This window comes from Apium graveolens, chromosome 5 (genome assembly GCF_009905375.1).
Source record: "Apium graveolens cultivar Ventura chromosome 5, ASM990537v1, whole genome shotgun sequence".
NCBI lineage: Eukaryota > Viridiplantae > Streptophyta > Magnoliopsida > Apiales > Apiaceae > Apium > Apium graveolens.
The window spans coordinates 143,523,341-143,595,429 of record NC_133651.1 but is presented as its reverse complement, the minus strand read 5'-3'; the positions used below and the strand labels follow the sequence as shown (position 1 = coordinate 143,595,429).

The following is a 72,089-nucleotide window of genomic DNA, read 5'->3' as shown; positions in this document are numbered from 1 at the left end:
AGAGTTTAAAGGACAGAAACAAGTTAAAGCATTTCTAACAATGATTCAAGCTAAAAGATTGTTAAGACAAGGGTGTAAAGGGTATTTTGCTCATGTAAATGATAGGTCTAAGGAGACGCCGAATATAGGAAGTATTCCGATAGTTAGCGAATTTCCCGATGTATTTCCGAACGAACTTCCAGGATTGCCGCCTGACCGTCAAATCGAATTCTCTATCGACTTAGCGCCCGGCGTGGACCTGTATCGAAGGCACCTTATCGTATGGCACCAGCAGAAATGAAGGAATTGGCCAAGTAACTACAAGAATTATTGGATAAAGGAGTTATAAGGCCGAGTGTATCTCCATGGGGTGCTCCAGTTTTGTTTGTGAAAAAGAAGGATGGAAGTATGAGATTGTGTATTGACTATAGAGAGTTGAACAAATTGACCATCAAGAATAGGTACCCGTTACCTCGTATTGATGACTTGTTTGATCAACTTAAAGGAGTTAATTATTTCTCAAAGATTGACTTTCGATCGGGATATCATCAGTTGAAGATTAAGCCGGAAGACATACCAAAAACTGCTTTCAGAACCAGATACGGACATTACGAGTTTCTAGTTATGGCATTCGGATTAACAAATGCGCCAACCTCCTTTATGGATTTGATGAATCGAGTATTCAAGGAGCATTTGGATAAGTTTGTCATTGTGTTCATTGACGACATTCTAATATATTCGAAGACCGAGGAAGATCAGGTTGAACACCTGAGAATTGCTTTGGAGACCTTAAGAAAAGAGAAGTTGTATGCAAAATTTTCGAAGTGTGAATTTTGGTTGCGAGAAGTTCAGTTTCTAGGACACATTGTTAGTAGTGAAGGGATTCGAGTTGATCCAGCAAAGATAGAAGCTGTAGTGAACTGGGAGAGGCCGAAGACCCCGACTGAAGTTAGAAGTTTCATGGGATTAGCCGGATATTATCGAAGATTTATGAAGGATTTTTCTAAGATTGCAGTACCATTGACGAAGTTAACCCGAAAGAATGAGAAGTTTGAATGGACTGAGAAGTGTGAAAAGAGTTTTCAGAAATTGAAGCAGAAGTTAGTTACCGATCCAGTATTATCCCTACCAGATGATCAAGGAGATTTTGTGATATTCAGTGATGCGTCACACAAAGGATTGGGTTATGTTTTAATGCAACGCGGGAGGGTGATAGCCTACGCGTCAAGACAACTTAAGCCTCACGAACAAAGGTACCCAACTCACGACTTAGAACTGGCTGCAATTGTATTTGCCTTGAAGTTGTGGAGACATTATCTATATGGAGAGAAATGTGAGATATATACGGATCACAAGAGCCTGAAGTACATTTTCACTCAGAAGGAATTAAACATGAGGCAACGAAGATGGTTGGAGTTGATTAAGGACTACGATTGCACAATCAATTATCATCCCGGGAAAGCGAATGTAGTAGCGGATGCTTTAAGTTGCAAGGAGAGACTGAATATATTGACCATGGCCCAACAGTTATCAAAGGAATTTGAGAAGATGAAAATTGAAATTCGAGCTCCAAGTACACCAACTGAAATGATCTGTGCGATGACTTTTCAACCAGAGTTGTTAGAAAGGATTAGGAATTGTCAAGAAGAAGTGATGAATCAAAGAATGAACGAGTTGACCGGAGAAGAGATTTGTACTCAAAAAGACAACCAAGTAATTTTAAGATTCTCATCAAGGATTTGGATACCGAATGTGGAGGAATTGAAGAATGAGATTTTAAAGGATGCTCACAACTCAGAATTCCCTATTCACCCAGGAAGTACAAAAATGACCAAGATTTGAAAAATGATTTTTGGTGGCCAGACATGAAGAAAGAGATTGCGTAATGGATTAGTAAGTGTTACACGTGTCAAAGGGTAAAAGTCGAACATCGGAGACCAAGTGGACTAATTTAACCCTTAGAAATACCGGAATGGAAATGGGAGCATATCGCAATGGATTTTATAGTTGGATTACCTAGGACCAGATCTAACCATGATGCTATTTGGGTAATAATCGATCGATTGACTAAGTCAGCTCATTTTCTACCGATTAATGAGAGATTCTCGATGGACAAGTTGGTTCATATGTACCTAAAGTAGATTGTCACTCGTCAATGAGTTCTAGTGTCTATTGTGTCAGATAGAGACCCCCGTTTCAACTCTAGATTTTGGAAGCAATTTCAAGAACATTTAGGAACTCGACTCAAAATGAGTACTGCCTATCACCCGCAAACAGATGGTCAAAGTGAGCGTACGATTTAAACCATAGAAGACATGTTGAGATCTTGTGCCTTAGACTTTAAAGGAAATTTGGACGATCGCCTACCTTTAGTAGAGTTTTTATATAACAATAGCTATCATGCCAGTATTGGAATACCTCCATACGAAGCCCTCTATAGAAGAAAGTGTAGATCGCCGATATGTTGGGACGAAGTTGGAGAACGAAAAATAGCTGGCCCTGAATTGATTAAACAGACAAAAGAAGCGGTAGATGTGATTCAGAATCGATTGATCGCGGCTCAAGATAGACAAAGGAAGTATGCTGACCCACATAGAAAGAATGTAGAATACGAAATAGGAGAAGCTACCATGTTGAAGGTGTTGCCCTGGAAAGGGATCACTAGATTTGGATAAAAGGGAAAGTTGAGTCCAAGATTTGTCGGACCTTTTGAGATTTTGGGTAAAGTTGGAAAAGTGGCATACCAGTTGGCCTTACCGTCTCAAATGTAGCACATCCACAATGTTTTTCACGTATCATTGCTTAAGAATTTCAACCCCGACACCAAATGTATCATAGAGAATGAACCAGTGGAGATTGAGCTTGATTTGTCTTATATCGAGCAACCAGTTAGCATTCGAGATAGAAAGGATAAAGTGTTAAGGAATAAGATAGTTCCTTTAGTTAAAGTTTTATGGAAGAATCCCAAAGTTGAAGAGTCAACATGGGAATTAGAAAGTGATATGTTAGATAAGTATCCTCATTTGTTTGCTTAGATTCTGGGGACAGAATCCTTTAAGGGAAAAAGGTTGTAACGTCTGTAAATATTATGATATTATAAATTCTATGATGTGGCATTATTGTGCATTATTGTGAGTACATGAGTTTCTAAATATTGCTTTCCAGTGATTATGTGAATTAAGTAAATACAAATATATTTTCTTTCCTGACGATTCGAATCTTTGTACAAATATTTAGATATGGAAATTCTGTGCTTAGACGATTAAATAAATTGGTATAATGCTAGGTTATATTTTAAAACTTTATTTGCATTAAAATATAATTAAATTGTATTTTTATGTGGCTTATTATAGAAGTATTATTATAAAGAAAATTCTTTTAAAAATTATTTTTATTCAAATATCTTGAAAATACTCTAATAAAACTTCTAAAATCTTAAAGTAATTTATGGTATAATTTTTGTGATTTATGGAATTGTACTTTATTTATTAAAATTCATTCTTTTTAAGCATATTTTAATTCTAGAAAATTGATTACTAGATTACTAATGTACCCTTGCATGTAAAATCCCTTATAATAGAGACCAAGGATAGGACCGTCATTTCCAACCCCACTAACTCACTTTAACCAAGCAAAGTACTCATCTACCCTTGCATGCAAAATGGCTTAAGCTTGTAGGAAGGGCATAGAGGTTATTTCTCAATTCCACTACCACTTTATCAAATCAAAACCCAAAAACACAAGCTTACTCTATCATTTTGCACATACACTTTACTCCTTCCTCTCTCCTTTCTCTCCATTCAGACGAAGCCACCCCCTCCCCCTCTTCTTTCATTTTTTTTTATTTTCTCAAACACTTTGATCAAGGAGCTAATTCATTCATATTCCCACATTTAAACTTGGAAAATTTTGGCTAATAAAAGGTATGTTTTATTATCTGTTGATGTGTTCTTGTAGCCAAGATTTAGGCCTTGAATTCTCATGGATTTAAGGACAAAAATCATAAGGGCTTAAATATATGGACTTGATATGGTCTTGGAGAAGTATTTTTAGTTTAACTTTCTAATTCATAATCTTGTTCATAGCATTTGGCAATGATTTATTAAAAGAGCCGAATGTATATGGATTGTTCTTTAGAAATTTCTATGAAAATGACTTTGCATGTTGCTTATAAAACGTTTTTGCTTCTAAAAATGATGAATTATAATGTTTAGACTCTTGAATGCTATGTTTTTTTAAGTATATTAAGTTTTAAGACTTGCATGTTAGTTATAGGCCTTGCATATTGAAATTAACCCTTGCATGTTGATTTACAAGTGATTTTAGACTAGGAAACCATACTTGCATGCTATGAGCTTTGATACTTGATTTTTATGAGGTGCATGCCACGAATTATGTGTTAAATGGATAGTTTAAATATGTCATGATTAAAAGAGATTAAAATGAGTAGGTATCAAGTTTAACCTAAGTGTATAATTCGAATTATGCTTAGAACTTAGAGATATGAAGTTGTCTAGCTAGTTGCCTCTCTTGACCCCTTGATAATTGGTAATTATGGTAAATAAAATAAAAATCAACCTTGTGCACTATAGGTCAGTAGGTGTTAGCATGATATTAGGCTTGGTTGTTGATTTGTTCTTTGGTTTTGGTGGTTAAGAAGGGAGTTAAGGTGGAAGGGATGCATTAGTCCTATTTAGACAGAATTTAGTACTAGAAGTTTAGGTCATTTTAGGTATGCATTGGTGAGGCATTGTTAGGCCCAAGTTCAGTGGAATTAGGGCTTGGTATTTACTTGAGTCCAGAAGCTTTATATTGGATAAAATTATGCATTTGGTTGGGTGCACAAGCACAATACCGAGAGTAACTCAGAACATGGCAGATTTGGTACAACTCCATATTTGACCCATTATAACCATATTTTAGGATATAAATTCATTGGGACTTGGTTTATAATAGTATAATGAACTCTTAGGAAGCTTAAAAAGTCATTAAAATCAATAATTGAACAATTTAAGTGAGTTTTAAGTTGGTAAAAACAAGGCAGATTGGTAATCAAGGAAGGCAGATTTGTGTCAACTTCTACTTAAGGCCTAGGGAGGCATGAGTGAGGTTTTTGAGTCATTCCAACTTTGAGAGTTATTTTAGAGTCTTAGTAACCTCAGACAGTTGGTTTGGAGTAAAGGCCCAAGGTTACCCCATTTCCACCAAAACACCCGAGAGTCACCATAAGAGTTGTATTAAGAAGCCTATGAGGAGTGCATTGTGTTTAAGTGCTTTATGAGTGAGGCCTTGATGTCAAGTCAAGTTTGGGAGTTGATTTATGTCATAAGAGTCTATAGAAATCATAATTAAGTGAAGACCCGAGGTAGAAATGTATATTTGTGCCGAGGCACACAAGTTGTGCCAAGGCGTGCATCCAGGAAGAGTTTAGAGTATGTATTAGTTTTGCGAGTCATTGTGAGTGAGGCCTAAGTGTGCCTTACTATTTTTGGGATAAGTTGAGGTCTGTAAAAGAAGAGTAATAGTATTAATCATAATTTTTGTGTGGTACCTGCTCATGTGCATAAGAATCTGAAATAGTGTATAAAGTATAAGTATGTACTATTAACTAAATGTTATATTTCCATAATTATGTGTTGTGTGATTTCTTTGATGCATATGCTAATTATATCTAAATAAGCCTGTATATATACATCTCTATATATATATATATATTTCATATATAATTATACGCGGAGGGGTAGTTAGCAAGTGTTATTGATAAGAGTACCATTATTATAGGTTCAAGTAGGAGGCCAGGAAAGGAGCCCATAGACGATTCCATTCAAGTACTCAGTAAGCGTAATTCAGGCAAGTGAACTCTCAACTTATCTTTATAATTCCATTTCTTGTGATTGAATAACCTGTGAATGCTTGACTATCGTTTAATAAATTGATTAGCCCCTGACATCACTCAATGATAGGATCTTGAACTTAGTTAATCGCTTCCATACTTGAATTGATCCCCTTTTTCATCACATATTACCTCGTATCCCTGTGAATACCCTACAAATAGTTCCTTAATATATATCCAGTGAAACCTAAAACCCTCATACATTAGATTCATTTCCTTTGGAAATCCAAACACTAATATCATCCTCTCATTTGAACTTTGTCAATACCAACCTTTGTTATATTGTCCTTGATCAAGAACCCTTTTAATTTGAAATGAGTTATTAAAAATGAATTGAATGATATGATGAGACTGAGGCGCCAATCACTGTAATAGTTTTAAAACCTCAGTAGCGGGGAGCCTGATGGTTTTATATGGCCAATGTGTGTCGAGGATCCTCAATAGTGGTGAATCACTTGTTATGTGGTTCGGAGCTTTGATATGGGTTGATCACCCCTCATTGATCATAGTGCTGTGTGATTTCAATTCCATTCACTTATTAAAATCTTGAACTTTTACTTGAAATTTCATAGTGTTGATTTACCTTCTGTTATTGTTTTATTGAAGCATATGATGAACTGTTGTACCCTATTATTCACTTGCTGAGTGTTTTGCTCATTAATATTATTATTGATGTTATCCCTTCAGTGAAACCCGAAGATGGCCCGTCTCAAGCAAACCGCGCGTAAGACTTCTGGGGACTCTGGGTATGCCTACCGTCAGATGTTGGAGCAGGTAGGGAACTATTAGTTCCCTAAGGGTTGTAAACCTTGGGTTTAAAACTTGTGTAGTAATTTGGCTTTAGATATTTTTGGTCTATAATAAATAAGATGTTAGATGTAGTTAAAACTCATTCCTGTGGATTCGGGGATTGTGGTTAAGGGTTGTAGCTCTAATATTCTATCTTTTGTAGTTCTTACTGTTTAATCTATATTATGCATATTTCTGCTAGTTAGTATTGTGGGTCCGTCACATTTTTGACAACTGTTATGATTGAAGCAGAACAGACTTTAGACATCTGGCAGCATATCATTAGTCAAAAAATTGTTAGTGGGCACGGGTATTAAGCAGTAATAAATGTGCACATGCAATGTTTCAAGGAAAACACGCTTCCCACTTACTAAATGATTATGATTGTTTTTATCTCACCTAATTATATTCTGATAAAATATGACCGTTACAGTATTTACCACAAATAAGTCAAGTAAATAAATAATGCCACGTAAGCATCAGAGTTTCCATCAGAATTTAATATCAGAACTTGACTATTATCAGATTTTAACAGACATCTGAACATGGCTTCTGTACTCAAAAAGTGAATGTTTGTTTCTATGACTCTTCATACAAATACTGACTTGTTTCTTTAAAGTTTAAGCATCAGAAATTCCATCAGAACTTGTCCTCGAAAATTACGCAAATGACACTTAACTTTTTGTCAAAAACAACTTAATCACCACAGTAATTTTCATCATTCATATGGAGTGAAAGTGTGTGCATTAGCAAAATATCATATAAAGATAATAGTCTGATAAACTTCGATACATCTTAGAAATAAGGCATAACTAAAAAAGTGCTTAAAATCTGTTATTAATTATGAAGTCTGCTATAGAATAAATTTATGCAAGAATCCACCTCAACTGTTTGTGCTCATTTTATGCATCTTTTGAAATTCCTTTTTACAGTGGATTCTCAGTGTAAGTGAGTCACAACTGCTATCAGAATTTATGCTATTATCAGAGTTTTTCTCCAGTAATCAGAGAATATGAAAAGTCACCAATAAAAATTTATTTGCTTTTCTAATGCATATTACTTAATACCAGCAATGCACTTGGCTCTTCCCTTCTACATATTTACTCTAGATCTCAAAGGAGTACATGACTTCAATTTTCTTTTCTTTTCATTTATTTTCTCCAGATAAGTGAGGCTTATCAAGCATGTGGTTCATCCTTAAGATTTACTGACATCAGAATTTAACAGATAAGAAGCAAGAATCTAGTTTGTGACTTAGTAATAAGATACACAAAGTAAGTTTGACTAAGCTCAACATCAGAATTCGCTTGTGTTAATGAATTTCCACATAAACAACTAATTCAAACATGGGATTTCTTGTATGTTAAAGACTACTAGGTCAGCATCTAGCACAGTTATCCTCACTGGATTGAATAGTCACAAAACATTCAAAATACTATTAGAGTATATAGATCCATATTAGATAACAATCAATATTTAATGTATTACAATTTAAGCACAAATTACATGAAGATAAGACAATCTGTAAAAACTGATCATAAAGCCTGATGCATGTGAACAAAAACTAAGCAGATTTAGAGAAAGAACCTGAAACCATTCCAAGTTCATTTACCAGTCTTGTAAAAGTAGCTTCACATAGTGGTTTTGTCAAGATATCTGCTAGTTGTTGATCTGTTGGAACAAAATACAATTCCACTGTACCTTCAATCACATGTTCCCTTATGAAATGGTACCTAATGCTGATGTGCTTTGTCATTAAGTGTTGAATTGGATTACCTGTCATAGCAATTGCACTTTGATTATCACAATAAATAGGTATTTTAGAAAATTCTAACCCATAGTCCAGTAACTGATTCTTTATCCAAAGAATCTGTGCACAACAGCTTCCTGCAGCAATATATTCTGCTTCTGTAGTTGATATGGAAATTGATTTCTGTTTCTTACTAAACCAAGAAACCAATCTGCCTCCAAGAAATTGGTAGCTTCCACTAGTGCTTTTTCTGTCTATTTTGCATCCTACAAAATCTGCATTTGAGTAACCTATTAGCTTAAAATCTGATTCTCTAGGATACCACAATCCTAGATCAGCTGTACCCTTGAGGTACTTGAAATTTTTTTTCACAGCTATTAGATGAGGTTCTCTTGGATCAGCCTGAAATCTTGTACAAAGAAAGGTAGCATACATGATATCAGGTTTACTTGCAGTTAAATAGAGTAAAGAGTCGATCATACCTCTGTAGTTAGTAATATCTACTGATGAACCAGTATCTTTATCTAACTTGGTTGCAGTGGCCATGGGAGTGGATGCAATTGAACTGTCTTGCATTCCAAATTTCTTGGGTAAATTTCTGTTGTACTTGGATTGATTTATGAAAGTACCTTCTTCATTTTGCTTGACTTGAAGTCCCAGAAAATAGCTAAATTCTCCCATCATACTCATTTGATATCTTGACTGCATTAGCTTTGTAAACCTTTCACATAGTTTGGCATTTGTAGAACCAAATATGATATCATCAACATATATATGTACCAAAAGTAAGTCCTTTCCATGGTTGAGGTAGAACAGTGTTTTATCAATTGTACCTCTGTGAAATCCACTTTCCAGAAGAAATTGAGCCAAAGTCTCATACCATGCTCTTGGAGCTTGCTTAAGGCCATAAAATGCTTTATCAAGCCTGTAAACATGATTTGGAAATTTTGAATCTACAAAGCCTGGAGTTTGTTCAACATATACCTCTTCTTCCAATTCTCCATTGAGAAAAACACTTTTCACATCCATTTGAAAGACTTTGAACTTTTTGTGAGCAGCATAAGCCAAAAAGATTCGTATGGCTTCCAATCTAGCAACTGGTGCAAATGTTTCATCATAATCAATACCCTCTTATTGAGAGTAGCCTTTAGCAACCAGCCTTGCTTTATTTCTTGTAATTATGCCATCACTGTCAGCTTTGTTTCTGAACACCCATTTTGTGCCAACAATGGATCTGTTCTTTGGTCTTGGGACTAGGGTCCAGACTTTATTTCTTTCAAATTCATTTAACTCTTCATGCATTGCTTGCACCCAATCAGCATCTTGAAGAGCTTCTTCCACTTTTTTTGGTTCAGTCTTAGATAGAAAGGAGTGATAGAGACATTCATTTAATGTTGCAGTTCTAGTTCTGACATCTGCTTCAGGATCTCCAATTATTAAGTCAGGTGTATGTGATTTGGTCCACTTCCTTGCAGATGGAAGTTGTTCTCTAGAACTGGATCCTCCCCCATGATCCATGCTATCTCTATCAGCATTTTTTAATGCTCCCCCTGTAGTTATGCTCTCTGAAACTTCAGAATTTGAGTTGGATCCTTCAGGATTTGAAGAATCAGAGTTTTCAGAATTATCAGAATTTGGCTCATCAGAACTTGATGAATCAGAACTTGAAGAGCCAGTGACAGGTTCTGATGCTTCTTGAGAGTCTTGAGTTGTGGTAGGATCTTTAGCTTGCTCCCCCTGGACAGGTGCATTTTCCCTTGTAGTAGTTACCACAGTTTCAATGACATCAGAATTTAACCCATCAAAACTTACAGGATCAGGATTTAAGTCATTAGAATTTATAGAATCAGAATTTAAATCTTCATTTTCAAATCTCAGCTGAGCATGATCATTGAAATCTTCAAGTCCAGTAATCTTTTTATCATCAAAAGATACATTGATAGATTCCATGACAATCCTTGTTCTTAAATTGTAGACTCTGAAGGCTTTTGTGAAAAGTGGATATCCAACAAAAATTCCTTCATCAGCTTTTAAATCAAATTTCGACAGCTGTTCAGGATGAGTCTTAAGAATACAGCACTTGCAATCAAATACATGAAAGTATTTCAGATTTGACTTCTTTTTCTTCACCATCTCATATGGTGTTTTTCCATGCTTATTTATGAGTGTAGCATTCTGTGTAAAACAAGGAGTCTGCACAACTTCAGCCCAAAAGTAGGTTGGTAGCTTTGCTTCATCAAGCATAGTTCATGCAGCTTCAATAAGAATCATGTTCTTTCTTTCTACAACTCCATTTTGCAGTGGAGTTCCAGGTGCAGAAAATTCATGCTTTATTCCATGCTCTTTGCAGAACTCTTCCATTATTGAATTTAAACTCAGTGCCATTATCACTTCTTATAATTTTGATAGAATTTTTGACCAATTTATACAGCTGTTTGACATGATCAGTTAGAGTAGATGCAGTCGCATTCTTCTTGTACAAGAAATACACCCAAGTGTACCTTGTGAACTCATCAACTATAACCATAGCAAATTTCTTCTTTGCAATAGACATGACATTAACTGGACCAAATAGATCAACATGCAATAGGTGATAAGGCTCAAGAATTGAAGATTCACTTTTGCTCTTGAATGAAGATTTTCTTTGTTTTGCCTTTTGACATGAATTACAAAGGCCATCAGGAGCAAATACTGATTTTGGTAGTCCTCTCACAAGATCTTTCTTTACTAGCTCATTTATGTTATTGAAATTTAAATGAGAGAGTCTTTTGTGCCAATTCCAGCTTTCTTCAATTGATGCTCTACTCAACAAACAGATTGTAGAACCATCAGAACTTGTTGAAAGTCTGGCTTCATAAATGTTACCATGCCTGTACCCTTTCAGAACCACTTTGCCTGTAGAATTGCTTACAATTCACAGTGTTCTTCAAAGAAATCCACAAGATAACCTCTGTAACAGATTTGACTCACACTTAGCAGATTGTGTTTAAGTCCTGAGATAAGAGCTACTGATTCAATGATGGCATTCCCAAGATTGATATTGCCATATCCCAGAGTTTTTCCCATGTTTCCATCTCCATAAGAAACTCCTGGGCCAGCTTTATCCACAAAGTCGGATAGCAGGGCTTTATTTCCAGTCATATGTCTTGAACATCCACTGTCCAGAACTAGGATGTTTTTCCTGTTGCCCTACAATCACAAAGACCACTATTGGTTAGTTTTAAGGACCCAGACTTGCTTGGATCCTTTGGCCTTTTTAAGTTTGTTAGCATTTGCAGCGGATTTAATTTCAGAGTTTATACTAACATGCTGTTTATCAGAGTTTATATCAGACTTTGCATCACACTTTACACTAGAAGGAATAATACTAACTTTCTTCAAAGAAGGTTTTATTTGATAATAATCATAGTACAAACTATGATATTCCTTACAAGTACAAATGGAATGCCATAAACTACCATAATGAAAACAAGGATTTTGTGGTTTAAACCTAACAGACTGACTCTTAATTCCTGATTTAGGAGGTAAAGAGTTTATATCTTTATTTTTCCTGCAAAAAGAAGCAAGATGGTTAGAGTTTCCAGAGTTATAACATTTCTTTCTAGGAGCATTAGGAACAGGCATATAATTATTTCTTTTATTCACACCTTCCTTTCCATTCCTATTTTTCCTAGCTTCCTTTACCTTGTTCACATTTCTAATCTCTTTCAGCTTATACTTAAGCGCCTTCTTTTTCATTAAGCCTATGTTTACTTCAGCTGGTTTATCCTGTTTTAATTTGTCAGAAGTTGACTTTTCTTTGACTTCTGTCCTAGACTCTTTCATCTTTTCAGAATCAGCCTTACAGTTTTTGCTACAAACTTAACAGGATTTACCTTTGGCTTAGCAGTCAGTTTAACAACAATTGGCTCAATTTGTTCAGTTCCTTTCTCACTTTTATCATCTCCAAACCTAAGCCCTCTTTCCAGTTTCCACTACTTAGTAAATTCTGAGTTGTTCTGCCAGAGTTAGTCCAAGTTCTGATAATCTCTCTTTCTTTTTCTAAGTCAGCTTTTAGAGATTCAATCAACTTTAACACTTCATCTCTAACATACAAAGCATCATCTATTTCTTTCTTAGTTTGATGAAGAAAAACTAACTTCTTTTCTAAATAGTCATTTCTCTTTTTAAAAGTAAGGTTTTCAGATGTTAATCTTTCACATGTTAAAGTCTGATCTCTATAACTAATGAACATGGTTTTAAGATATAATCTCAACTCAGTTTTATCATCAGTATGAAAAGCATAAGTTGTTTGAGGTACCTTCAATTCAGTAGTTTCAGTACTGCTATCAGCATTTGCCATCAAGCTATAGTTCACCTCATATTCAGAAACTGAAGTGTCTGTCCAGCTTTTTTTCTTTGTGACAAATGCCTTGCCTTTGTCACTTTTTCCTTTCTTGCGGTCAGGAGATATGTGGCCTCTTTCACCATAAATGTAGCATTTGACATTTGAGTTGTCTCCTCTATCAGACTTTCCTCCTTTACATTCAGACTTTCTGAACCCTTTCTTATCAGAACTTCCACTTTTCCTGGAAAATTTCTTGCCTTTTCTGAATTTCCTGTAGGCTATCTTTGTGATACCCTTCACCATAAGAGCACACAGTTTCATCATCTCTTCATCAGCATCCATTTCAGGTAAACTTTCAGTTTCTGAATCATCATCATCAGAATATGATGACTCTGAATCAGACTTTATGATGAGAGCCTTCCTTTGCCCCTCTTTGAGACAACCACTTTAGGAGATTCCTCCTCAGCTTTAAGAGCAACTGTCCTTGACTTTCTTTCATGCCTCTTACTCCTTTAATCCATCTCAAGTTCATAAGTCTTGAGCATACCATAAATTTCATCAAGAGTAGTTTCAGTAAGGTCATAGTTGTCTCTTATGGTAGTAGACTTCAAATTCCAATTTTCAGGAAATGCTAAAAGGAATTTTAGATTTGAATCTTCAAGATCATATTCCTTGTCCACCAGTGACAGATCATTCAAGAGTTTGACAAACCTATCATATAAGTCAGTTAATGACTCATCAGCTTTTGAGTTAAAGTGCTCATACTCTTGAGTGAGTATAGTCCTCCTGTTCTTCTTGATTGCATCAGTTCCCTGGAATCTTGTTTCCAAAGCATCCCATATCTCCTTTGTAGTCTTGCAATCAATTACCCTGTTTGACATGACAATATTAATGGAACTATACAGTAAATGCCTTACCCTTGCATCCTTGACAATAGATTAGATATCTTCAGCTGTGTAATCACCTTTCTCCTTTGGTATGGATTTTGCTGGTTGATCAGCAACTGCAACAGAGAGCTTGGTAAGCTTATATGGTCCTTCATTAATCCTATCAAGGTATTCTGGATCTGTAGCTTCCAGAAACATAGCCATCTTCACTTTCCATATGGGATACTCAGAAGGTCTCAGTATGGGAACCCTAATAGTCTCATATCGACTGTAGGTTTGGGTGTTTTGAGTTTCTTGAGTTTTGGTGGACTTAGTTGGGGTTTGTGTTTCTTCAGACATGATTGTTTGGATCTTTACTGTATGTGTGGTAACAAAAAAGCTCTGATACCAATTTTTAGGTCACACAACACTGTAGAAGGGGGTTGAATACAATGTTTATATAATCAAATCGATTTAACACAAGTATGTAACAAAGATCAAGTATATTCAATAAACTCTATTACAATATGAACTGTTGTTCTCTCTGAGTGATGAACAAATATCACTAAGAGCTGCTGGGTTACAATGTATAATCTTCTCGATAATGATAACACATATAGTGTAAACCCTAAATCTGTGTTTATATAGTACACAGTTATAAGATATATTCTAATTGATATGGAATACAATTTTGTCTCCTAAAATATATCAATCAGATATCTTATAAAAGTTTTCTAGTCCTCTAACTCTTTCCATGCATATTTTCTATTGTTTTAGTCTCGATCTTCTCATGTAAATCAGCTTATTTCCTTAACTGAAAGTCTTCCCGCACTTAAGTTCTGATATGACCTTAAGTTCTGATATTAAGTTCTAACTTCCAGTAAGTCCTGATTTCAGTAAGTCCTGATATGTCATGTTGTTAAGTTCTGAAAACTAAACACAAATCATATTAGATATGACATCTCAAATATATCTAACATTGTCTACCAACTTCTCAAGGCTATCTATGGATTAAAGCAATCACTTAAAGCTTGGTATGATACACTGCCAAGATTTTTTTTAAACATGGATGCACTAGAAAAAGAATTGACAAGACTCTATTCTACAAGCAGCATGGTGGTGATATGATCTTAGTTCAAATCTAGGGTGGATGATATCATTTTAGGTTCTACTAATGAAAAACTATGTCAAAGATTTTCAAGACTCATGCGGAGTGAATATGAAATGAGCATGATGGGAGAATTAAGTTACTTTCTTGGACTTCAAGTCAGTCAAAGAAGTGATGGAATCTTCATCAGCCAAACCAAGTATGTTAAAGACTAATTGAAGAAATTTGGAATGGTTGATTGTTCACCTACATCAACACCTATGTCTACAACTACTAAGTTGGATGAAGATAAGAAAGAAAAAATGTAGACATTTCAGGTTATAGAGGAATGATTGGATCTTTGTTGTATTTGACTGCTAGTAGACCAGTCATTATGTTTGTAACATGTTTGTGTGCAAGATTTCAAGCCAATCCAAAGGAATCACATTTGATGTCCGTGAAGAGAAGTGTCAGATACTTGAAGGGAACACCAAACTTGGGATTATGGTATCCTGAGAGAACTGGATTTGAAGCTGTTGGATACACAAATGCAGATTTTGCTGGATGCAGGGTGGACAGAAAGAGCACTAGTGGAAGCTGTCAATTTCTTGGACAAAGACTTGTATCATGTTATAGTAAGAAATAACAATCTGTGTCAACTTCCACAGCTGAGGCTATATACAAAGCTGCTGGAAGTTGCTATGCTCAAGTGCTTTGGATTAGAAATCAACTAATGGATTATGGCCTAGTGTTACATAAAATTCCAATTATGTGTGACAATTTTAATGTTACATCTATTGTTTCTAATCCATTAAATCATTCTAGAATAAAGAACATTGATGTTAGGTACCATTTTATTAGAGAACATGCTGCAAATGGTACTATTGAGCTTATTTTTGTTCCAACAAAAAAATAATTAGCTAACATTTTCACTAAACCTTTGGATGAAGCAACTTTCACTAGACTTGTTGGTGAAATTGGAATGTTAAATTCTTCATCCTAAAGGCAAAAAATCAGCTAATATTTTGCAACAGATTAATTTCCGGTGAATCAAAATTAATTTGATTTAATTGGAAATTAACTAGAATATGCATTATAAATATTTCAGAAATCTATGTATATTTATTTTTCAATATTCAAAATTCAGCTTAAATTTTTTCAAATTCTAATAAAACTGTTTAACTGCTAATTTACATTTTCAATATGTGAAATTAGCATAAGACAGAATCAAAAACAACAAAAGTATATAGAGAATTGAGTTCTTGATAAGTCTAAATTGACTTCTCGACAAGGCATTTGGAGACTCCTCGATAGAGTTCTCGATAAGTCTTTTTCTAGACTTCTCGAAGGACTTCTCGACAAGCTTCATTATGACTTCTCGATAAGTCTTGTAGAGATGTCGATACGTCACTTTGAGACTTCTCGATAGAGTTCTCTAAAAGTATCATTCTTAGACTTCTCGATAACTCAGAACTGAAATAATTCAATTAAATAAATTGTTTTAGTAAAATACTTTTGATATAAAATCATTCTAATTTTATTTTGATTTATTCAAATTAAAATTGAAAAAATTCATTCCATTTAGGAAAAACTGGGTGTTTATTTGACACCTCGATAAGTCACTTTTTAGTTCTGGATAAAAGTCAGGAAAATTACATATCGATATGTATCTATTCTCATATGTGACTTCTCGATAAGCAAATCTTAACTGTTTAATTCTACTTCTCGACAAGTCATTTACCTTTTTCTATAAATACCTAGACATCTCGACATAACCCCTCTTTACCCTTTCGACCCTTTCGAGATCTCAAGTGACCTAATTTTTCAAAATCTTAACCGTTCTCTCTCATTTCGAAGTCCTTCTTCTTCAAATCTCTTACCCACTCAAATTCGAACACTTGAAATGGCATCAAACACTGTTAAGGCTTATATCCCAAAGGAGGGCACCAACTACCTTGCATTCACAAATGCCAACCAAGCTCCTGATAGCTTCAAAAACTTTGTCAAGTTCCTATTTGAGACATTCTTTGCAGGTGCTCTAACTGCAAATCCAATTCTGTATCCGGATGTTCTCAATGATTTCTGGAACTCAGCTATGATTAGGACAGCTGTGCATGAGAATCAAGCTGCATCTTTGGTGGTAAATTGCACAATTAAAGGGAAATAGGTGGAATTCAATGAGAATGATGTCAACCTGGCTTTGGGTATTCCTACTGACAACATGGTGGAGGTTCCAACTCAAGTAGAGCTTGCTGAGTTCATAGACTTTATCAACTACAGTGAGAATATCAACCTGGCTAGCTTGAATAAGAAGCATCTGAGGAGGGAATGGTCATTCCTATTTGACTCAATTATGAGGGCTTTCACCTGTAGAAAGACAGGGTATGACAACATCTCAAGTGTGGTCCAAAAGCTGGTGTTCTCCATGGCTCACAACAAACACATAAATGTGGGGCTCTTGATTCTGCAGGAACTCAACACAAGGCTCACAATGCCTTTGGCAACAAGAGGTTAGGGAATTTTCTTTCCTAGGATTATAATGTCTACTTTAAACCATAAAGTTTAAGACATTCATTTACTTAAGGTCATAGATAGAACAAAAATAGGAAAGTGTATACAAGTGTCCAAAATACTATCTGGCTCACTTATTACAAAGAATAAGGTACCTGTAAGTCTTAGAATCACTTCATTTATGTTGGAGAGATTCAGGACTTACCCTTACCCTATGCCTGATATAAGGTCTAATGTTCAAACTAGTATAGTTATGGATCGTGTGCCTGTGGAAGAACAAACATAGGAACACCAACAAGGGCCTTCCCAAACTGAGACCCTTCCATTTTTACCATTAGAAGCTAGGAAACCAACCACATTATTCTCTCGAAAGGGTGACGTGAGTAAAAAGAAGAGAAAGTAGGCACCCTTAACTGTTATCAATGAGAGTGGTGAGGATCAGATACCAATAGAGTCTGACTTGGTCAAGAAACCAAAGAAGACTAAGAAAGCTGAGTTGACCACTCAATTAGCTACCTCTGTATCCTCCCAAAAGGATGCAGTTGTAAAAGAGGGATTAAAACAGACTCTAGAGGCATCCTCTCAACAGGGTGTCTCTATTGAACAAATCACTCTCCCTAGTACATCTTATAAAGAGTCTACACCACAACTTGAACACATTCATGTTTATGAAAGAAGGAATACGAATGGCACACAAAATGAGAGTACATCATTTGAAGCTCCCTCATCTATTAGGGGGAGCTGCCAACACTCAATTCTCAAATCACTAATCTTATCTCTCAAATTTCTTCTTCATATAATGAAGCACTTGAAACCAATTCGTAAGTGTCACCAAAATCAAATGACATGATTTAAGAAACTGTGCTCACCATCCAAGAACCACCTTCAGCCGGTGAGAGGCTACAAACTGGGGTAGACCTTAATGACACCAACAAAAACATAGGGGTTTCATTAGTTTTTACTAAAGACCCTGTGGTAGTACCAAATGCACCTTCATGTGCAAATCAATCTTCCTAGATTATAAGGTTTAAGTGTAGTAATCCTGAGGGAGAGCTATCTAAATCCTCTCCAATTCAATTATAGGTTCCTCATGTAGGGACAACTCCCCTCAAAATCCCGGATGAAATTGCTTTAGCAATTGAAGCTAGGAGTCCAATTGCCAATGATCCTATTATTGGGGAGACAAGTTAAGCACATTCAGGTGCCAGTTCTTTACAAGATTAACAAGGGTTTGAGACCATAGTACATGAAAATAACCTGGTCAACTTCCCTCCAATTTAAATGAAAGTTCCCACTCTTGGTGAACAACACACTGTCACAACCATAGTTTCTACTGTGAGTTCAACTGTGATTCCAATCACACAGTTACCTATCACCTCTCAACCCTCCACCTCAAACCAAACAAACACTCCTTCTACATCCAATCTTACAAAACAACCTTCACACCTCATATCACAGTGGCTTCAGGATGCTCAAACTCAGCCAATGACCATGAATGACAACCTCGTGGACCAACTCTCTGGCCTTGCCAACATTACCCAAAAATTACTCACAACTGACATGTCCAATCAGGATTATCAGGCTATCTTACTTTCTTATAAAACAGATGTTAAATAATAGCAACAAAAGATTATCAATGAAGCTGAGCAAGCTAGAAATGTGGATGTTTGGCTAGATAAGGATTTCATCCTGGAAATAGATAAGGTTTTGGCTAGGTTTAGAGAAGAGTATATCACTATCCTAGGAAACAATGCGAAGACTCTCAATCCATTGGAAGTTTATGATGCAATTACAGAAGTCTACAAGGCATATCTCAAAGCTTTTCACCTCATTGGTAAAGCACTACAACAGACTCTGAATAGTCATCAAAATAGAATCAGGAGACTGGCGAAAGAAAATTGGATGACCTTGTGCCAACTCAAGTAGAAATCAAAAACAAATTAAACACATATTAGGAATATATTGTAGGCTTGATGATATTTTACCAAAACACATTAATATATTTAATTAATTGTGTTTGTAGCTTTCAACAGATAATCTTACTTGTCATCTGGTGAAAGAGTAGCTTATGATTAAATAAGTTTTTGTAGCACATTCTTGTATAATATAATGTCTTGAAGAATGAGAAGTTTTAGGATATTCTAAGTCATGTTGGCTTCTAGTATGATATGCAAAATAGGTTGGTTAATTGTAAATATTAGATGCCTTGTAATTTTTCATAAGTGAATTGAGTCAACTACTATGGAAATACTTTCAACGGATGTTTCTACAAGGCTTTGACGGATGACCCAAGTCTCATTCAACGGATGATCCAACCGAGTCTCGACGGATGATCCAACCGAGTCTCGACGAATAAAAAATTTAAATAGGAGTTGATAGTGACTTGACAGTCACATGGGTTGATTGTATACAAAAGGAATGTGGCAACCAATTAGCAGGATTTTGAGAATAAATACGAATTTCCATTTCCATACTAACTTGAAGAAATACAAAGATTGTTGCCCAATGAAGATACAATTGTTTAAGGGGGGTTGGATACAATTGTATAAATGTTTCGAACAAGTATTAAAATATAACAGCTTTTTATATTTATGATAAAAACTGTTACAAAATCCTCTCAAGAAATAATGATGTTCTTGAGAGCTGCTAGGTCGAATGATACTCGAGATCGATACACTAAGTGATGACCTAAACTGTGTTTATATAATACACAGCTACACCAAATCAATCTAAGACATGCATTATCAAAAGTTAACTGAAATTGATACATATCTTCAACTGAATAGATAAAGTCCTATAACTCAGACGTAAAAGATATCAGCTCCACATTACAAGGAATAGAACAAATCCTTTAAGCAGACTGGCTTCAAATACTGATGACATCCAGATGCTGATGATGTATCAAATCCTGATAATACATCAGATATTGATGATACCCGAACAACCATATAATGAGCTTCTTCTGATCATTGAGAATACAATATGTAACAATCTCCCCCAATTTATGCTTAATGTAATGAAGCACAAATTCCATTCTCAATGATGCCAAAACTAATCTACAAAACGTACAAGGAGTAAAGCTTACTTCAGTATCTTCAGATAACTGACAGTTGTTTCCAGAAAGTTTTTCAATCTTTCTTCCTCCTTGTCTCGGAGGACTTTAACAAGCTTTTTTTTCAACTCTCTCTTTTCTTCAGTGTCTTCTCCAAGATGATAGATGGCTGATCTCAACTTAGAAATTGAGCTTTAGCTTATCTCAAGATCACCAATCAACATTAAGCTCAAACCGACATCTTCATGATCACGACTGAAGGATAACTGAGGACTGTTGAGAAAAACTTGTAGCACTGCAGCTCCCTTTTTCATCTTCATTTCTTGACCAGTATAAGTTCTATACCCAGGAACATAATCACCATTGTATTTATCATCTTTTGTCATGACTCTTCTTCTGATGACTTCAAGTATCATAGAAGACCAGTTTCTGGTGACACTGTTCTCAACTTTAAGAAGATAGTGAATGTATTTCAATTCTGTCACAGTCTTTATTAAGAGTTACTGCAATGTAAAGCTCTTTACTTTACCATCCCTAAAAAAGTACAGAATCTCTTCTCTGACATCATTATCATTTATCTTTCTATAAATAATCTTCATATCTTCAACTTTCTCAAGATGTGAAGGAGAAATTCTTTCACCAAGATTCTCTGTCAGAGTATTTGTATCCAGCAGATCAGATCTTAAAATCTCCATATCAGAATGACCAATCCCTCCTCTGGTTCGAGATTTGACAAGTTTTAGTTTTTCATTGTATTCCACCCAGGAAGGTTTCTTGATGGACTTATCAACACCTTTCTGTTCTGGAATAGCATCTCTTAACCCTGCTGACACAAATTCAACATGCTTGAACCCTTTAGGATGGTCAAATGTATAAATATCTTTCCATCTTCTATCCTTCTAGCTGAGAGAGCATAACTTGTAGACAGATCATTAATCTTCCCTTTTGTTTTATACCATAGCTCTCTCTTTGACTTTAAAATTCTCTGCAAATATTCTTTGCATGCTTGATCAGCTTTTCTCCTATCAACCTTCTCTTTTTCATCAACCTCTGAAGTATGAGGAGTGACTACTGGAGTAAAGGCTGAATCATTTAATGCTTCGATCACCTTTTCATCAGAGTCAAAATTAGTTATCAGGTTCATAGCATCAGGATCTGCTTTTACCTCAGGATTTGTGTTTGTATTAAGAGTTACATTCTGATTTGTTGTATCAGCTTGATCAATGTCAGTGGCTGATCTTTTCTTCCTTGGTATAATCAACTCTTCTGGCTTCTGAACTTCTTCATCATCTTCATGTCCTTGTACAGGAACATACCCTTCTCTGGATAGAAAATTCAGAAAAGTAGAGTTATATGCAGTCACTTGACTTGATTTAGAAGTTCTTCCTCCTCTTCCTCTAGCTCTTGTAGATCTACCACCTCTTTTTCCTCTTCCCTTAGAAGTGTTAGCTTCAGCTTCAATCTGAGCCATTAGCCCCTTTTGTTGTATAACCGTTTCTTCAGGTGTCAGATCAGGAAATTCTTTAGTTATATACCCAAGAGCACTCCAAGCATTCTTTTGCTCAAACCTCTTGTCTTTGTAGTACAAGACAATTTCTTCACCTGTTTCCTTATGCCTGTAAGGAAAGAATAATCCCTTAGCATATGCTAAATTAGAGATTATAAAATCATCATCCTCAGGAGCACCAGCAGTCATCTTGTGCTTGGCTTTGTGAGTACCAGTAGACTTCCTTTGTCCTAAAGAATGAGTCTTCTTGGAATGTTGAGGTTGTTGAGCAGTAGAAGCAATTTGAACATTTGTAACTGGATTATTCTTATCACCATCATCATCAATATCTTTATCATTTGTCTGGATAGAATCTGGTGTACATTTTGTAGAAATTATCTTCTCCTCCTTTTTGGCATCAGTATTTGAAAGAAGAGAAAACAGAGCATCCAGTTTATCACCTATAGAAGAGACCTTTTCTTCTAAGGAGGAAATTGTAGAAGCCATGTTGTGTTGAGATTCAACAACATCTATGATAGTATTTTTCACACTTTTGAATTCAGCTGAAGTAGGTGTATAAAGCAAAAATCCAACAATTTTCTCCTTGACACCAGCATGTGACTTCTTCATTTCATCAAGATCAGAGTGAATTCCTTTAACAGAAATAGTGGAGGCCTTAAGATGCAACTTCAGATCAGGAGTTTGAATTTCATCATAGGCACAATGAATATATTGCAGGCCAACAGTAGACAAGTTAGAAGTATTTGCAAGTCTCCATTTATAATCCCATTATGTCTGTCTAAAATGCTCAGCATCAGCATTGTAATAAGAAGGATTTTCATTGAATTGTGAAGAAGAACCAACATTGGACTTCTTAGATGCATAAATTGTAGACTTAAGCTGAGCTGAATCAGAATCATCTTCATCATTGTCATTATCAGAATCAGACAAGCCATCAGAAGAATTTGCAGAATCAGGCAGAATTACCTTGCCTTTATCCAGATTTGTTGCAAGAGATGCATGTGGCCGATGAGATCCTGAAATAGAAACATGGTAACACCTAAATCTCTCTGTTCTTTTCAAGTGATCTAATCACTTCTCACACAATGTATTACTTTTAAGAGTAATATTATTCTCACAGAAGAAACTTTATAAGTAATGAAAAACTTATAAGATTCTTGTCTCAAAGCTACCCCTCCTTTTGCCAGTACAGGAGACTGCCACTCAAATTTTTTTTTAAACTGATATTTTCACACAGTCTCACAGAAAGGCTCAATCACACATTAATAAGAGATGACTGAGAAGAGTTGTATGCTTGTCATATAAATAGAGCTAACCTCAAAGAAGAGACTATTTATAATCATACAAACATGAGAATATATGAGAAGTTAGCAATACCTGAAGGTGAGTCCTCAAGTGGAAGTGATGAAAGTGGAGGAACAAATTGAACATCGGGATGCTTGTTCAAACTAACAACCAGTAATGGATCATCAATAGTAGCTAGTGCAATTGAAGGATGATTCTCTGTAGGAACTGTTGTAACATCAGGATTTGATATGTCAGGAGAAGGTGAAAGACCAGTATCAGTACTTTGAACTGATGGTTCTTGTGGAGTCTGAGACATGTGAGCTGTTTCAGCAAAGTTTGGTGAAGGTTCTTGTGTGCTCTTCTCAAAAATAGGATCGTTTATGATTGCATCCACCTTTGACAGTATCTCCTGATGAGTTTGCTTTTCCTGTAGTAGTTGAACAGAGTCAGCAAGAAGATCACTCTGAGCAATATTAACAATAATCTGTGCAGCCTCACTGTTTGCATCTTCCCTTTGAGAAGATGGTTCTTGTGTAACTGGATGTGTTGCAGTTGCTAAATCACTTTGAGACTTAGGTTCTTGTGTACTGACATCCTTGGAAAGAGGCTGAGTCTTCTTCTTCTTCTTTCTGATGTGTCCAACTACGTCTTTACTTTTTCTTTTCAACTGACTTTTTGAATATTTCTTGTGTTCAGAAGTTGCTTCAAATACTGGAAGCTTGTCAAGCAGAGCACTAGTGTCAGTAGTTGGCTCCTTGGTTCCAGTAGTGTTAACAGAGTCATCGGGATGTTGAGCAATGGACTTCCTGATTTTTTATAAGGACCCTATTGGCATCTGATCATCTGAGTCAGAATCATTTTGTATGATCACTCTTCTTTTCCTTATTGGAAAGCAGTCTTCTTTCTTCTCACTCTCACTCAGTGAGGCTTGTTTAGATTTTATCCAGATGTGACAGATATGGCGCCCTCCAAACCCGGGTCAGAAGTTTGGGATCCACAACACAAACACAACATATAAATCTATATATAAGATATTATTTGCAATGACCCTTCATTACATAACCATGGATCGCAACAGGTTAAAGTATGAAAACAAGCCCCAACCTTAATTTTTATTACATCGTACCAAATCCCGACTAATTTAACTTATAGCTGATAATAAAATTATTCTTACAATCTTACTATCTCACTACTGCAATAAGCTCCTGCTAGCTCGATCCACCTCAATCTGGAATCCTAGCTCGTACATTGAACTGGGAAACCTCGCTATCAACCGTATCCTTTTTAACTGTAGAATACAGAAAAAGATTCGCAAGAGTGAGCTAACTAGCTCAGCAAGTCACAATGACAATAATTGAGATTAATCAATGATCAAACGAGATGATTCAGAGGAATCAAGTTTATTGCTAACAATCATTAGAATTGGACATTCATTTTAAGTTTTTAAAACCAAGGTTAGGCTGCTGATCAGTCACGCACTAACCCCGAGCAAAGCACACAACACTGCTCTAACTACTGGATCCAAGGCACACATTGGCCTAAATTGACCATAAATATGGTCTGACCACGAATCTGGTCCACATATACATAAAAAAACTATCCAATTCTAAAGCAGTTCAATATGATAAACAATATAATTCGATAAACAAGATCATAATCAATGATGGTTAAACACTTGAATAAAAATGTAAAGAAACTCATAGATATCTCAAGGGTATATCAAGATATGTATAAGAAACGGTTTTCAGTCTGTAAAATGATCAGGTATTGGACGAATACTGATTTTTTCAAGGTATAGTTCTTTGATGTTATAAAGAATGGTTGGAGTATAAAAGTTTCTGTGTTTTCAAACAATTTTGTTCCAGTGTTTGGTGTTTGGTAGTTATACATTTGGGGACTGGTATCATATTTGTGTGATTTGGTATCTGAGGATCAACAAAGGATGGTTTACAAGAACAAGGCTTACGGCTCAAGATCAAGAAAAATCAGGGTTCAAGGGTAAATAGTTTAAAGCACTTGTAATATAAACAAGAGTTATTTTGAATATGGGCGACATGTTATGAAAAAGTTCGAAAATAATTGTGATATATCTTGAAGAAAAGTTCAGAAGTACTTGCCTCACAGGGCTTTACAACTGTTACTGACCAACTCTGAGCCGATTCTGCCGCTCTGGCTTTAACGTCCAACCACTAGACCATATTAGATTCGACTTCGACACTCAGGTTTTCTGTTGAAACTCTATTAAGCTCGTCGACTGACCACTACATTGTCTTTAGTCGATCGTCCACTTCCAGGTTCCCGACTATAACCTACAGGGTCGAAATACCCTGTGTTAGACGTCTAGGTTTGCTTGACATATCCTCGATACCAATTTACCCAACGATATTCAAACCCGACTCGTAATTATATATATTATAATAACACACGCAGCAAGTAGGGTTCACAATCTTGAAAATCGGTTCGGTGTTCGTTTTCGGAAAATACATATACTCTTTATTTTACGAAATCAGGGTTATCGATTTGGCAAAATATTTCATCACATTGTACAACCAAATTTCGTATAAAACACACACACACATATATATATAGTCTCTCGACATCCCGATATTCATTGGATACGTTTCCGTATTTACGTAATTGAGTTTCTGAAAATTGGGCAGCATCTTCTTTGTTTAGTGGAATACCCGTCAAAACATTAATCGACGTCAATTCAACCACAACAATCCAATTTAAAACACGATAACCAATCATAACTCGCAAATTCCAATCACCGATACAATTTAGTACTCACAACCAACTTAACCATCACGATTCAATATTTACTAATTAATTATTTCGGTCCAGAATAAAACACAACACAAATTATATTAATTAAAAATATTAGGACTCAGAATAAACATCATAGTCCACCATCGGCTCGCCGAGGCACATCGTCGATAACGGCGAAATTTTGTGTTTGCCCGATTAAATCCCGGATTTCCAACGCAATAATTCCACCGATTATTATTATTATTTCCCGCTCGGAATTATTTATTATTTTACGAATGTTACTCAATCAATTCCTGCAGAACAAAATAATTAAATTTTAATCGATCAGGACAACACAGTAGCACAGCCAAGCAAGAATCATCACAAACAGACAGGCAAGAGCACGCACACACGTGCCCCAACCGGAAAACAATTAAAGAACACAACGGAACCACAGGCGGTAACTCAAACTGAGATATACACTTGTATATGCACATACTACCACTCCGACTGAACCAAGGCCAGGGCGGCCGGAACAGAACAGGGCACCGTAAAAGAAAGGCGGCACCGGAACTTACACAAAACCGAGAGTAAAATCGGCAGGAATCAGGGAAGAAACGGGGAATACAAGAAATAGAGGGAAGAAGTATATGTATGTATACCGAGCAGAGAAGAAAATTGCAGAGACACAGCAAGCAAAGCAAAGAGACTGAAGATGAAGTCATGCGACCCTAAAAAGAAAAGGGGTAATGTGTTTCTTTTAAATAGATGAAACGTGTAATAACCAGAAATAATGCACTCTCTTGTACTGCCACGTGTCCTTATTTTCTTTTGGAAGTTTAATTTTTATCCCGTTCTGGAATTTAACGAGTAATCGCGCACTGAAAAATAATTTGAAATTTACCAAAAAAATTCTTTAAAATATTGTAGATATCCCGAATTTTATAAAAACATAATTTTGGTAATTTTAGGAAAATTTTTAAAATGCAATTTATACCCGCTTTTATCAATTAAATGAATCGACGCGCGGGTGAAACTAACTCCGAAAATTCCCAAAATAATTTTATAATTCTCAAAATATTATAAATTTAGAAAAATATGAATTTTGTGATTTTTGAGAAACTCTGGAATTAAATACGGATTTTACGAGTAAAAGAAATCAGAAAATCATTTAAAGATAAATAATCAATAAAATATTGATATCTCAATTTTATAAAATCCTAAAAATAATTATTGTAACTATAAAATCATAAAAACAATTTTAAAGAAATTCCAAATATTTATGCAAATAAATTTGCATTAAATCCATTTTTGAAATTAGGAATAATTCAATATGACTCTATAATTAATCCTGCGGACAACCCGGTGCTCCATAAATTACACCTAGATAATAATCAAACAACATATAGCAGTCAAAATAAATACACATATTTTATTTATTTAATAATTTCCATAATCACATATTTAAATAATTCAAACATACACGAGTCATTATATCCTTCCCCCTTAAAAAGATTCTGTCCTCAGAATCTGGTCTAACTAAATAAGTGAGGATATTTGTCAAGCATATCTGACTTTAGTTCCCAGGTAGACTATTCTACTCGAGGATTTCAAATGTACTTATTATAGATATATCCTCATTTTCAAGGATTCGCCTTTAACGATCAAGAATTTGGATCGATCACCATATGCTTTACAAACTTGGATAAGAGCCCCTTGGCTCCTAATTGATCACTCGATTTGAATTAAATACTTATCGCCTTAATATTGACAAGAAGAACATATTATATGTACATACTGGTGTGATGGCAACATCAATTCAAAACAACTTTATCTATATTTATCAGTATCTCGAATGGTTTACTAAATTTAGGACTCAACTTGTCCTCTCTATTCAGATCTATCCGACCTTTTTCAAGGTAAAACTTTTACGAAGACTACTAGTCCTATTTCTATACCCATACACTCTTTCGGTACAAATCCGCCTTCGTACTTTGATTATCTTAAACTACTTCAATCAATATCACTACGCCCTTGGTGTGCTGAATTAACGTAGAATTTGATAACTTCCTTTATCCCATTTTATCTCAATAAAGTGGGGACCTACACTTGCGTCCATCTAAGGCTTGGTAAAGTAGCATTTTAAAGCTGACATTGATGATAAATAATCATCTCAGTTTTCCTTAAAACTCAACCTCTCCACATATCTTATTTTTCCTGAATCGCTTCCTCACTTTGACTATTCGCTTAAGGATGGTAAGTAGTGCGCATTTTCAAATTGGTTTCCAAATATTTAAACATTTCCTATTTGTTTTCATCAGTTAATGCTAAAACATAATCTCATATATAAACTTTAGATTCCACTATTTCCAATTCATTTATTAACTCCTCAGTGATCTTAATTACATCCAATCCCTTCTTTCTGTACCAAGCATCTGCTACCATTCAGCTTTGTTTAGGTAGTTGTTAATGGATTAATCAAAATCTTTTGTTAACCTCGGTCAAAATTTTATACTTGACAGCTCAATGTATAGTTGCTCTCCTTCTCATCTTTGGGGAAAAATCTTTGAGCATTCCACACAAACTTTCTTATTCTTTGAATAGCTGAGGATGTTATCAATAAATACAATTTGCTTATCCAAGTAATCCTTATACACCATGTCCCTTAATTCCTTCTAGACAATTGATATACTTGTTATTTCATATAATATCACCAGAGCTTGCAATGCACTTAACTCACTTTAATCGTAATCTCTGATATGTTCTCAGGTCAGATCTTAAGTTAATCCCCGAGATATAACATACTTATTATATTAGGTCTCGTAAGTAGTCAATTCTTTATAGGGTCTCACTTCTTCTTATTCATTGTTTTGTTAAACTCCCGATAATCAGTACATACTTTTATACTTTTATTCCTTTTTCTCCCTTAATATCACTGGTACACTTCCCGATTTGCTTCTTGTAAAACCACTTACTGGGTCTGCCTTATCTACTAGGCCTCCAATATTTCGCCTTAATCTTTTGACATGTCCACACTTCCTAATCCATTTTGAAATTTCCTTCTTATACCTGGTTATCACTATTTTTCTTTAAATTTCCGTATATCTTGGCATTTCTTCAATAAATTAAAAACTTTATATTCTGAATTCCCTGTGGAATCTCATTTCTTAATCCTTCTACTTATAGCATCCAGGTGCTGGAAGAAAACCTAGGAATATTGTGATCGTTCTCCTGGGCACATAAATTTTCTTTTTCTAACTTCTACTTATAACTTCGAATGAAAGGTCATACTATCCATCTTTGCTCCTTTTTGGATTATAAACTCTGACTCCCAATTCCAACTTCTAAAATTCCATAGAAAATTCTTCCGGTACAGTTTCTATGTTCGTTTTCTCCTTTTTGCTTATCGTTTTCCTCTATCTTTGCTTTTCCTCGTGAATACATACTTCAACCTCTTATGGTCTGTATAGATCTTACACCTTTTTCCATACATCTCATGTTTCCCAATCTTTCAAAGCGAATATTATTACTGTTAATCCCACATTATGAGTAGGATACTTCTGCTCATAAGGTTTCGGTTATCTGAATGCATATACAATAGCTTTATTGTGTTGCATCAACACACATCCTATTTCCTAATGAGAAGCATCACTATAAACTACCAAACCTCCTTGATACTTTTAAATTGATAAAACAAGTGTTGTAACCATTCTTTCATTTAACTTCGCAAAATTTTCCTTCACCCTTCTCCACTTCACAAAACTTCTTGCTTTTCTTGATTAGCTTCATTAAAGGTATTGCAGCTTTCAAGAAATCTTGCGCAAATTTGCAATATAACTGGTCCATGGTAAAACTTCTTACTTTTGTTGGTGCTTTTAACCTTTCTTTATTCATGGTAACTTTAATTTCTACTGGATCTCCTTTGGTCTCCTCCTCACTAATTACTTATGCTTTCTATCATCAAAACTTTCACCTTGCAAACTTTATATACAACTTCTTTCATCTCCGACTCCTCAGTTGTCATTAAATGCTTTGCGTGGTCCTTCGTTGACTTTAAGTAACATAATTACAACTCATCCAGATATTTCTCAAAGATTATGTCCATAGGTTAAATCTCCAATTGGTAACGCCCAAATCTTAAATCAATTTTAGAAAATACTTTGCTTCTTCTGTTTGATCAACAAATCAGTAGTTCGAGGTAACAGATACTTACTCTTGATAGTAAATTTGTTGAGCTTTCTTTAGTCGACGCATAATCTCATACTTCCATTTTCTTATTAACAATTAGTACCGGTGCACCTCCTGGGATCCACTGGGTTTAATCGCTTCTTCTTCTAGCATCTTTTGCATCTGCTTTGCTAACTCCCTTATTCTAACTGGTGCCATTTTATGTAAGATCTTGGTCACTGGCTTCGTCTCAGGTGCTAAGTCAATCACGAACTTCATTTCTCTATCTGGAGGAATATCGATAACTCATCTGGAAACATATCTTGAAACTCCTTAATTGCTATAAAATCTTCAAGTTTTTTTTTCTTTTGACTTTTATTTATCTCATAATCACCATAATGCTCATATCTTGATCACCGTAATCATCATTAACAAATTCTTTACCTTCTTTCATCTTCTGAACCTCATCACCTTCTCATTTGGCGTCCTCAGAATTATCTTTTCATCACGACGGTCTGTCTGGACATCACGCTTTAAAAGTTAATCCATTCCCTAGAATAATGTCAAATCCTCTTATCTTCCATGGTATCAATTCTTCACAACTTATTTCCAGAAATCTCAATTCCACTATTTGTACTCACTTATTTAACAACTATACGTTCTTGACTTGCTAGTCCTTTAATCACAATCTTATCAATTCAACAGGGTAATTCATATTAACAAAACCTTGGGAGCTAAACAATCAAGTTGCTCTCACATCTTTCAATACTTTAACGTATAAGTATCTACGATAATCATTCACATCACCACATCCGTACTCTAAATAACATATTTTACAGGAAAATCGCAATTTCTCGTTCTCGGAGACGTATTCCTCATTGGAGTAGATTCCCTTGACTATTAGTGCATCCCTGACTGGGGCGAGTGATTTGCAATTCTCGTCATATGTCCTTGTTTGCTTTCCATGCGTGAGAAGTAGATGGAACTTTTCCCCGCTTGGTCCATAATACGTTAATTTCTGTTGAAAAACTCTTGCAAAGAATGACAGTACAACGAAACAACTAAAAGGATTCACAATTCAACAAAAATTAGAGTTGAAAAGAAAGAAGAAACAAGGATTTGAATATGAATGAGACAACCACATTGGTATTTAAGATGACCAGTCTTTCATACCATTTGGCATAGAGCACATGATTAGGTGGCGTCCCACCCGACTCTTCGTCTTTCTGACAAAGTATCTCATCATAACACTGTTTGTCCCAATCAGAAAGCAAAACTTGAGGAAAACAATTAAATTTGAAAGGAATGCAATATCCTCCTTTTCGATATCATCATAAGGAGTTTATTAAGAAAAGAAGTTCATATATTTTTAGGAATTAAAAAGGAATATACGCTGCAATATTGAAGACAAGAACGACACCATTGGTCACCATCCACATTTCACTTGTATTCATCTTTCGAGCTTGTTCGATCATATTCCCATTGTTCTATATAATAATTTTAGAAAGTACGCTGAAATGTCTTCGCAAATTAAGCATTATGGTAGATTCTTACTTGTTAAGTCTTGCCTCCCTGACATCGCACCTACACGTATAATACTTTAACAATTCAATCATAATGGCGTTCTTATCTGATAACTTTGGGCTTCCTCTTTTAATTTAGAATAACCACAAACCATTCGACATAACGATCCTTTTGTTAATAATATTCTTCTTTTAGAGAGGTCTGGAAATCTTTCCAATCTTCTTCGATCACGCTCCGGCTTCCGTTAAATCAATAAATTCTTCGAACTCTGATAGTCCTAGTAATTGAATGTATAGTTACTCCGTACGCTGATTCTGTTGTAAATTTTATCAAACAATATGTGCATCTTATTGTTAGGAATAATCAACTCCTTCATAATCGCCGGTTACTTTATCCTCTGAATTAACAATACTAAGTCTGAAACAAATACCCTTCCAGGTAATCCGGGTTTTCTAACAAACAAGAAACTCAAGTAGTAACCTAACAACCAGTGTTTAAAACTTATTTTATTCAGAAAGGCTTTTAAAATAATTTGTAAGGAAAAATATTTTTCGAAAACTTGTTTGAGAATTTTGAAAATCATAAACCTGGTTGTCCTTACTATATGAGTTGGTTGTTGTCCTTCCTTCATATAACAAGGTACCGAATTAAATAAATGATCACATAAAGGTCCGTTCACTCCAATCTACCTTTTCTCCTTCATCATGTCCATTTACCTTCCTTAATCGATGAAATTTCAGTTGTCGTTGCATGCTATCTTATTCGTAGCTTCACATCAAGCTTCCATACTGGTAATACTCCCGAAATCCACTATACAATCATTAAGTGGAACAGACTATCCAATAGTCAACAAGTAGGCTAATGTCACATCATCTTGTTAAAATATATATCACATCATCATAACACCATTATCTAATTCCAAGAAATCTCCAGATCCATAATCTTCTCTAACTCTCTACTTTTAACACTTATCTACTCTATTCCACAAGCTAGTCATGGGTGGCCTAATCACTAATAGCTTCTTGTAACCAGGTAACAGCTATCCTCCGAAACACTTGAATCTTCTTTCTAAACTTCTTCTCACCTTTATTTGTATCTCAATACTCACCATTTACTACGACTCACGCATCCATCCTCATAGGTACAATTGCTTTATAGGAAAAATTTTAAACAGAGAGTATAGAATAGGGTGTAGGATAAACTGAAGAGAAACACTCACAACCGAATGTCTAGTAAAACAAGAATACAGAAATGGAGGTTCTTAAATAGGTCGTCTCATATCAAGAGGTGGTAAAATAGTGTAGAATAGCTTGAAGAGGGGCAACTGTCATAATAGAAGGTAGGACCATTAATACTGATGGTGGAATAAGGTGCAAATGAAATCTGAGAAAGGATGACGATCCTCGAGCGGAAAGCTTCAAGCAATTGGATGATACAGGGAAATCAGGATTTGCCATTGCCGTTGTCTGGAAATCACCTCGCAAGTTAAGAATCCCGAATTGCAACACGAACCGTGCCGGAGACCTACTATGAAATCACACTCAACCTCACAACATCTTATCTTTCTATTTCCTATTCCTAATCCTAACCCTCTATCCAATCTCGACAATCTAGGTTTGTTTCAGTGACTTATAACCTGTAGCTCTGATACTAACCTGTGGCGCCCTCCAAACCCGGGTCAGAAGTTTGGGGTCCACAACACAAACACAACATATAAATCTGTATATAAGATATTATTTGCAATGACCCTTCTTTACATAACCATGGATCGCAACAGGTTAAAGTATGAAAACAAGCCCCAACCTTAATTTTTATTAAATCGTACCAAATCCGGACTAATTTAACTTACAACTGATAATAAAATATTTCTTACAATCTTACTATCTCACTACCGCAATAAGCTCCTGCTAGCTCGATCCACCTCAATCTGGAATCCTAGCTCGTACATTGAACTGGGAAACCTCGCTATCAACCGTATCCTTCTTAAGTGTAGAATACATAAAAATATTCGCAAGAGTGAGCTAACTAGCTCAGCAAGTCACAATGACAATAATTGAGATTAATCAATGATCAAACGAGATGATTCAGAGGAATCAAGTTTATTGCTAACAATCATTAGAATTGGACATTCATTTTAAGTTTTTAAAACCAAGGTTAGGCTGCTGATCAGTCACGCACTAACCCCGAGCAAAGCACACAACACTGCTCTAACTACTGGATCCAAGGCACGCATTGGCCTAAATTAACCATAGATATGGTCTGACCACGAATCTGGACCACATATATATAAAAAAAACTATCCAATTCTAAAGCAGTTCAATATGATAAACAATATAATTCGATAAACAAGATCATAATCAATGATGGTTAAACATTTGAATAAAATTGTAAAGAAACTCATGAATATCTCAAGGGTATATCAAGGTATGTATAAGAAACGGTTTTCAGTCTGTAAAATGATCAGGTATTGGACGAATACTGATTTTTTCAAGGTATAGTTCTTTGATATTATAAAGAATGGTTGGAGTATAAAAGTTTCTGTGTTTTCAAATAATTTTGTTCCAGTGTTTGGTGTTTGGTAGTTATACATTTGGGGAGTGGTATCATATTTGTGTGATTTTGTATCTGAGGATCAACAAAGGATGGTTTACAAGAACAAGTCTTACGGCTCAAGATCAAGAAAAATAAGGGTTCAAGGGTAAATAGTTTAAAGCACTTGTAATATAAACAAGAGTTATTTTGAATAAGAGCGATATGTTATGAAACAGTTCGAAAATAATTGCGATATATCTTGAAGAAAAGTTCAGAAATTTTAATCGATCAGGACAACACAGTAGCACAGCCAAGCACAGAATCATCACAAACAGACACGCAAGAGCACGCGCACATGGGCCCCAACCGGAAAACAATTAAAGAACACAACGGAACCACAGGCGGCAACTCAAACTGAGATATACACACGCTTACACTTGTATATGCACATACTAACACTTCGACTGAACTAAGGCCAGGGCGGCCGGAACAGAACAGGGCACCGGAAAAGAAAGGCGGCACCGGAACTTACCCAAAACCGAGAGTAAAATCGGCAGGAATCAGGGAAGAAACGGGGAATACAAGAAATAGAGGGAAGAATTATATGTATGTATACCGAGCAGAGAAGAAAATTGCAGAGACACAGCAAGCAAAGCAAAGAGACTGAAGATGAAGTCGTGCGACCCTAAAAAGAAAAGGGGTGAAGTGTTTCTTTTAATTAGATTAAACTTGTAATAACCAGAAATAATGCACTCTCATGTACTGCCACGTGTCCCTATTTTCTTTTGGAAGCTTAATTTTTATCCCGTTCTGTAATTTAACGAGTAATCGCGCACTGAAAAATAATCTGAAATTTACCAAACAAATTCTTTAAAATATTGTAGATATACCGAATTTTATAAAAACATAATTTTGGTAATTTTTGGAAAATTTTTAAAATGCAATTTATACCCGCTTTTATCAATTAAACGAATCGACGCGCCGGTGAAACTAACTCCGAAAATTCCCAAAATAATTTTAAAATTCTCAGAATATTATAAACTTAGAAAAATATGAATTTTGTGATTTTTGAGAAACTCTGAAATTAAATACGAATTTTATGAGTGAAAGAAATCAAAAAATCATTTAAAGATAAATAATCAATAAAATATTAATTTCTCAATTTTATAAAATCCTAAAAATAATTATTGTAACTATAAAACCATAAAAACAATTTTAAAGAAATTCTAAATATTTATACAAATAAATTTGCACTAAATCCATTTTTGAAATTAGGAATAATTCAATATGACTCCATAATTAATCCTGCGGACAACCCGGTACTCCATAAATTACACCTAGATAATAATCAAACAAAACATAGCGGTCAAAACCAATACATATATTTTATTTATTTAATAATTTCCATAATCACATATTTAAATAATTGAAACATACACGAGTCGTTCTAACAGATGTCTTAAACAACCTTTTTGTTACAACTGATGTCTTTTGAGAGACAGCAGAGGAGGCTAATTTAGAGGCTTGGTGTGTTTGCTGTTTGGAAGAAGAAATGCTTGGGTTAGAAACAAAATGGGTGGTTTCTTGATTCTCAGCATCAGGAATTGTGATAGCAATGCCAGCATCAGGATTTTGCAGGCACTTGTATAGGAGTAGGTCTATTTCTTAACAGAAATTTCCTGACCTCTCTAGGAAGAAAAGGTGGTCCTGAAAATTTATTCTTTTCATCCCTTTTAATATGATCAGTGATTGGTTTTGCAGAAATTTGAAAAACAGGGAGTAATTCATCATCATCAAAAATAACATTAGGGCATAGAAAATTGAAAATCAGTTGTAGAAATCTAGTATACCCTATTACTCCTGAAATATCTGCTCTCCTAGCAATTATGAACTGTAATATAGTATTACCATAATCAATATTACCAGAGTAAAGAAGAGAGTACCCAATTCTCAGAGAAGTGGATGGAAGAGCATCAAAGTTTGTTGTCTTATTCAAGAAACACCTACTGATGCAGTGAAAGAAAAAATTCCACTCTCTTTCCAGTTTAGTCCTGGCCAGTTTTCCAATAGTTGTGATTTCTCCTTGATAGCCTAAAGTCCTTAGCATATCAAACAACTGCTCAGTGGTATGAGTATCAGGATCACCATCAAGGGCAGGCAATCTCAATGCTTGAAGCAGAATATCAGCATTAACTTTGAAAACTTATCACACAGTGTTTGATTAGTTTATCCAAAAATGATATCATACACATAAATTTGAACTAAAAGCAAATCTTTACCTTTATTCAGATAAAATAAGGTTTTATCTATTGTACCTCTTTTAAATCCACTTTCAAGTAGAAACTGAGCAAGGGTTTCATACCATGCTCTAGGTGTTTGCTTCAGTCCATAGAGTGCTTTATCAAGTCTGTAAACATAGTCAAGATGTTTAGGATCTACAAATCCCGGTGGTTGTTCAACATAGACTTCCTCTTTAAGTTCTCAACTGAGAAATGCACTCTTGACATCCATCTGAAAGACTTTAAACTTCTTGGGAGCAACATATGCCAAGAAGATTCTGATTGCTTCTAGTCTAACAACAAGAGCAAAAATCTCATCATAGTCAATACCTTCTTATTGGGAATATCATTTAGCCACCAACCTTGCCTTATTTCTGATGATTGTTCCATCAGAATCAGTCTTGTTTCTAAAGACCCACTTTGTGCCTACAATTGACCTGTTCTTAGGTCTAGGCACCAGCTTCCACACTTCATTTCTTTCGAACTCATTCAATTCTTCTTGCATAGCCATGACCCAATCTGCATCTTTGAGTGCATCTTCTACTTTCTTTGGCTCTTCTTTTGAGAGTAGATTATGATATAAACATTCATTCTGAGTTGCACTTCTTATCTTTACACCATCATCGGGATTTTGAATGATCAGATCATGAGTATGATCTTTAGTCAACTTTCTGGAACTGGGAAGTATCCTTCGGGAGCTAGATGCTCCCCCTGAATTGTATGCCTCATCAAATGCATTTGAGGCTCCCCCTAAATCTGTTGTGTTATCTCCTAATGAAATATTGGGACTTAACTCATGTTCATCTAATGTTGAATCAGCATTAGATTATGAGAGATTAGATTGAGAATAATCTTGAGATGATTCTTCAGTGTTAGTACCATCAGTTGACCCTTGTTGTTGCTCCCCCTCAACATGTGCAGGTTCGTTAGTACAGTGATTATCTTCAAAATCTGAAGGAGTGTCAGGATTTGGATCATTAGGATTTGACAGTTCATTAGAGTTTGATCCAGATTCCAACAATGTATTTTCATTTGCAAAGATTAAGCTTTCATGAGTGTCTTTTTCAAAACCAGGAAACTTCTTATCATCAAAAGATACATTTATGAAGACTACTACAGTGTATGTTCTCATATTGAACACTCTATATACTTTTGATGGTGAGTATCCAACAAAGATTCCATCATCAGCCTTTGATTCAAACTTTCCAAGCTGATCAGTATGAGTTCTCAAAATAAAGCACTTACATCCAAATACATGAAGATGTTTGAGACTGGGCTTCTTTACTTTTCGCATTTGATAAGGAGTAACACCATGTCTATTTATCAGAGTGATATTCTGAGTATAACATACTGTGTTTACTGCTTCAGCCCAAAAGTAAGTGGGTAGTTTTGCTTCTTCTAGCAGAGTTCTGCCAGCTTCAATTTAGGTTCTTTTCTTCCTCTCAACAACACCATTTTGCTGAGGTGTATCAGGAGCTGAGAATTGTTGTTCTATGCCTTTGTACTTGCAGAATTCCTCCATTTTTAAGTTCTTGAATTCAGTGCCATTTTCACTTCTCAGAATTTTCACTTTGTGAGTGGATCCATTTTCAATTTGCCTTAGGTGGTTCAGAAGAATTTCTGGAGTTTCATCCTTCCTGTGTAGAAAATAAACCCATGTATATCTAGTGAAATCATCAAAAATTACAAGTATATACCTTTTCTTGTTGATGGACATTATGTTCACTGGCCCAAAGAGGTCCAGATATAGCATGTGATATGGCTCATAAATGGAGATTTCAGTTTTGCTTTTGAAAGATACTCTTCTTTGTTTGGACTTTTGGCAAGCATTACAAAGACCATCAGATACGTATAGCCTGTTCGGCAATCCTCTTACAAGCTCATTCTTGGCAAGTTCATTGATTGAAAAAAAGTTTAGATGTGAGAGCTTCTTATACCAGTTCCAGCTCTCATCTACTGATGCCTTAGATATAAGGCAAATAGCTTCCTTTTCAAAACTTTCATGTAGCCTTGCTTTATAAATGTTACCATGTCTATATCCTATCAAGATAATTTTCTTTGACTTGTTATGAACAACTTCACAGTGTGAGTCATAGAATATAACATGATAACCTCTGTTAGTGATTTGACTGATGCTCAGAAGATTATGCTTCAGTCCATCCACCAGAGTTACATTCTCTATTGCTACCTTTCCAATTATCAAGTTGCCATATCCCAGAGTATGTCCTACATTTCCATCTCCATAAGATACATTTGGGCCAGCCTTCTTTTCAAATTATGACAGCAGGGATTTATTTCCAGTCATGTGTCCTGAACATGCACTATCCAAGACAAGTGTATTTTTCTTGTTACCCTGCAATCAGAAGAATAATTAATTAGAAGGATTTTTAAGGACCCACACTTGTTGGGCCCTCTTTTTGGACAACTTAAGCCTTTGTGTGTCAGGAGTACTTTTGACAGATTTTCCTTTGTTGGGATTTGTCTTGTCAAAAGCAGATTTAGTAAAACCAACTGAATTAAGCACACAAGCAACTTTATTAAACTTAGGCAAAGGTTCATAATAATTGTGATACAACTTATGATAAGAACTACAAGTATAAATCGAATGCCAGCTACTACCACAATGAAAACAAGCATTTTGTGGTTTATAAAATACTGATCTACCCCTAACATCAGACTCAGAAATAGCAGTTTTTATTTTCTTATTCCTCCTGCAAATAATAGCAAGATAATTAGTATTTCCACAGTTAAAACAAGTTTTTCTAGGAGCATTGGGAACAACCTTGTAATTTGAATCCTTGGAAATACCTTGCTTACCATTCCTGTTTCTTTTAGGACTTTTTACTTGAGGTTTATCAGTAACCTCAGATAATTTCTTTTTCAATTATCTTGCTGACAAAAGTCCTATGTTCTTTTCTTTCTTAACAGACTTAATGGTTTCCTTGCTTTCCTTTCTTTGAGATTTATCACTTACCAGTTTTTCTTGTGATACTGATGTTGAACCCTTTTCAAAAGTGGATTTGGGTTCATCAGCTTCTGATGAGATAAACTTAACATGAATTTTAAGGGTAATTTTATTTTCAGGGTCAACATCCTTAACTTCATCTTTATATCCTAGGCATTTTTTTCAGTTTTTCTTTGAGATTATCTCATGAACCTTTTTTCCTGAATCAGTCCAGGATTTAAGGGTTTTTCTCTCATTTTCTAGATCTTTTTCTAACATACTGTATCTAGCCTCAAGAATCTTTACTGTATGTTTAGCTCTCTCACATTCTTTCTTCAAATCTATCTGATTTATTAAGTCAAACTCTAACTATTCATTCCTAGATTTCAAGATCTCATTTCAGTTATAAGTCTATCATTTTTTAGAGTCTTATTCTTAAAATTACTATACAAAGATTTAAGAATAGATTTCAACTCAGATATATTCTCAGTATCCAAAGAGAAGAAAGGAGTTTGTACCTTAGACTCATAGGAAGCATGATCATCAAAGCTAGTCATCAGTGTATAGCATGTGTCATCATTTTCAGAATCAGAAGAGTCCATCCAATTATTGCTTAGAGTGATCAGGGCTTTGTTCTTTCCTTTATCATGCTTTGTTTTCTTGCACTCTGAGGCAATGTGACCAGGTTCGTCACAGTTGTAACACTTGATCTTTGTCCTGTCTACCTTCCCAGCTTTAGAGTCTTTTCCATCTTTTCTCCCAGTTGACTTCCTTTCACCTCCAATGAACTTCTTCCCGAAGCTTATTTTGTTCTTAGACTTCCTGAATTGTATCCTCCTGAAACCCTTAACCAGCAATGCGGCCATTTGCATGACATCAGAATCTGTCATGTTCTCATTAGTTTCAGAATCAGTATCATCATCAGGATTTGATGAATCATCAATATCTGATTTTGGCAAATTGTTCTTCTTTCTTAAAGCTCCAACAGACTTTTCTTTTGAAGCTTTATCATTTACTTTCAAAGCAACAGATTTCCCTTTGTTGCTTTTCCTCTCCCTCATTTGCTGAACCTCTAAATCATGAGTTCTCAGCATGCCATAGACTTCATCCAGAGTAATTACTTCTAGATCATATTGATGTCATATGATTGAAGTCTAAGTCTCCCATTCTTCACTCAAAGCTCTCAAGAACTTGGTGTTTAAATCCTCTTGATCATACACCTTACCCACCAAAGACAGATTATTGAGCAGGGTCAGAAATCTATCATAGATGTCAGTGAGACTTTCATTAGGCTTGGCCTCAAAATGTTCAAATTCTTGAATCTGAACAGCCCTTCTATTCTTCTTGATGGCCACGGTTCCTTGACATTGAGTGTCAAGAGCATCCCAGATCTCTTTGGCAGTTTTGTAAGCTATAACCCTATTTGACATCACAGAATCAAGACTGTTATGCAAAATGTTTCTTACCTTTGCATCTTTCAGCACAACTACTTTCTCTTCTGGTGTCCACTCAGTCTTCTCCTTCAGCTGATAATGTTCAGCAACAGTAGGAGTTGCAGGGAACCAGTTTTGTTGGCATGAATGGTCCATCATTGATTATATTGAGATAATCTGGATCAGTAGCTTCCAGGTGCATGAGCATCTTCACCTTCCATATTGGATATTCAATCTTTTTCAGAATGAGAATTTTAATGCTTTTATACTTGTTCAGAGATATGTTTAGATCATTTCTGATTGTAAATTTATCAGTGGGCTCTGATACCAATTGTTGCCCAGTGAAGATATAATTATTTAAGGGGTGTTGGATACAATTGTATAAATGTTTTGAACAAGTAATAAAATATAACAGCTTTTTATATTTCTGATAAAAACTGTTACAAAATTCTCTCAAGAAATACTGATGTTCTTGAGAGCTGCTAGGTCGAATGATACTCGAGATCGATACACTAAGTGATGACATAAACTCTGTTTATATACTATATAACTACAAAAAATCAATCTAAGATATGCATTATCAAAAGCGACCTGAAACTAATATATATCTTCAACTGAATAGATAAAGTCCTATACCTCTGACGTAAAAGATATCTGCTCCACATTACAAGGAATAGAACAAATCATTTAAGTAGACTGACTTCAAATACTGATGACATACAAATGCTGATGTTGTATCAAATCCTGACGAAAAATCAGATTCTGATGACACCCGAACAGCCAGATCCTGAGCTTCTTCTGATCATTGAGAATTCAATATGTAACAAAGATGCTGGATGGAGAAATGAAAAACATGTGATTAGACTTATACAGTTTTGTTTTATTAGTTTGTCTTTTTCACATGTAACTTGGTGATATGTATACCGAGAGTAGCAAGTAGAAAAATATCGATCGAAATAACTGAGAAATAGATAAGGCATAATCTGTTAAGAATTTCTTAGTTCTCTCTTTGTAAATTCACTTGTAAGCAGTTGTGTGGATTCTTGCATCACAGAGTTCTCAATCAATATATATCTTTGGTGGAAAGGTCAATCCACCAGAAAGTTTTAAATCTTTGTGTTTAGTAACTGTGTGTTTTAAATACATTTATTTTTCATTCCGCACACTTGCATATTCAAACACTGATATATTTTGATAAAGTATTTTCTTATATTTTTAAAAGAAACCTAGAATTATATTCAACCCCCTTTTGTAATTCTATTGTTAGATTTTTTGGAATAACAATTGGTATCAGAGCAAGCTCTTGACACACTAAGAGTTTAAAGATCAAAATAATTAACAACATGAGCAGGAAGGATGCAGAGTGAAGATCCCTTTCTTGGATAAAGACAACTATCACCATTGGAAGGTGAAAATGCATATGCATCTTCTCTCTCAAGATGAAAGATATGTTGATTATATTGAGAAAGGTCCTCATGTTCGCCGAAGAGCTGCTACAGACACTGAAGGACCTGTAGGCAATGAGCAAAGTATATCGAGATCTGCGACACTTTCAAGTTCAATGGGGTGACTGAAGATGCTATCAAGCTGCGACTCTTCCCGTTCTCTCTGAGGGATAAAGCAAAGTGCCGGTTACATTCTCTACCACCAGGGTCTATCACCAAATGAGAGGATCTTGCTCAAAAGTTTCTCACTAAATTCTTTCCCATGGCGAAGACTGCTACAATCAGGAATGCTCTTACTCAGTTTTCGCAGCAAACTGGAGAATCTCTGTGTGAGGCTTGGGATCGCTACAAGGAGATGCTAAGGAAGTTCCCACACCATGGCATGCCTGATTGGATGATTATAAACTGTTTCTATAATGGTTTAGGCGCACAGTCCAGACCTATGCTCGATGCAGTGTCTGGTGGAGCCTTGTGGCCCAAAAGATATAATGAAGCTTATGAGTTGATTGAGCTAATGACAGCTAATGAATACCAGAATCCTACGCAAAGAATATTGCAAGGCAAGGTAGCAGGAATTCTGGAAGTGGATACAGCTACTGCTATAGCTGCTCAACTTCAAGCTTTGATGATGAAAGTGGACTCTTTGGCTAATTATGGAGTTAATCAAATCACTAGTGTTTGTGAACTTTGTACGGGGGAACATGAAACTGAGTAATGTGCTATTTCTAGCGAATCAGCTCAATTGTGAGCAACTTTCAGAGATCACAGCAACAAGCTCCAGCCACTTATCATCCCAATAATCGTAATCTCCTAACTTCAGCTGGCGTAACAATCAGAATGCGGTGCAACAAACTTATCAACCATAGAAAACAAAACAATATAACCCTCCTGGTTTTCAACAACCGCAATATGCCCCTAGGCAACAACTTCAACTTCAGAGCCATGCTGTTTTTATCAAGACCTTAGAGAATCTGAATTGGACGAGTTGAGGCTCATGTGCAAGAGCCATGCTATTTTTATCAAGACCTTAGAGAATTAGATTGGGCAGATTTCTAATGCATTACTGAATCATCAACCTGGCATGCTTCTGAGCGATACTGAAGTGCCAGGCAAGAAGGAAGTTAAGGAGCATGTTAAGGCAATTACATTAAGGTCTGGAAAGGTTGCAAATCTTGAAAAGGCTAAGACTTCAGAATTTGAAGTTGAGGCTGAAGAAGGAGTGCAGAAGGAAGAAGAAGTGGAACCAAGGAAGACTACTGTTGAGCACACTCCTCCTGAGGTTAATACAAGGGAGAAACAGATCTATCCTCCACCTCCTTTTCCTAAGAGGCTGCAGAAGAAAAAGCTGGATAAGCAGTTTGAGAAGTTTTTGGAGGTATTCAAGAAACTTCACATCAACATACTTTTCACTGAAGCTCTTGAACAATTGCCTAGTTACGCGAAGTTCATGAAAGGTATTCTCTCTAGGAAGGTAAATCTTGATCACTTAGAGACCGTTGCTCTCACGGAGGAATGCAGTGCTGTTCTACAACAAAAATTGCCTCTGAACCTTAAAGATCCTGGAAGCTTCACTATTCCTTGCACCATTGGAAAAGTGTCATTTGACAAATGTTTATGTGACTTGGGAGCTAGTATCAATCTGATGCCTTTTTCAATCTTCAAGGAGTTGGACTTACCTAATCCAAAGCCTACTTATAGCCTACTTATATGACTTTGCAGTTGGTCGACCGTTCTATTACATATCCGCGAGGTATTGTGGAGGATGTCTTGGTAAAGGTGGATAAACTCATCTTCTCTACTGATTTTGTAATTCTTTATTTCGAGGAGGATAAGAAGATTCCCATCATCATGGGAAGACCTTTCTTGGCTACTGGCCGAACCTTGATAGATGTGCAGAAAGGTGACCTCACCATGTGAGTGCTGGAACAAGATGTAACTTTTAACGTGTTCAATGCCATAAAATTCCCTACGGAAAATGAGGAGTGTTTTAAGTGGAGAACTTGATCGATTGCTAAGGTCTGATGCCTTAGAAAAGGCCTTGTTTGGGAATTCCGATAGTAAAGATGACGAAGGTGATGAACACTTGCAATATTGAATGCTTCTCCCTGGAAGCGAAAGATAGATATACCTTTTGAATCTCTTGGGTTGGAGGAGCTGAAAAGTTCTCCAAAGCACCTAAAGCCATCTATTGAGGAAGCTCCTACTCTTGAGCTTAAGCATTTACCTGAATATTTGAGGTATGCGTTTTTAGGTGATGCATCTACTTTGTCTATTATTATTGCATCTGACCTTTTAGGTAGCATTGAGGAAAAACTTTTGAGAATTCTTAGAGAATTCAAATAGGCAATTGGTTGGACTATAGCAGATATCAAGGGAATCAGGCCCTCGTATTGCATGCATAAAATTCTGCTAGAGGAAGGAAGCAAGCCTACTGTTGAGCAACAGAGAAGGCTAAGTCCGATCATGAAAGAGGTTGTGAAGAAGGAAATCCTCAAGTGGCTAGATGCAGGGATTATTTATCCTATTTCTGACAGTTCATGGGTGAGCCTAGTTCAGTGTGTGCCAAAGAAAGGTGGCATCGCCGTGGTAGCAAATGAAAAGAATGAGCTTATTCCTACACGAACAGTCACGGGGTGGAGAGTTTGCATGGATTATAGAAAGATGAACAAAGCTACAAGGAAAGATCACTTCCCTCTTCCTTTCATTGATCAGATGCTTGATAGATTGGCATGACATGATTACTACTATCTTCTGGATGGCTATTCAGGATATAATCAAATTTGTATCGCTCCAGAAGATCAAGAGAAGACTACATTCACATGTCCTTTTGGTATCTTTGCATTCCGAAGAGTTTCTTTTGGGCTATGTGGAGCACCAACCACTTTTCAGAGATGCATGATGACTATCTTCTCTGATATGATTGGAAATAATGTAAAATTTTTCATGGACGATTTCTCGGTCTTTGGAACTTCTTATGATGAATTCTTGCACAATCTTGGGTTAGTGCTGAAAAGGTGCATTGAGACCAATTTGGTTCTCAGTTGGGAGAAATGTCATTTTATGGTGCGGCAAGGCATCATTCTAGGTCACAAGGTTTCTAGTAAGGGTCTTGAGGTGGACAAAGCCAAGGTGGGGGTTATCGAAAACTTTCCTCCACCAATTTCTGTGAAGGGAATTCACAATTTTCTTGGGCATGTGGGTTTCTATAGGCGTTTCATCAAGAACTTCTCTAATTTTTCGAAGCCGTTGTGCAATTTTCTAGAGAAAGATGTTCCTTTCAAGTTTAATGATGAGTGCCTAACTGCTTTTCAGACATTAAAGAAGAGTTTGATTACGGAACATGTCATAACTAAACCTGATTTGTCTAAACCGTTTAAAATGATGTGCGATGCAAGTGACTATGCGTTGAAGCAGTTCCTGGGCAAAGAAAGAACAACATATTTCATGTAGTCTACTATGCTAGTAAGACTCTTAATGGTGGTCAATTGAACTACACCACTACCGAGAAATAACTTTTGGCTATTGTCTATGGTTTTGAGAAGTTTCGATCTTATTTACTAGGGACGAAGGTGACAGTCTTCACTAATCACACTGTCATTCGCTATCTCGTCTCGAAGAAGGACTCAAAGCCAAGATTGATTCGATGGGTTCTTTTACTTCAGGAGTTCAAGTTAGAGATGAAGGACAAAATAGGGACTGAAAATCAAGTCACCGATCATCTCTTACATTTAGAGGATCCAATTGCAACTTCATAAGATAAATCTTTGATTAACGAATCTTTTCCCGAGGAGCAATTATTTGGAGTGCAAGCAGAAGAATCGTGGTTCGCCGACATTGTGAACTACCTTATGAGTAACGTTATGCCTCCATATTTGACTTTCGCTTAAAAGAAGAAGTTTCTGCATGAAGTAAAGTGGTATATGTGGGATGAGCCGTTTCATTTTTGACAAGAAGCTGACCAAATCATTAGGAGATGTATTACTAATAGCGAAAGGGGGGATCTTGCGAGATTGCCAGTCAACAACTTATGGAGGACATTATGATGGAGAAAAGACAGCATCTCGTATTCTTCAAGCAGGTTTCTTTTGGCCAACATTATTTAAAGATGCTCATCAGTTCGTTTTGAAATGTGATTGATGTCAACGTGTGGGTAATATGTCCAAGAGGGATGAGATGCCTCTTAATGTCCTTTTCGAGGTTGAAGTCTTTGATGTATGGGAAATTGACTTCATGGGGCCATTTGTCTCATCTTGTAACAATCAGTATATCTTGTTGGTGGTTGATTATGTCTCAAAATGGGTTGAAGTCAAGGCGTTTCCAACGAACGATGCAAAGGTAGTGCTTAATTTTCTTCACAAGCAGATATTCACAAGATTTGGAACTCCAAGAGTCATAATCAGTTATGAGGGGTCGCATTTTTTCAATCGCAAGTTCACTGCTATGATGCAAAGGTATAATATGAATCATCGCATTGCTATGACTTATCATCCTCAGACCAATGGTCAAGATGAGGTCTCTAACATAGAGATCAAGCATATTTTAGAGAAAGTTGTGTGTCCATCGAGAAAAGATTGGTATTTAAATCTCGATAAAGCTGTGTGGGAGTATCGAACAGCGTACAGGACTTCGCTAGGGATGTCACGGTATCAGCTGGTTAATGGTAAGGGGTGTCATTTACCGGTGGAGCTAGAGCATAAAGCATATTGGGCTTTGAAGAAGTTAAATCTTGACTTGGATGCAGCTGGAAAGAAGAGGTGGCACGTTAGGTGTCTAGTGCTCAAATCATTTATGTCGGGGCAACAAGTTCTTTTATTTAACTCTCGTCTCCGTCTTTTTCCTGGAAAGTTGAAGTCATGGTGGCCAGGGCCGTTTGTTATCAAAACTGTGTTTCTACATGGAGCGGTGGAGATTTTTGAGAATGATCTGGGCCAAGCATTTAAGGTGAATGGTCAGAGGTTGAAGCATTACTATGATAACACGGAAAACAGCGAGGTGGTTAGTGTCGTTTTGTTGTCTGTTTGATCTCTCATTTCTACGTCAAGCTAATGACATAAAATAAGCACTTCTTGGGAGGCAACCCAAGTTTGTTGTACATTAGTAGATAGAGGAAAAATAAAGAAAGGAGAAAAGCACAAAAAATCAAAAAAAAATCGGGACCAACTACAGTAGCACGACGCACCCGCGTTGAGGAAGCGGAGCGGCCGCGCCACTTTTCCAGAAACAGAGCGCGCCCGTGCTGCTTGGCGGGGCAGCCGCACTGAAAAAACAAAAGCATGACCGTGCTGAGGTAGCGAGCGGCCGCGCTGCCCCCTGAATCCCAAAAAAATATATACAGCTGGGAAAAAGAGAAAATCGGGGACTTATTCTAAAAATCAATTTCTACCCGAACTTTACTCTTCCACATCCCAAATTTCCCACTCCAAATCAAACCCATTATTCCCACTATTCCCATAATCAATTCCCACCTCTATTCCATATCTAATTCTCTCCCAACCTCCTATATATACACACACTTATATACAAACTTCTCCATCACTTCTCAAATTCTAAAACACAATTCTCTCTCAAACACTTATCTTTTATTCTCTCTTATTCAATCCCAATGGCACCCAAAAGACAGCGAACTCAAGCAAGTAGCAACATCACTGATTCTTCGAGTGCAGGTGGTGTGAGGCCAAAGTTTTCAACTCCCGAGGCTGAGACTGAGTATACGAGTCTTCTCTCGAAGCCTATAGCCAAGGAGCGTGGTTTTCTGCCATCGGGGAAAGATGGTAAGTTGTTGGAGATGTTTGAAGATGAGCTGGGTAGCTTTTCGTGAGGCACCCATTGTTGTGCCCATGAGTGTGGTTCGTGAGTTTTATGCTAATGCTAAGGCGTAGAAGAATGGTTTCACGGTGGTGAGAGGGATGACGATGGAGTACAGCGCCACAACGATAAGGAGAGTGATTGATCATCCTGAGAGGAGGGCCAGGCAGGATATCTGGAATGAGAAGACTCTGGAGGATTTTGATTTGGATGTGATAGTTGCTACTCTGCATGTACCTGAGACTCACTGGAAGTTCAAGAGGGGCACAACTGATTATTCCACATTTTCGGCATTGTGCATGAACAGGTTTGCACGTGCATGGAATGCTTTTATTTGTGCTAACATCATGCCATCTTCTCATGTGCATAATGTTACTGTGAAGCGTGCACGGTTGTTGTGGGGTATTCTTCAGGGAGATTATGTGGACCTTGGTATGGTTATTCACCAAGGTATATTAAGATTTTGCGAGAGAGTACTGCGGGGTCTATACCCTATGCGTCCATTGTGACGAAGTTGTGTGTGGCAGTTGGTGTTTATTGGCCAGCACACGAGCAGCTCCAGATTCCAAATGCTCTGATTGATAGTACCACTTTGTTTACAATACATGAGTGGAATGAAGGAAAACCTGATTTGAGAGGACTTTGGTATTCTTTTGACCATCTGCAAGGTGGGAGGCCAGCTGCTGGGGTAGCTCAGATGAGCAGAACCGCTTTGAAAATCTCAGTTAGGTGAAGAGGTTGGTCCATCACAGGAGCAGGAGGAATCAGGAGCAGATGTTGGAGTTGGTATAGGCATGGCGCAGTATAGGCATCTATCTAGGTTGATGGATGTTATGCATGACATTCATAGTCGGTTTGCACGTGATCTCACCCAAGCATTGGAGACTGCTTTCAGAGCCACAGGAGTTGACATCCAGTGGCCAGTATTCGGTGAGGACTCTGTGTATCCACCTCCAGACACGCCTGACACTCCACCCCTTGAGGGTGATGATCCTGGTTCGGATTAGGTATGCCTGATTCCTTTCTATTACCTTCACTTAGGACAATGAATATTTTTAGTTTGGGGGTAGTAGTTAAGGAGTATGTGTTTTGTATGAGTCGCATATAGTTTACATATTCATGATAGTTTAGTGCATAAAGTTGCATTTTTTTCATATAGTAGTTTTTTTTGTTTTTTTGTAGTTTATATGATAGTTGTTCATATAGTTTCATGCATTTGTATTATAACATGATCCCTTAGATGATTTTTCCGATTGATTTGTGATATTGATGCTAGTATAGTGATATCGTATTTAGTGATGCTAAGTCGTATCGAATTGATTTGCATGTTAGAGACAATTGTATTTCACTAAGTCTTATAGGTTGTTTGAGTGTTAGATCATGATCATGGTTTATTTGTTTGTCGAGGTTTAATCGCTTGTTTATAATTAGAATTTAGGATATTCTCTTAATGATAAATTAACATGGATTTTTAAAATTTGAGAAAATTGGATTTCAATGCTAGTTGTTCTAGCTAGATGTCAAGTGGCTAGTAGTTGGCTCATATTTATATGAGTAGTCTAGGGTTGAACGAGATGGAGCGAAATGCACTCGTTCAGAAATTTGCGAATAAAAAGAAAAAAATAAAAAAAAGAAAGAAAAATTGGGAAAAAGAAAAAAAAAAAGTGTTATGTATAATTGATCACGAGTGGGCTCTTTAGTACACGAGTTATTAAGTTCTTAGGGGACTTTGTGCCCAGTGACCTAAGGCTTTATAGTCTGGGATCCGCTAACCTAACGCTCGCTACATGGGTACTATTGTATAAGTCTTTTGTGGACCTCACTCATTGCACGGTCAAATAACCATACTTGTGTTGTTTTGTTATGAATAAAAGCATGAATCCATATAAAATTCCAATATAAGAATTGTAGTGTTATAAGTTAGTTTGAGTCTAGCTTTTATTTTATTTATAATCTTGCGATTGCTTTTATGAGTAGTGAGTCATGATTATTGATCTAGTTGTGATGGTATATTGTATATCTGTAAGCATTTGCACACACGCACGTCTCTGGTTTGTAAGTTAATTTGTGGGGTTTGATTGATCTTTGTGCAAATGACTGCATTTGTTGAGATGTTGCTTGTTGATTGGTTTAGTTATTCTATGGGGATCATTACATTCATATAGTTGCATTCGTGCATTTTTTTTATTTCTTGTTCTTTGAGTCTGTTTATGCTTGAGGACAAGCATCGATTCAAGTTTGGGGGTATGTTGAGTGGCATTTATGACACTTTATAACGCTCCGTAAAGCTTTGAATTAGTGAGTTTGTACTCAAGTTATTGGTGTTTTAATGTGTTTTGTAGTGTTTTTGCATTTCAGGCATTAATCCAGAATTCGGGTGAATTAGCATTGATTTGATGGTAATATGGTGTTAGGATGGTGTATCAGAATAAAGGCTCATGAAGACCAACTCATTGCAGCAAGAAAAGAAGAAAAAGAAGTTTTTTCCAGAAGACCGGTGAGCCTGCACTATCAGAGCGCGCGCCCGCGCCCGAGGAATAGAAACACAGCGCGCCCGCACTGGTCAAGCGCGCGCCCGCGCTGGGTCGGGATTTCAGGATCCTGATTCTTGTGGAATTTTGATTGGTGGACTTCTATTATGCATGGGCTGCTATATATACAAAAATAAAAGTCATTTTCATAAGTAGATGTACCAGAGCTAAGGAGAAGGCGTAAGAAGACTGTATAGTACAATTCAACCAAGGCGAAGAAGATCTAGTTTATACTTGTGATTCTTTGTTCTAAGTTGTAACTTTGGATGCTAGTTTTCTTATTCGTGAACCTATACTCTTGTTTCGCACTTGGTTTCTTATTTATTCAGTATAAAGACTACATTTATTATACCATGCTTTCATCAGAACCCACATTGATGATGAGTCCGATTATGGGCTAATCGTTATCATGGGGTTCTAACGGATTTATTTATGGATTTCTTTAGTTAAATTGTTCGATGCCGTAGTGTGTGGTGATTTTATGATAACCTAGTTTTGGTTGCGCTTATTCATCTTGTGAGCGTCGCGAACTTATAAGATAGCGTGCTAATCTTTAATGAAATGAAAGTGAATTTAAAGGTTTATAACTTTCCATGCTAGCATATGTTCAAGTATTCATTATGCATGATTTGTAGGTAATTTTAACGATCTTACTTGCCATACGTAATCATGATAGATAACTTGTGCATTGAGCCATTGTATTGTCAAATTCTATAGACATATAGGGTCTTAATATAATTGGTATCTATTCAGCTTCTATCTCTTTTGTGGATGTCTGGTAGTACATTATTCGTGCAACGGAAGTTGGCATTTAGTAGTTTCGTGTTGTCTGATTAGTGTCATCACCGTTACATGCTAAGGTTAAGAACGATAAGGCTATTGAATGAAGTATTTAATGAAGTGAGGATCCCATGTTTGTCATATATATTAATTCAACCATTCTTATTATCTTAGTTATAATTGTTAGTTTAGTTCTTAGTTATAAACAATCATAATTTGTTATTTGTCTTGGCATTGGATAATAACCATATCATTGTTGCATAAGTGCATAAATTGAACTTAACCTAAACCAGTCTCTTTGGGAATGAATCTGATCTTATACTACTAGCGAATGTGTATACTTGCGTGAATTTTAGCGCCTGTTTAGCAAATAATAGTTGTCATCTCAAAAAGTAATATTTTGGCCAGCTCTCTCCTTGAATTATGTGAGTAGGGTAGAATCTCCAGTCATGTGCCTTGAGCAACCACTATCCAAATACCAAAGATTCTTTCTGTTTCCCTGCACACATCAAAATCAAATCAAGTTGATTTTGGGAGCCAAGTTTCCTTGGGCCCTACCTTGTTAGCCTTCTTTTGGATCAAAAGCCCAATAGAATCAGGATTTCTTTTCTCGACCCGGCGCGGCCGCGCGCTTAACCAGCGTGGGCGCGCTGATTTTCTGGACTTCGAGCACGGCTGCGCGCTATCACAGTGCGGGCGCGCTGATTCCCTATATAAAAATCAGACTTCTTCATTTTTCCTTTCTGATTTGAGCCAGTTTTCCAATAGCTTTTATTCCCACACCTTCCTAACAACAAATTAGCACCAAAACAATGCTAACTCACCTGATTACCTGGATAATGCCTGAAATTGTAAAAACACTAGAAAATACATTAAAATACCAACTTGAGTACAAATACACCAATTCAAAGCTTTACGGAGCATAATAAAGTGTCATAAATGCCACTCAACATACCCCTAAACTTGAATCGATGCTTGTCCTCAAGTATAAACAGACTCAAAGAACAAGAAATAAAAATGCATGAATGTAACTAAATGAATGCAACGATCCCCATAGAATAATTAAACCAATCAATAGCAACATCTAAAAAAATGCAGTTATTCGCATAAAGGTCAATCAAACCTCACAAATCAATCTACAAACCAGAGACGTGCATGTGTGCAACTGCTTACAGATATACTATCGCAACTAGATCAATAATCATGACTCACTAGTCATCAAAGTAATCGCAAGGTTATAAATAGAATAAAATCTAGACTCAAAATAACTTATAACACTTCAATTCTTATATCGGAGTTTACATGGATTCACGCTTTTATTCACAACAAAATAACACAAATATGCTTATTTGACCGTGCAATGAGTGAGGTCCACAAAAGACTTATACAATAGTACCCATGTAGCGAGCATTAGGTTAGCGGATCCCAGACTATAAATGCCTTAGGTCACTAGGCACAAAGTCCCCTAAGAACTTAATAACTCGAGTACTAAAAAGCCCACTCGTGATCAATTTTACATAACACTTAAATATTTTTTTTCTTTTCTTTTTTTTTCTTTTTTTTTTTCAAATTTCTGAACGAGTGCGTTTCGCTCCATCTGGCTCAACCCTAGACTACTCATATAAATATGAGTCGGCTACTAGCCATTTAACACCTAGCCACACAACTAGCAATGAAATCCAATTTTTTCCAATTTTCAAATATCCATGTTAATTTATTATTAAGAGAATATCCTAAATTCTAAATATAAACAAGCGATTAAACCTCGACAACTAAAAAAACCATGACCATGATCTAGAATTGAAGCAACCTATAAGACTTAGTGAAATACAATATCCTCTAGCATGCAAATCAACTCAATAAGACTTAACATCACTAAATACGTCATCACTACACTAGCATCAACATCACAAATCAATTGGAAAAATTATCTAAGGGGTCATGTTATTATGCAAATGCATGAAACTACATGAATAAACTATCATAAAAACTGCAAAAAACAAAAAAAAACTACTACATGGCAAATATGCAACTATATGCACTAAACTATCATGAATATGCAAACTATATGCGACTCACACAAAACATATTCTTTCAATTACTACCCCCAAATTAAAATATTCACTGTCCTCAGTGAAGGTAATAGTAAGAAATCAGGCATACCTATTCCGAATCAGGATCATCACCCTCAACGGGTGGAGTGTCAGGCATATCTGGAGGTGGATACACGAAATCTTCACCAAATACTGGCCACTGGATGTGAACACCGGTGGCTCTGAATGCAGTCCCAAGTGCCTAGGTGAGATCATATGCAAACCTGCTATGGATGCCATGTATCGCATCCATTCTCCACGCTAGACGCCTATACTGCGTCGTACTCAAACCAGCTCCAACATCAGCTCCTGCCTCCTCCTGCTTCTGCTGTGACGGACCAGCCTCTTCTCCAAACTGAGCTCTCCAAGCTGCTTTCCTTTCCTGCTGCGTCCCACCAACAAAAGTCTGATTTGCTTGCCTACCACCTGACAGATGGTCATATGAATAATCAAGCCCCTTAGGATCGGGCTTGCCACCATAACACTCAGTCATATTCAACAGCATAGAACTATCAATTGGAGCACTGGGAAACTATAGCTGCTCATGTGGGGGCCAATAAACACTAACTTCCACGCACAACTTTGTCACAATAGATGCATAGGGTATAGAACCCGTAGTACCTCCTCGTAAAAATCTCAAAATCCCCTGATATATAACCATCCCCAAATCAATATAATCGCCCTAAAGAATACCCCACAACAGACGAGCACGCTCCACCGTAATCTCATGCACATAAGAAGATGGCATGATGTTAGCACATGAAAGGGGAGATCAGCCCCTTGGAAACGAACTCCTGTCTCAAGATATAAAAGAAAAAGAAGGGGCCCCGACTTAGATTAAACTCATGCATGTTGTCGGTAAAATAATTCCAAGCCCGTGCAAACCTGTTCTTGCACGACGCAGGGAAAGTGGAGTAATCAGTTGTGCCCCTCTTGAAATTCTAGTGAGTCTCAGGCACATACAGAGTAGCAATGATCAGATCCAAGTTGAAGTCCTTCGGAGTCTTATCATTTCAAGTATCCTGACTGGGCTTCCTCGCAAGCTGCTCAATCACCCTCCTTATTGCATCAGCACTATACTACATATTCATCTCCCTAACCATCGTGAAGCCGTTCTTCTCCTCCTTCGCATTAGCATAGAACTCTCGCACAACACTCATGGGCACAGCAGCGGGAGCCTCGCAAAAAGGAACCCATCCCATTTCCAGAATCATCTCTAACAACTTACCATCCTTTCCTAAAGGCAGAAAACCTCGCTCATTTGCTATAGGCTTTGAGAGAAGCCTCGTGTACTCCGTTTTAGCCTCTGGAGTCGAAAATCTCGGTCTCACACCACCCCGTAGATGAAGAATCGGTGGTGCTGCTGCTTACTTGAGTTCTTTGTCTCTTAGGTTCCATTGGGATTGAATGAGTGAAAATAAAAGATAAGTGTTTGAGAGAGATTTGTGTTTGAGAATTTGTGAAGTAGTAGAGAAGTTTGTGTATAAGTGTATGTATATATAGGTGGCGAGAAGAGAATTAGAAATGGAATAGAAGTGGGAATTGATTATGGGAATCGTGGGAATAATGGGTTTGATTTGGAGAGGGAATTTTGGGATGTGGAAGAGTAAAATTTGGGTAGAAATTGATTTTGTAGTAAAAATCCCAATTTTCTCTTCACGACTGCTGTTTTTTATTTTTTTATGAGTCGGGACCCCGGCACGGCCGCGCGCTAGACCAGCACGGGCGCGATCACCTTCTGCCAAATCGGTGTAGCCATGAGCTAGATCAGCGTGGGCGCGGTCACCTTCTGGAAAAACAGCGCGGCCACGCGCTAGATCAGCGCGAGCGCGCTCAGCTTCTGAAGTTGGCCCTGAATTTTTTTCTTTTTCTGATTTTTTTGTATTTTTCTTTTTTCTTCTTGCTTCCTCTACCTACTAATGTATAACAAACTTAGGTCGCCTGTAATATCCCATATTTTCAATATTATTATTATAATTATTTGGAATTATTTATGTGATTTTACGTGAATTTTGGTGAATTATCTGATAAGTGGAATTGATGTTTGGGTGTTTAGATGTGATATTATTTGAGTATTTGAATTTTTATATGTCCAGAATAAAATATAGATAATTGTGATATTTTTCTGGTAATTTTTGGACTGTTAGATAATTTTATATTGATTTATGAATTATTAATTATTTTCTGAATAATTACCAAAATTATTTTATAAAGCCGGGAATCGTCCAAATTCAATCGTTTTTACGTTTTTACAACCCGAAACTCTTCCGAAAACTCCTTCCTAACCTAATCTGGTAATTCGGGACATTTTCCGTGTTTTGACTTTTTCAATCCGGATTACGGTTTAACCTGTGCGCGGCCCGGCGCAAGATTTTCGATACGATAGTTATTTCGGTAATCAATAAAACCCGTATTCTCGACAGACGGGATATTTTTACGTTATTCTCGTATATAGTGTTTTATAAAAAGCTCGGTTTTGATAATTATCCAATTCTGGTATTGAATTGTATCGTTTTTGTAGTTACTTAGCGGCTAAGCAACTAATTTAATGATCCAAAACGATCCAGAACGATCCAATATTCCATAAATATAAATAGCCTATTTCTTATTTCGTTTATTCCGTTTATTCATTTGCAACCAGTTAAAACACCATAAATACAGAGAAAAACCCGAGAAAACTGATACGTTCCCGAGAATCAAACACACGAACGAAGGCGTTATCGAACTCCGATTCGGGCATGCAGCATATCAAAACGAAGCTCTCAAAATCTTCTTTCCGAATCAATCATCAGTTTCTTTCCAGAAATCATGGTAATTTTCTTATTTAATTATTTATATTCGAATTATTTGATAATTAAATTACGAATTTTTGTTTTTGATGTTGTTGATGTGATTTGATGATTCCATGTTATAGAGCATGTTTTTCTAGTCAATTTGGTATATTATACTTCAGAAATAGAGCTCAGTATCATGTAGAAATTAAGGTTTGATTCTCTGAAAATTCTTTGAATATGTGTTCTTGGTGTTCTTGGAGAGTTCTGAGAATCAAACCCAAATTTGAGGGTGATGCAGATATCAGAATTTGAAGTATGAGTAAACAAAATGTTCAGATTTTCATACTCTATCTGTTTATGCCATTAAATCATTCAAACGATGTATAATTTATTAATTTCATAATTTAGGGTTTATACCCGAATTTGGGGCTTTTTGATTAAGCAATATTTGGCTTGTTTTGATCATGTATATAGATTGTATATTGCTCAAGCTTTATTTTGGTATGTAGTATGTTAAATTTGGTTAAGTATTCTGGAAAATAGAGTTTCGCCGGATTTTGAGCTTAAGCTCATCGGCTTTAATGGAGGTTGTGGCCGGAGGAGACGACTTCATGCTCGTCTCTTATGATTGATCCCAGGTCTGTGTTGCTGTGATATTACTGAACGAAGCCTATGAAAAAAACGGGGCAAAGCAGTAGATTTCAGTTAGATCGCACCTTGCCGGAAAAACGGTGGTACGCCGGATTCTGGGGGGGGAAGTCCGGCGGGTCGGTTGTTCTTCGTCGACCCGGTTGTGACCCGTCCTTAAACCCGTCTTTGATCCATTTTTCCCCAATTCCCTTTCCTGAATGTTGTTTCTGGAATTTTGTTTTAAAATAAATCAAAAAAATTCTGTTTTAATTTCTGAAAAATGCATTTTAATTCTAAATATTATTATTTTAATTTTGAAAATTTATTTTTAATTCAAAAATAAATCCAAATTATTTAATTAATTAGTTTTAGTTGATAATTAATTATTTAATTAGTCAATTAATTTAAATATTAATTGATTAATTAATTTAATTAGTTATTAATTAATTTTAATTGATTATTTAATTAGATTTAATTATTTAGTATTGATTTAAAAATTCCGAAAAATAGTTTCGAGCTTTAAGATATTATTTTAAATTATTTTCCAAGCTCAATAATTCTTATAAAATTATTTTAGGGTGTTCGAACCCTATTATTTTATGATTAAATGATTCGGAGATCGTTTTTATTCCGAAAAATGTTCAAAATTTCATATTAAATAAACCGTTTGTCCGTTTAATACGAAACGAACGCGTACAGACTCATAAAAATATTCTGCTTTCATTAAAAATACTTTCGAGACCCAAATCCTTTTGTTTTGAAAGGTCGTTTGTTTTACGAATCATTCCAAGTCTATTATTGATCGATAAATCATATTTTTGACCCGATTTCAGTTTTAAACGTATCGAGTCGACCCTTTTGATGAACTGAGTCATATGTGATATGAATTATGTGATATATGAGTTATGTGCTTATGTGCTATGTGAATTACGTGTATATGTGGGTCATAAGTCTTGTGTTTGACTGTTTTCCTTGTGTGTGGGCTATCGTATGGGTAGACGATAGGCTTTTGACGCGTAGTTCGTCGAGTGGTTATCGATTAGACAATTAAAGTTGTATCTTTTAATTATAGATGCGGATCATTCGAGTTGATCAGGACAAGACGTTGGATAAAGAATGAGATGGAATGGTATTGGGCATCTGGCTTCTAGCAATCGCAGGAGCAGCATATCAGTCAAGTGTTGAAAAGAAGGACGGTGATGTTTTAAGTCAGAATGTCAGAATAGATGCGTCTTTGCGAGTATGACTAATTGCTAAAACTCAAAGGCAAGTACCCCTGACTTCACTTATCATTCAAGTGACGTTTATTTCGAATTTTATTATGCAAGTATTTCTATCATCACTTATTGTTCAAGTGATATTTATTTTGAATCGTATCATGCAAGTATTGCTTTTCCTATTCTCAGTTTAGAATTGATAAATGTTTTACATATCGCTGAGTTAAATAATTCTGTTTATGCAAATACTCATCTGCTATTCTATATTCAGAATAGTCAAGTGATTTTACTTATCCAATTACTGGATTTATAAATGTTTTGGATTTTGAGAAAAGTGATTTGGTTGTGAATATTCCTACCCAAGTTAATGGGGGAATAAAATTATTTCGGGTGTCGAGTATTATGACCCCTTTTCAATAAAAGGTTTTGAGATTTGATGGTTACTGGTAGCGTAAGAGGCCGAGGCACCGGTCCAGCGTGAGCTATTATACGGAAGTGCAATACAGAAGTGTAATATCTTACAAGGCTAGTTATGCCTTTTTCTGGCGCCCTATAGGTACCGTATGTCTTCGGGATACGGGTAGTACCTATATTTACGGTATGGCTGCGGGATACCGGTGTTGTTTCATGACTGATCATCAGGAACAGCATAGTGCATAATTTGGTTCCAATCGAAATTATTATATTGATTTTGACATCTTACAAGGAATGATTTATTGAGTATTTTATTTTTGGATAAAAGATGAAATGTGGTTTTGATTCAGTTTCTTATTTTGCTGATACTTACGTTGTTGTTAAATATCAAAGGTGGTATTAGTATAGATGATTGATGTTAACTTCAGTATGGAATGTTGTGAGCATCAAAGTTCGTATTGATATCTAATTTGATATGACAGCAAAATAAGTATTAATTTCCAGAGTTCGGTTTTGAGTAAAGTTTATGATTCAATCCATAATCATTGTTTCATGTTATTGTGGTTTACGATATTTCCGTAAACACTGTTTTACGAGTTTTATTCTCGTTATGATTCAAAGTATTGCTGAAGCACGTCGCTGGAAAATATAAAAGGGTTTTTGAATACAATTAAAGAATCAATTCTGGGATTCCTCAACTAAAATTTTATGATTCAGCAACTATGATTTTTAAAAATGTTCTGCTCTAATGCAGATGTCGGTTTTATATCAAACGACCCTATATTTACTATAATGATCTTGCTGAGCATTTCTTCCGCTCATACTTGCCTGTTTTTAAATTTAACCTCCAGTGAGGATTAGCTTGCGCTGTTTAGCTGCGTAATTCGAGGAAGCAAAGAAAAAGCTTTTGGAAGATGGTTGATCCAGGGTTTGCGGGCTAGTGTAAGTTTTATTGTGTAAAGTTGTTTATATTATATTATATTATAATATAGTTGTGTATTTTATTTGGGCCTAGTATACTTCATTTCGAAGTTATACTAGTGGGTTTAGTTTTGAGTTGGAATTTATTGAAAAGAGTTTTAAAAGAAAGTGAGAAAAATTTATTTGTGGAATTTGGATATCTTGTTTCTAGAACTGTAACCTTAAAAGATCTTGGATTAATTTGGGGTCATAGATGATAAATATCTTCTGCTGGCATTTATTATTTGATTTAACAGGTTATTTTGGATTGAGGTTTCATCGTGACGACCAAATCCCCTGACCCCGGATTTGGGGGCGTTACAGGTTGGTATCAGAGCTGAGGTTATAGTAAACTAGAAACGAGAGTGTGTAGGAGTGTGTATAGCTATGTGAGGACGTTTGAGCTCATATCGAGTTCCTGTTGGACTATTGAATATAGTACCAACGAATAAGTTAAGATAAGGCGTATTTGTTTGAGATGATTGTGCTGAACTGGATGGAACTCCGGGAAGCTGCAAATTTCTATTGTGGAATCTTCCGAGACTACGATTCGACGATGATGGATATTATCGATATCCTTAGAATATGAAGAAGTATCTAGAATCGGATGACGAGTCAACAGAAGAGTTCAAATTCAAGATAAATATTAAGACTTTGGCAATACCTTCTCTTTCTATAATTTCTTTTGACCTCTCTCAAAAGAGGTATCTGTTAGAGGATATATTCCCTAACACCAGTTTATTCATTTCGTGCCAGAATTTTTGTTCTCTGGATTTCATTTTCTTCAGAAATATCAGCTTTGAAATCTTTTCATTTTTTTTCATTTGATTTTGGATTCCTTTGATATTCTTTTATTCTGACTGAGATGAACAACCCTAACTATAGGGGACGCAAGGTATACCTGTCTGTGTGATAGGAGTTGGATGGGACGCCATCACTTGTGTGTATTGTGAATACATGAAGGTTAACAACCTTTAGTAGTGTCTTAATTTGAACACGCAATACCAAGTTCGTTTGATCATATTGATCTCTCAGTTATTCTTTTATTTCAACAATACTTTTTCTCAAATTCAAATTTTGGTTCCGTTATGGTATCAAATTCTTTTCTTTTTGAAATTTCATGATTTTATCATTCCAAATATTCAAAGGTGTGCCAATCAAGTTAAGTTGAGTATCATGGTCAAGTCAAAGTAAGGCGGTGTGACGGAAAGTTGGTTAGAAAACCCTTAGTGCTTTCTTCTGCTGATTCCGAGGACGGAATCCTTATAAGGAGGGTAGATTGTAATATCCCATATTTTCAATATTATTATTATATTTATTTGGAATTATTTATGTGATTTTACGTGAATTTTGGTGAATTATCTGATAAGTGGAATTGATGTTTGGGTGTTTAGATGTGATATTATTTGAGTATTTGAATTTTTATATGTCCAGAATAAAATATAGATAATTGTGATATTTTTCTGGTAATTTTTGGACTGTTAGATAATTTTATATTGATTTATGAATTATTAATTATTTTCTGAATAATTACCAAAATTATTTTATAAAGCCGGGAATCGTCCAAATTTAATCGTTTTTACGTTTTTACAACCCGAAACTCTTCCGAAAACTCCTTCCTAACCTAATCTGGTAATTCGGGACATTTTTCGTGTTTTGACTTTTTCAATCCGGATTACGGTTTAACCTGTGCGCGGCCCGGCGCAAGATTTTCGATACGATAGTTATTTCGGTAATCAATAAAACCCGTATTCTCGAGAGACAGGATATTTTTACGTTATTCTCGTATATAGTGTTTTATAAAAAGCTCGGTTTTGATAATTATCCAATTCTGGTATTGAATTGTATCGTTTTTGTAGTTACTTAGCGGCTAAGCAACTAATTTAATGATTCAAAACGATCCAGAACGATCCAATATTCCATAAATATAAATAGCCTATTTCTTATTTCGTTTATTCCGTTTATTCATTTGCAACCAGTTAAAACACCATAAATACAGAGAAAAACCCGAGAAAACTGATACGTTCCCGAGAATCAAACACACGAACGAAGGCGTTATCGAACTCCGATTCGGGCATGCAGCATATCAAAACGAAGCTCTCAAAATCTTCTTTCCGAATCAATCATCAGTTTCTTTCCAGAAATCATGGTAATTTTCTTATTTAATTATTTATATTTGAATTATTTGATAATTAAATTACGAATTTTTGTTTTTGATGTTGTTGATGTGATTTGATGATTCCATGTTATAGAGCATGTTTTTCTAGTCAATTTGGTATATTATACTTCAGAAATAGAGCTCAGTATCATGTAGAAATTAAGGTTTGATTCTCTGAAAATTCTTTGAATATGTGTTCTTGGTGTTCTTGGAGAGTTCTGAGAATCAAACCCAAATTTGAGGGTGATGCAGATATCAGAATTTGAAGTATGAGTAACCAAAATGTTCAGATTTTCATACTCTATCTGTTTATGCCATTAAATCATTCAAACGATGTATAATTTATTAATTTCATAATTTAGGGTTTATACCCGAATTTGGGGCTTTTTGATTAAGCAATATTTGGCTTGTTTTGATCATGTATATAGATTGTATATTGCTCAAGCTTTATTTTGGTATGTAGTATGTTAAATTTGGTTAAGTATTCTGGAAAATAGAGTTTCGCCGGATTTTGAGCTTAAGCTCATCGGCTTTAATGGAGGTTGTGGCCGGAGGAGACGACTTCATGCTCGTCTCTTATGATTGATCCCAGGTCTGTGTTGCTGTGATATTACTGAACGAAGCCTATGAAAAAAACGGGGCAAAGCAGTAGATTTCAGTTAGATCGCACCTTGCCGGAAAAACGGTGGTACGCCGGATTCTGGGGGGGGGGAAGTCCGGCGGGTCGGTTGTTCTTCGTCGACCCGGTTGTGACCCGTCCTTAAACCCGTCTTTGATCCATTTTTCCCCAATTCCCTTTCCTGAATGTTGTTTCTGGAATTTTGTTTTAAAATAAATCAAAAAAATTCTGTTTTAATTTCTGAAAAATGCATTTTAATTCTAAATATTATTATTTTAATTTTGAAAATTTATTTTTAATTCAAAAATAAATCCAAATTATTTAATTAATTAGTTTTAGTTGATAATTAATTATTTAATTAGTCAATTAATTTAAATATTAATTGATTAATTAATTTAATTAGTTATTAATTAATTTTAATTGATTATTTAATTAGATTTAATTATTTAGTATTGATTTAAAAATTCCGAAAAATAGTTTCGAGCTTTAAGATATTATTTTAAATTATTTTCCAAGCTCAATAATTCTTATAAAATTATTTTAGGGTGTTCGAACCCTATTATTTTATGATTAAATGATTCGGAGATCGTTTTTATTCTGAAAAATGTTCAAAATTTCATATTAAATAAACCGTTTGTCCGTTTAATACGAAACGAACGCGTACAGACTCATAAAAATATTCTGCTTTCATTAAAAATACTTTCGAGACCCAAATCCTTTTGTTTTGAAAGGTCGTTTGTTTTACGAATCATTCCAAGTCTATTATTGATCGATAAATCATATTTTTGACCCGATTTCAGTTTTAAACGTATCGAGTCGACCCTTTTGATGAACTGAGTCATATGTGATATGAATTATGTGATATATGAGTTATGTGCTTATGTGCTATGTGAATTACGTGTATATGTGGGTCATAAGTCTTGTGTTTGACTGTTTTCCTTGTGTGTGGGCTATCGTATGGGTAGACGATAGGCTTTTGACGCGTAGTTCGTCGAGTGGTTATCGATTAGACAATTAAAGTTGTATCTTTTAATTATAGATGCGGATCATTCGAGTTGATCAGGACAAGACGTTGGATAAAGAATGAGATGGAATGGTATTGGGCATCTGGCTTCTAGCAATCGCAGGAGCAGCATATCAGTCAAGTGTTGAAAAGAAGGACGGTGATGTTTTAAGTCAGAATGTCAGAATAGATGCGTCTTTGCGAGTATGACTAATTGCTAAAACTCAAAGGCAAGTACCCCTGACTTCACTTATCATTCAAGTGACGTTTATTTCGAATTTTATTACGCAAGTATTTCTATCATCACTTATTGTTCAAGTGATATTTATTTTGAATCATATCATGCAAGTATTGCTTTTTCTATTCTCAGTTTAGAATTGATAAATGTTTTACATATCGCTGAGTTAAATAATTCTGTTTATGCAAATACTCATCTGCTATTCTATATTCAGAATAGTCAAGTGATTTTACTTATCCAATTACTGGATTTATAAATGTTTTGGATTTTGAGAAAAGTGATTTGGTTGTGAATATTCCTACCCAAGTTAATGGGGGAATAAAATTATTTCGGGTGTCGAGTATTATGACCCCTTTTCAATAAAAGGTTTTGAGATTTGATGGTTACTGGTAGCGTAAGAGGCCGAGGCACCGGTCCAGCGTGAGCTATTATACGGAAGTGCAATACAGAAGTGTAATATCTTACAAGGCTAGTTATGCCTTTTTCTGGCGCCCTATAGGTACCGTATGTCTTCGGGATACGGGTAGTACCTATATTTACGGTATGGCTGCAGGATACCGGTGTTGTTTCATGACTGATCATCAGGAACAGCATAGTGCATAATTTGGTTCCAATCGAAATTATTATATTGATTTTGACATCTTACAAGGAATGATTTATTGAGTATTTTATTTTTGGATAAAAGATGAAATGTGGTTTTGATTCAGTTTCTTATTTTGCTGATACTTACGTTGTTGTTAAATATCAAAGGTGGTATTAGTATAGATGATTGATGTTAACTTCAGTATGGAATGTTGTGAGCATCAAAGTTCGTATTGATATCTAATTTGATATGACAGCAAAATAAGTATTAATTTCCAGAGTTCGGTTTTGAGTAAAGTTTATGATTCAATCCATAATCATTGTTTCATGTTATTGTGGTTTACGATATTTCCGTAAACACTGTTTTACGAGTTTTATTCTCGTTATGATTCAAAGTATTGCTGAAGCACGTCGCTGGAAAATATAAAAGGGTTTTTGAATACAATTAAAGAATCAATTCTGGGATTCCTCAACTAAAATTTTATGATTCAGCAACTATGATTTTTAAAAATGTTCTGCTCTAATGCAGATGTCGGTTTTATATCAAACGACCCTATATTTACTATAATGATCTTGCTGAGCATTTCTTCCGCTCATACTTGCCTGTTTTTAAATTTAACCTCCAGTGAGGATTAGCTTGCGCTGTTTAGCTGCGTAATTCGAGGAAGCAAAGAAAAAGCTTTTGGAAGATGGTTGATCCAGGGTTTGCGGGCTAGTGTAAGTTTTATTGTGTAAAGTTGTTTATATTATATTATATTATAATATAGTTGTGTATTTTATTTGGGCCTAGTATACTTCATTTCGAAGTTATACTAGTGGGTTTAGTTTTGAGTTGGAATTTATTGAAAAGAGTTTTAAAAGAAAGTGAGAAAAATTTATTTGTGGAATTTGGATATCTTGTTTCTAGAACTGTAACCTTAAAAGATCTTGGATTAATTTGGGGTCATAGATGATAAATATCTTCTGCTGGCATTTATTATTTGATTTAACAGGTTATTTTGGATTGAGGTTTCATCGTGACGACCAAATCCCCTGACCCCGGATTTGGGGGCGTTACATCGCCTCCCAAGAAGCACTTATTTTACATCGTTAGCTCGATGTAGAATTTTGAGATCAAACGGACAATAAAACGACACTAACCACCTCGCGATTTGCCATGTCACCATAGCAATGCTTCAACCTCTGACCATTTACCTTGAATGCTTGGCCTAGATCATTCTCAAAAATTTTCACCGCTCCATGTGGAAACACAGTTTTGATTATGAAGGGCCCTGACCATCTTGACTTCAACTTTCCATGAAAAAGACGGAGACGAAAGTTAAACAAAAGAACTTGTTATCCCTGCACAAATGATTTGAGCACTAGCCCCCTATCGTGCCACCTCTTGACTTTCTCCTTATACATTTTATTATTCTCATAAGTTTCAAGTCAAAACTCGCCGAGTTCATTCAATTGAAGCATCCTCTTCTTTCCAGCTGCATCCAAGTCCAGATTCAACTTCTTCAAAGCCCAATACGCCTTATGCTCGAGCTCCACAAGCAAATGACACCCCTTACCATAAACCAACTGGAACGGCAACATTCCCAATGGAGTCTTGTATGTTGTTCTATACGCCCAAACAGCTTTATCAAGCTTCAAAGACCAATCTTTCCTTGATGGAAATATAACTTTCTCTAAAATGCACTTAATCTCTCTGTTAGACACCTCAGCTTGACCATTTGTCTGAGGATGATAAGCCGTAGCAATGCGATGATTCATATTATACCTTTGCATCATAACAGTGAACCTGCGATTATAAAAATGCAAACCCTCATCACTGATTATGACTCATGGAGTTCCAAACCTTGTGAATATCTGCTCTTGAAGAAAATTAAGCACCACTTTCGCATCGTTCGTTGGCAACGCCTTAACTTCAACCCATTTTGACACATAATCGACCGCCAATAAGATGTATTGATTGTTACAAGATGAGACAAATGGCCCCATGAAGTCAATTCCCCAAATATCGAATACTTCAACCAGGAGAAGCACATTAAGAGGCATCGCATCCCTCTTAGAAATATTACCCACACGTTGACATCGATCACATTTTAAAATAAACTGATGAGCATCTTTAAACAAGGTTGGCCAAAAGAAACCTACTTGAAGAATACGAGTTGTTGTCTTTTCTCCACCATAGTGTCCTCCATAAACCGTTGAGTGGCAATCTCATAAGATCCCCCCCATTTCGCTGTAAGGAATACATCTCCTGATGACTTGGTGAGCTCCTTGTCGAAAAAGATATGGCTCATCCCATATATACCTCTTCACTTCATGTAGAAACTTCTTCCTTTGAGCATATGATAAGTCGGGAGGCATGATATTACTCACAAGGTAGTTCACAATGTCTGCAAACCATGGTTCTTCCTCTTACACTCCAAACAGCTGCTCATCGGGAAAAGACTCATTTATCAATGTCTTGTCCAGTGAAGTAGTATTAGGGTTTTCTAAATGAGATAGATGATCAGCGACTTGATTTTCAGTCCCCTTTTTGTCCTTGATCTCTAATTTAAATTCTTGAAGCAAAAGTACCCATCTAATCAATCTTGGCTTCGAGTCCTTCTTTGAGAAAAGATAACAAATTGCAGCGTGATTAGTGAAAACTGTCACTTTAGTCCCAAGTAGATAAGATTGAAATTTCTCAAAACCATAGACAATAGTCAAAAGTTTTTTCTCCGTAGTAGTATAATTCAGTTGAGCGCCATTCAAGGTCTTACTAGCGTAGTAGACCACATGAAATATGTTATTCTTTCTCTGCCAAAGAACTGCTACAACTGCATAGTCACTTGCATTGCACATCATCTCAAAAGGTTCATCCCAGTCAGGTGCAGTTATGATAGGTGCCGTGATTAAACTCTTTTTCAGTGTCTCAAAAGCGGCAATGCACTCGTCATTAAACTTGAAAGGGACATCTTTCTCTAGAAAACTACATAATAGCTTCGAAAACTTAGAAAATTCCTTGATGAAATGCCTATAGAAACCCGCATGACCAAGGGAACTGCGAATTCCCTTAACAGAAATTGGTGGAGGAAGATTTTCAATGACCCCCACCTTGGCTTTGTCCACCTCAAGACCTTTACTAGAGACCTTGTTCCCAAGAATAATACCCTGTCGCACCATAAAATGACATTTTTCCCAATTGAGAACCAAGTTGGTCTCAACACACCTCTTGAGAACATGTCCAAAATTCTGCAAGCATTCATTAAAAGGATCACCAAATACAGAGAAGTCATCCATGAATACCTCCACATTCTGGCCAATCATATCAGAAAAGATGGACATCATACATCTATGAAATATGGTTGGTGCACCACACAGACCAAAAGAAACTCGTCTGAAGGCGAAAGTACCAAATGGATAAGTGAAGGTAGTCTTTTCTTGATCTCCTGGATCGATACAAATCTGATTATAACCCGAATAGCCATCTAGAAGATAGTAGTACTCGTGACCATCCAATATGTCGGGCATATGTGCAATGAAAGGCAGAGGGAAGTGATCCTTCCTAGTGGCCTTGTTAAGCTTCCTGTAGTCCATACAAACTCTTCATCCCGTGACTATTTGAGTAGGAATGAGCTCATTCTTCTCATTAGCAACAACCGTGATACCTCCTTTCTTCGGTACACACTGAACTGGACTCACCCAAGAACTGTCAGAAATGGGATAGATAATCCCTGCATCCAGCCACTTAAGAATTTTTTTCTTCACTACTTCCTTCATGATTGGATTAAGTCTTCTTTGCTGCTCAACCGTAGGCTTGCTACCTTCCTCTAGAAGAATTTTTTTGCATGCAATACGAAGGGATGGTTCCCTTAATATCTGCTATGGTCCACCCGATTGCTGATTTCAATTCTCTTATAATCCTCAAGAGCTTCTCATTATTGCTACCTGAAAGGTCAGATGCAATAATCACAGGTAGAGTAGATGCTTCACCTAAAAAAGCATACCTTAAATGTTCAGGTAAAGGCTTAAGCTCAAGAGTAGGAGCTTCCTCAATAAATGGCTTGAGGCATTTAGGAGCTTTGTTCAATTCCTCCATTCTAAAAGATTCAAAAGGAATATCAATCTTCCTCTTCCATGGAGAAGCATTCAGATATTACAATTGCTCTTCACCTTCGTCATCTTCACTATCTGAATTCCCCAACAAGGCCTTCTCTAAGGCATCGGGCCTTAGCAATTGATCAAGTTCTGAAGTAATCACAGAATAACCAACTCCATCTTTAATCACTCCTCATTTTATATAGGAAATTTCATAGCATTGAACAAATTAAAAGTTACATCATGATCCAACACTCGCATTGTAAGCTCACCCTTCTGCACATCTATCAAGGTTCGGCCAGTAGCCAGGAAAGGTCTTCCCAAGATTATGGGAATCTTCTTATCCTTCTTGAAATCAAGAATTACGAAATCAGCAGGGAAGATGAGTTTATCAACCTTGACCAAGACATCCTCCATAATACCTCGAGGATATGTAATCAAACGATCGACCAATTGCAAGGTCATATAAGTCAGTTTTGGATCAGGCAAGTTCAACATCTTGAAGATTGACAAAGGCATCAGATTGATGCTAGCTCCCAAGTCACATAAGCATCTATCGAAAGACACATTTCCAATAGTACACGGAATAGTGAAGCTTCCAAGATCTTTTAGCTTTGGAGGCAACTTCAGTTGCAGCACAGCACTGCATTCCTCCATGAGAGCAATAGTCTCTAAATCATCTAGCTTCACTTTTCGAGAGAGAATACCCTTCATAAACTTTGTGTAACTAGGCATCTGCTCAAGAGCCTCAGCGAAAGGTATGTTGATATGAAGTTTCTTGAACACCTCCAGAAACTTCTCAAATTGCTTATCCAGCTTTTTCTTCTACAACCGCTTAGGTAAAGGCGGTGGAGGATAGATCTGTTTCTCCCCTGTATTACCCTCAGGAGGAGTGTGCTCAACAATAATCTTCGTTGGGTCCACTTCTGCTTCCTGCTGCTCTACTTCTTCTTTAGCCCCAGCTTCTTCATTCGAAACATGAGTTTGTTCGGCATTCGCAACCTTCCCAAACCTCAAAGTGATTTCCTTCACATGCTCCTTAGCTTCCCTCTTTCCTGGTACTTCAGTGTCACTAGGTAGTGTGCCAGGTTGACGATTTAGAAAGGCATTGGCAATTTCTCCGATTTGATTTTCCAAGGTCTTGATAGAAGAAACATCTTGGCTTCTGCACATAAGCTTCAACTCCTCTAATTCAGATTTTTCATTAGCTTGTTGCAGCTGGAGTTGCTGTCTTGGTGCATATTGCAGTTGCTGAAAACTAGGGGGGTTGTACTGCTTAGATGGGTACTGCTGATAAGGCTGTTGAACCGCATTCTGAGCTTTGCTCCACCTGAAATTAGGATGATTGTGGTTATTAGGATGATAGGTAGCTGGCACAGGTTGTTGCGATCACTGAAAGTTGCTCACGAACTAAGCTGATTCACTAGAAATCATACTGATCAGTCTCATGGGCACCAGCAGAAAGCTCACAGACACTAGAGATTTGATTAACTCCATAATTAGCCAAAGTGTCCAATTTCATCGTCAAAGCCTTAAGTTGGGCAGCTATAGCAGTTGTTGCATCCAACTTCAGAATTCCTGCTACTTTTCCCTAAGTCAGCCTCTAAGAAAGATTCCGGTATGCATTAGTAGCCATCAGTTCAATTAATTCATAAACTTCATTGTATCTCTTAGCCCACAAGGCTCCTCCTGATGCTGTATCGAGCATGGGTCTAGAAGTAGCACCCAATCCATTATAGAAACAATTTATAATCATCCAATCAGGCATGCCATAGGGTGCGCACTTCCTTAGCATCTCCTTATATCGATCCCAAGCCTCACATAGAGATTCTCCAATTTGCTGAGCAAACTGAGTAAGAGCATTCCTGATTATAGCAGTCTTCGCCATAGGGAAGAATTTAGTGAGAAACTTTTGAGCAAGATCTTCCCAAGTAGTGATAGACCCTAGTGGTAGAGAATGTAACCAGCACTTAGCTTTATCCCTCAGAGAGAATGGGAAGAGTCACAGTTTAATAGCATCTTCAGTCACACCATTAAACTTGAAAGTGTCACAGATCTCGATAATATACTTGATGTGCATGTTGGGGTCTTTTGTAGGAGAACCCCCCCCAAACTGAACTTATGTATCATCTGAATCGTGCTTGACTTGATCTCAAAACTGTTAGCCGAGATGGCTGGCCTGATGATGCTTGACTGAATATTATTGATCTTAGGCTGAGAATAGTCCATCAAAGCCTTAGATATTTCTCTTTGATATCCCATCACTACTAAAACTGGTTCCTCGACTTTCTCTACTTCTTCTACCTTCTCTTCGTCCTCAACAACTTCCCTTCAAATCACTACCACTTCTTCCTCGGCTTGATCCAGAGTTCTGTTATGAGCCCGTGAACACATTTGCATACACGCTCGCTAGAGTACCTAAAATAAGACAATGAAACAGATAAGTAACAATGTCTGAGTCAATGAACTTTAACGACCACTGATGACAAATACATAAACTAAAAATTAACACCGAGTCCCCGACAGCGGCTCCAAAAACTTGTTATTCTCTAAACACGCGCTAAAATTCAAGCAAGTATACACGTTTGCAAGTAGTATACGATATAAATCAGATTTGTTCCCATAGAGACTGGTTTAGGTTAAGTTCAATATATGCACCTATGCAACAATGATATGGTTATTATCCAATGCTAAGACAAATAACAAGTTGAGATTGTTTATAACTAAGAACTAAACTATCAATTATAACTAAGATAATAAGAATGGTTGAATTAATATATATGACAAATATGGGATCCTAACTTCATTGAATACTTCATTCAATAGCCTTTTCGTTCTTAACCTTAGCATGTAATCGTGATGACACTAATTAGATAACACTAAACTGATAAACGCCAACTTTTGTTACACGAATACCATACTACCAGACATCCACAAAAGAGATAAAAGATGAATAAACACCGATTATATTGAGACCCTATATGTCAATAGAATTTGATAACATAACGGTTTAATGCACAAGTTATCTATCATGATTACATAGGGTAAGTAAGATGGTTAAAATTACTTATGTATCATGCTTAATAGTAACACATGAACCTGTGCTAGCATGGCAAGTTCTAAACCCTTAAATTCACTTTCACTTCATTAAGAATTAACACACTATCTTATAAGTAGGCGACACTCATAAGACGAATAAGCACAACCAGTACTAGGTTATCATACAATCACCACACACTAAGGCATCGAAACAAATCAACTAAAGAAATCCATAAATAAATCTGTTAAAACCCCACGATTAAGATTAGCCCATAATCGGACTCATCATCAATGTGGGTTCCGATGAAAGCATGGTATAATAAACTTAGTCTTTATAAATGAATATTAAACAAAATACAAAACAAGAGTATAGGTTCAAGAATAAGAAAACTAGCATCCAACATTACAACTTAAACAAAGAATCACAAGTTAAAACTAGATCTTCTTCGCCTTGGTTGAATTGTGCTAAAATGGTCTTCTTAGGCCTTCTTCTTGTGCTCTCGTATGTCTCTCTATAAAAACAAGCTTATTTATGTATATATAACAGCCCCATGCAGAGTAGAAGTCTTCTGGATCAAAGCCCAATAGAATCAAGATTTCTTTTCTCGACCGGCGCAGGCGCGCTGAGTTTCTGGACTTTGGGCGCGGCCGCGCGCTATCACAACGCGGGCGCGCTGACTCCCTGTATAAAAATCAGACTTCTTCATTTTTCCTTGTTGATTTGAGCCGGTTTTCCAAGAGCTTTTATTCCAACACCTCCCTAACACCAAATTAGCAACAAAATAATTCTAATTCACCTGATTACCTGGATAATGCCTGAAAAATGCAAAAACACTAGAAAACCCATTAAAATACCAACAACTTGAGTACAAATACACCAATTCAAAGCTTTACAGAGCGTAATATCGTGTCATAAATGCCACTCAATAACAACAAAGGGTATACTGTGGGATATGGATTGATTTTAAAAGACAATATTATCATTGAAGAAGTATCTCTAGTGGATGGACTCAAACATAATCTTTAGAGCGTCAGCCAGCTTTGGGATAAGG

The 72,089-nt window shown here is 36.2% G+C and overlaps 1 protein-coding gene and 2 non-coding genes across 3 annotated transcripts in view; 2 read left to right on the top strand and 1 right to left on the bottom strand.

Moving 5' to 3' along the window:
* The window catches only part of LOC141660416 (uncharacterized), a 1,620-nt gene extending 1,340 nt beyond the window's left edge, over nucleotides 1-280 (top strand). Inside the window, exon 1 of the mRNA XM_074467400.1 lies at nucleotides 1-280. This exon is cut by the window's left edge and continues 1,340 nt beyond it. Coding sequence (XP_074323501.1) covers nucleotides 1-280 — 280 coding nt within the window.
* A 42,117-nt stretch (nucleotides 281-42,397) lies between these two features.
* On the bottom strand, nucleotides 42,398-42,504 carry LOC141662560 (small nucleolar RNA R71). Its single transcript, XR_012550669.1, has one exon. It is a non-coding gene; the product is annotated as a small nucleolar RNA R71 (small nucleolar RNA).
* Nucleotides 42,505-69,764: 27,260 nt separating this feature from the next.
* Nucleotides 69,765-69,871, top strand: LOC141662393 (small nucleolar RNA R71). Its single transcript, XR_012550512.1, has one exon. It is a non-coding gene; the product is annotated as a small nucleolar RNA R71 (small nucleolar RNA).
* Nucleotides 69,872-72,089: the final 2,218 nt, after the last annotated feature.